Below are 65,994 nucleotides of genomic sequence, written 5' to 3' on the forward strand. Positions count from 1 at the left end.
GGACAACCTTGGGTGGCCAACGTCCGTTCCGTTTGGCTGGTCCGTGGAGTGGGACCCGTCCCCGGCCGGCACTGACCCTCCGGAGTGACACCAAGCCCTGGGCTAAGCTTGGCGTTCGCCTTCGCGACGTGTGTAGTCGCGTAAAACTTTTTCTTCCGATGTGAGTTTAGACAAGCTGTTACGCTTGTCAGTTTGAACATGATTGTATAAATTTACTTCTCTTGAACTCGTTTTGTAATAATATATATATGGCTGTAAATTAAAGTTGATGAGCTATTCTGTGATGTGAACTCGCCATCGTGCGAGGTAAACCTGCTTCGATCCTGCTGAACCGTGGTTGAATCGGGCGGAGACCCGACAGACCAAAGGATTGTTCCGTTTGAAGTGCGTTAAGCTGATTGCAGTTGTACGGCGATCAATAGCGCACTTGAGCCGGAATAATTCGAGCGGTTCTGCCACAGCTGGTATCAGAGCTGTAGGTTTATCTTTACATCTAGAATAGCTCTTAAAAAGTGTTTCTGGATAAAAGTTTGCCAACAAATGAATTTATAAAGTACGTTGGATCCGTTAAGGTTGGTGATTAGAACGTAAAGCCCTAAGGGTTTATATGGGAAAGTATCAGGTGGCTAATAGTATCTATATATGTATAGATAGTTCTGACTTGCAGCACTACTTTCTGTCAAAACTTAAATTCCTGCACAACCCAACTTTACTTCCTGTAACGACATCTACGTACGGAGGTAAGAAGGTAAGGATCCTCAGCCAACTGAGGGAGCTTGGCCTTCCCGTCGGTGATGCGAACCGAACGCTGTTTCTCAAGCAGTGGCCTACTTGAGATGCTGCCAATATACCAACTTAGGTTGATTATATTGGGAGTATATGGTTCGGCGCAGGGTATGGCGATCGCTGTTCATACCCCCGCATTTTGCGGTACCCCCCCGTGAATACGTTGTTTCGATAACGTATGCTAACGTTGTCTGTACGGCGGTAATTGTACAGATGCTGTTTCTATAGTGAACAGTAATGTTTGGGGACGCTTTCATGTTGTGCTGCCATGAAAGGTTCATGAGATATATATCTGTGTGTTCTTTTGCAGGTACACTAACCACGTTCACGCTATTAGGACGCGTAGGGTTTACCGACTAGTTATATATAGTGAGAGACGTATGGTTATGCCACCGAAATTAACTACGTAAGTCCGAAAATATTCGGCAGTTGTTGTGGTTGTGAGGGCGAGTAGCGCGTGCATGCATCTTTTGCCAATAAAAGAATTTTATACATCATGGATATGTTGTTTGTTTTTGGAATGGGGTAATGAAGAGTTAAGGACAGCTTTAAGTTGGGTATCTTATATGGGATCTTAGTTTCCCATCTGATTTCCAGCCTTTGCTGTTAACAGAATTGGTTATCTTGATCTGTTTATCTTGTATTCTCCTAACAAGATAACAAGTTTTACCATTTGCATCCTGGTCGCAGATGGCAGCACCTTCCAATGTTTTCTGGGATCCGGAAGGGCATCTCCACACCAATGCCCTTCACTGGGAGGGTTTTCCCCGCTTGCTATGGGAATCTTTGCAGGCTTTCCATTATACAGAACCCCCTCAGTATGATGCTGTTGAACATGTGGAAGACGGAATCCATAGGGCCCATGTCAGGATGATTATACCTCAGCATCCTTTTCGTTCACAATGGCAACCTATTGAGATCAGCGCGATGGGCTACAGAATTATGGACACTATCGAAGCAGCGGCCCTAGAAGCCATTTATGCTTTTTGCAGTCAACACCCCGAGGAAGTTGTAGGACAACCTATTGGTTTGTTTGCTACAACAGATCCTGGTGAAGCAGAGCGGGACCTTGGAACAATTCCTGAAAGTCATAGACTGGAAGGTCCACCAGAAGAAGTAGTGCAAGGAATGAGGCGTTATACGGGCGTGCAATACCACTATCACATGCTGCTACGCCGTGAGATAGGCCATCTGATTACTGCCGCACGATGTTTCCACGGGGACGCTGCCAGATACTTTACCCAGGCAGATCAACTTCAAGCAGTGGTAATTGAGAAGAATGGAATAATCGCTACTCAAAATGAGACCATCCATCATCGTGAAGATCAGATCAACGAGAGTGATCACATAATCACTCAGCGGGATACTGTTATTGAATTTCTACAGGCACAAGTTCAAGATCTGATCCTTGCAGTGGATGATGCTCAAGCTCAGATTGAAGAATTGCAGCAGCCCCCGATTCCTCCCGTTGCACCTACAGCACCTGAAGCTGAAGAAGAAGATCCAGAGGAGATTGAAGGAGTCTCCGAACTTGATTCTGAGCATGGGGATCCTGTCGTCAATCCCCACCATTCCTCCTCTGGAAGCCAGTCATCAGTGGGCAATTTTGATGACTTTTAGTCATAGTTGACAGCGTGGTGGTTTAGATGTAATAAATGTATAAGATGTAACATAAGTAGTGTGTAGAACATCTAGTTATAAAGCCACTTGTTGTATATGTGGCATGTACTTTTAGGTAAAAGTTTGTAACCTTTTGAGTGTGCTGATGTAAGATAGTAGTAATCTAAATCCTGAGTTTGGGTTATCTTGTTCAACATCTGTGTACCTGTTATGAGTAGATTGAATGGAGCCTGTGCATTACATTTCAGCTGGATAAATTGTATCTTATCTGAAATTGGAGCAAGATTATGGTTGATAATGGATATCTTCTTTATTTCAGATGGTTGGAGCTACCCGAGGAACCCCGGAAGGATTCCGGGCAGGACAACCTGGTAGTTCTCAGCAACCACCACCGCCACCTCAAAATTTGGCCGAGGTTATGGCCCGGCAAACCGAGCTTCTAAATCAGCTTGTGCAAGCTCAGATGGGACATTTCCAGCAGCAACCTCGAGGCCGAGGAGAACCTCTATCGGCCACTTATCAGGACTTTCTCAGCACCCAGCCTCCTTTATTCCATAAGGCCGATGAGCCTCTGGACGCAGATGCCTGGTTGCGGACTATCGAGTCTAAGTTCGCTTTATTATCAGCACCATGTTCAGAGGAGAACAAAGTGCTCTTCGCCGCCCAGCAACTTCGAGGCCATGCACGTCTTTGGTGGGACCAGTTTCATGCAATGCAACCCGCCGAACACGTGGTCATTTGGGATGAATTTCGGACTGCTTTTCGGGCCCATCACATACCGGCTGGACTCATTGAGCGAAAGCTCAATGAATTTTTAAATCTGACCCAAGGTACCCGTACGGTTACACAGTATGCACAGGTTTTCAATCACCTGTGCCAGTATGCGGGATCACATGCGGACACTGATGCCCGCAAATGTGATCGCTTCCGTCGAGGCCTAAACACCAAGCTCAAAGAATGGCTGAATTTAGTGAAGGCCAATGATTTCAATGAGTTGGTCAATATGGCCATAACTCAAGAAGACTGCCTTGCCGCTCATAGAGCTGAAAAGAAACGGAAGGTACCTACAGGGCCTGCAACTTCACAGCCACCACGGTATCGGTTGATTCCGAGCAACGCCCCTCGAGCTCCGTCTCGAGGCAATATATCTGGCAGATGGATAGCCCGACCTCCCCAGCAAGCACAATTCAATCGACCACCCCTGCCCCAAACTCGACAACAACCCCAACAAGGTCTGCGGCCGAGCTTTCCGCCAGCTACTCCAGGAAACAACAATAATCGTTGTTTCAATTGCGGAAGCCCGTCTCACTTCATTAAGGATTGCCCTCAACCTAGGAAATCATTCCAAGGGCAAACATCTGGTCCAAATTACAAGGGCAAGGGTAAGAGACAAGTAGTGCAGGTCCGACAAGGGAGGGTGAATCTCACTACACTCTCCGAACTCCCTGAAGGGGCACCAATAATGACGGGTACATTTTCTATCAACTATCATCCCGTTATTGTTCTTTTTGATACTGGTGCCACCCATAGTTTTATCAGCATGAATTGTGGAACTAAATTAGGCTTGGATATCTATCCTGTTAATGGAGTATATATGATAACAACTCCGGGTGGTAATATCTCCTCAAATCAGGTTTGTAGAAGCGTACCAATTCAAATGGGTAACAATTTGATGAAGGCAGATTTACTCTTACTAGACCTAAAAGAAGTAGATGTTCTTTTAGGAGTAAATTGGATGACCCAACATCATGTGTCTCTAGATATTCCTTCAAGAACCGTGGAGATAGGTTCCCCGGAAAATGAGCCTACCATTCTTTATCTTCCACAACCAAAATCCTTTAACTCTTGCACCTATACCATATCTAAGGTCAAACTTGAGGGTATTCCAGTCGTCTGTGAATATCCAGATGTTTTTCCGGATGACTTATCTGGAATGCCACCAGACAGAGATATTGAGTTCATTATAGAACTCCAACCTGGTACAGCCCCTATTTCTAAGAGACCTTACCGTATGCCTCCTAATGAGTTGGCTGAATTAAAAGCCCAACTCCAAGATCTCCTAGACAAAGGCTTCATTCGTCCAAGTGCATCACCATGGGGTTGTCCGGCCTTGTTTGTAAAAAAGAAAGACAATAGCTTGAGGCTATGTGTGGATTATCGTCCTCTCAATGCGGTGACTATCAAAAATAAGTACCCTCTACCCCGCATTGATATCCTCTTTGATCAATTAGCCGGAGCCAAGGTGTTTTCTAAAATAGATCTTCGTTCCGGCTACCACCAAATTAAAATTCGGCCCAGTGATGTTCCAAAAACAGCTTTCTCCACTCGGTATGGTCTATACAAGTATCTTGTCATGTCGTTTGGTCTCACAAATGCCCCAGCCTATTTCATGTACCTCATGAATTCTGTTTTCATGCAAGAGCTCGACAAATTTGTCGTGGTCTTCATTGATGACATCTTGATCTACTCAAAAACTCCAAAAGATCATGCTAAGCATCTCCATGTCATTCTTCAGCGATTAAGAGACCACCACCTATATGCCAAATTTTCTAAATGTGAATTTTGGCTAGATACCGTCAAATTCCTAGGCCATACCATTTCTGGGGACGGAATATCTGTCGATCCCAGTAAAGTACAAGAAGTGATGGATTGGAAACCCCCAACCTCCGTCCATCAAATTCGTAGTTTTCTCGGTCTAGCTGGCTATTATCGCCGTTTCATTCCTGACTTTTCCAGAATAGCCAAACCTATGACCGAACTACTAAAGAAAGGTGCGAAATTCTAATGGGATCAAAAATGCGAAGATGCATTTCATCTTCTTAGAAATCATCTTACGACGGCTCCAGTCTTAGCTCAACCAGATGTCTCAAAACCTTTTGACATCTACTGTGATGCATCAGGAACTGGACTTGGTTGTGTACTTATGCAAGACAACCGAGTAATTGCATATGCATCGCGAGCACTTAGGGTTCATGAACAAAATTACCCCACCCATGATCTCGAACTCGCAGCTGTTATTCATGCCCTAAAGATCTGGAGACACCATCTGATGGGTACGAAATGTCATATCTACACTGATCATAAAAGCCTCAAGTATATCTTCACCCAGGCAGACCTAAATATGAGGCAAAGACGTTGGCTAGAACTAATCAAGGATTATGATTTAGAAGTACACTATCATCCCGGCAAAGCTAATGTTGTTGCCGATGCTCTCAGTCGCAAGGCGCATTGTTCTTGCCTATCCATTGAAGCATTCGACGAAACTCTCTGTTGGGAAATGAGTAAACTCAACCTAGAGATCATTTCCCAAGGTAACTTAAACCATATCTCGGTTGAAGCCACACTCAGAGATAGTATTATTCTAGCACAACAGCGTAATAAGGGAATTAGAACCATTAAACAGAAACTGATGCAAGGAGAAGGGAAGTATAAATGCTTCCGAGTAGATCCTGAAGGAGTTTTATGGTTCAATGAGCGTATTGTTGTACCAAAGGACCATAAACTCCGAAAGCAAATAATGGATGAGGCCCATCTATCCAAATTTTCTATACACCCCGGCAGTACAAAGATGTATCAGGATCTGAAACATAACTTTTGGTGGACTCGTATGAGACGAGAAATCACCAAATATGTGTCGGAATGTGATATCTGTCAAAGAGTCAAAGCCAGTCATTTGAGGACTGCTGGTATCCTTCGACCTCTACCCATTCCCTCGTGGAAGTGGGAGGATTTCAGTATGGACTTTATTGTTGGCCTACCCAACACTTCTCGGAGGCATGACTCCATTTGGGTAATCGTTGATCGATTAACCAAAACGGCACATTTTCTTCCCGTGCATACCTCATACAATGCCAAAAGGTATGCTGAGATCTATCTAGATCAAATTGTTCGACTTCATGGAGTATCTAAAATGATCATTTCTGATCGTGGGGCACAATTTGTTGCTAGGTTCTGGGAGCAACTTCATGAGGCTCTTGGAACTAAATTAATTCGAAGCTCTGCCTACCATCCTCAGACAGATGGGCAAACTGAGCGAATAAACCAAATTCTGGAAGATATGCTCAGAGCTTGTGTACTCCAATTCGACAAAAATTGGGATAAGTACTTGTCACTAGCAGAATTTTCTTATAACAATAGCTATCAGACAAGTATTAAAATGGCTCCCTTTGAAGCATTATACGGTCGCCGATGCCGAACTCCTTTGAGTTGGTCACAAACCGGCGAGCGTAAGATTTTTGGACCCGATCTAGTTGTAGAAGCAGAGGATAAAGTCAAGCTTATCCAGGACAATCTAAAGGCCGCCCAATCTCGACAAAAAAGCTACGCGGATATACGAAGAAGACCATTACAGTTTCACGTCGGAGACTTCGTATATCTTCGAGTATCTCCTATCCGAGGTGTTCAAAGATTCGGTGTAAAAGGGAAACTTGCTCCTCGATACATCGGACCCTTTGAAATCCTTGAAATTTGTGGACTTGTAGCTTATCGTCTCCAACTTCCACCTCAATTAGCGGCCATCCATAACATCTTTCATGTATCCCAACTCAGAAAGTGTGTTAAGATTCCCACCGAAATCATCGATTCCCAAGTTATCGAAATCGAACCAGATCTGACCTATACAGAACAACCCATCAGAATTCTCGACACGAAAGAAAGAAGTACCAGAAGAGAGACCACCAAAATGTACAAGATTCAGTGGAACCATCATACAGAAGAAGAGGCCACATGGGAAACCGAATCTTATCTCCAGCACAATTTTCCCGATTTCTTCCAAACCAATCTTCGAACTTGATCTTCCTGCCCTAACCTGCTTCGGAATCTCGGGACGAGATTCTTTTTAGGGGGGAAGGCTGTGACACTCAGGTAATTAGCTGGGTTATACCTTAGATTTTAAGCATGTTTGTATGTTTATGTAATTAATATTAACTAAAGGTCCTTTTATGCAAAATGGATGGAGATGAGGGAAAAGTTTAAAAGTATAAGGGTTATTTTGCAAAAAGTAGTATCTGTGGTTAAATTGCAAAGATATATGTGAAATTACCACAGGGTGTATGTGTAAAAGTAATTTTACTTAGGGATTTACATAAAATATGAAATTATTACTAAGTCTAGTTTATTTCCAAAACTATTGCTCAAATGTAGATGAACCTTAAAGAGAAGTTGTAGAGTTTGAAAAACCATGCACTTTTGATTTTTGGACCATCTCCATTTGAGCATTGGTTTAAAAGTTGCAAGCCCTTTACAGTAAGGCCCCTGCCTTTCTCTGAAATTACAGATCAGTCCACAAATCAGTTCATCCCCTTCTTCCTCAGGCGCCTCGGTTCCCCCTGCTCTGCCTTCTCTGTTTCCTCTGTCGCCGGAGTTATGAGCCGCCCTGGCTCACCGCCGGCCATCTCCCCTGCCCTCTCCCATCCACGCGTTGCCTGCTGCTTGGCCACCGCTCTACCCCCCCCCTTGCTGGCGCCCCGTCCGTGCGCCACGGGCCTGCGCCCTGTCAACATTGCTCGCCGGCGCCGCTTCTGCCGCCGCCGCAAATCCCGCGGGCGAGCCTTATCCCCTCCCCTCTCTTCTGCCCTACGGCACCAGTGGGCCGCCATCACCCCGTTTGACTATAAAAGAACCGCCCGGGGCACCTCGCGCGCGTACAGAACCGCCGCTCCTCCATTGCCGCCGCCGGAACCTCGGGCCGCCGTGGAACTCCCTCCTCCGCCCTTTCCCTCCCCAAATTGACCACACCAGCAGCTCCCTCGTGCCTCACTGCACCTCCCCAGCCCGTTCCTCCCCTTCCCCGCACGCCGGAACCACCCCGCCGCCGTGCGCCTCCGGCCGCCGGCCCGGCCCACCGCGGGTAGCCCGATTCCGGCCGTCCCGAGCCCCCCCCCCCCCCCCCCGAGACCATCCACAGGTAGCCCAAGGCCCCCTCGTGCTCCCCCTCCTCTTCCCCCTCACCGCCGGCGACATCCCCGGCCGGAATTTGGCCGGACATGTGCTCCCCGCCGCCGGCCATGGCTTGGACTCAATTGCTCTCTGTGTTTTTCTTCCAGGGGGCTTTCTGCAAAATGTTAAGGGCTGATGTGTAAAGAGAATCTGTTATTTTATGTGGGAGCTTTACCTGTCTTGTTAAATTTGTAACAAATCACAGAAAAATCCTAAAATGACAAAACTAGTTTTGTTGGAAACTAGATTTCAAATTCTATAACTTTGGTTAATAAAGTTTAGTGTGAAACAATTTACTTTTATCCTCATTATTAAACCTAAGATTAGGGAATGACTTATGCGTAACCTTGATATTCAATACTTGATTACTTATAAAGTTTGACCTAAATATTTCATGAGCTCTAGGTAACTTTGTGCAAGATTGCAAACTTAACTTTAATTTAAACTTAACCCCTTTTATTATGAAACTTTCCAATTTAAAATAAACCTAATGTATAACCTTCTCTAGTTGGAATCTTTTAGTATTCACTAATGTAATGTTTTATAATGCTAATATATAATCAAATTTCTATGATCTTTTGTTTAAAGTTTTGAAATCAAATTTTAGTTTATTTCAAATTTGATCCAAATATTTAATTTATATTACAATAAAATTCTACCATATCTTATAAATAGTGTTTCAAAACTAAACCCTCTTTATTCTATGCATGTTTGTGTGCTATTTGGATGAGTTATAATATTTGAAATGTGGATTTCTAAATTTAAATTTCACCTTATTAACTTTGTTGCATCTCATATAGAATCTACGACACTCGACGACGGAGATTACGAACTGGTCTTAGGGCAAGACCAAGGCTTTCCAGAAGATCCAGCACAAGTCGTCGAAGGGCTAACTGAAGCTCCGAACCCGAGTTCGGAAACCTCTGACACTCCTACCCTCACCCCCATTCCCGAAGGCAAGCCCCGGACATATACCACTACTTTATTTACACTGTAATCTATGTCTATCTATGTTATATCTTGCATTAGGTCTAGGAATTGAGATGAAACCCTAGATGCATGAATCCTAGGAATCCAATGTAATGCTCCCGAGTCCTTATCGGATAGATGCTCCGCTAATAGAACCGGTAGAAGTCGGGTGATTTCCTGTCACTCGCGCGATATAGGAGTTGCATGTTTACATTTCTGCAACCACTATAAGGATGACGGACAGGGTCATGTGTTGTATCATGACCTGAAGTTTTACCCTGTCTGTTTCGATAAAAGTTTTAAGGCCGAAATGTTTGGTAGTGGTGGCTAAGTTTTTGAAAGTACTAGCCACATGCCGCGAAATATGGTAAGCGGTAAGCCTAGTACCCGATTGGCCCGGCAAATGGACTTGTCTCCACCACTCGACTTTTATTTTATGTTTACATGCACCGACGTGTGGGAGTACGTTCTGCAAGGCAGACAGGAATACGGGTTTTGTAGTCGCGCTACAGACGTATGTCCTGCACACATTGGGTGTGCGTACGGTCCTGCAGTCGCTTGTGGTGGCCCTGATCCATAACCCGGAATATGAGGGAAACGGTTGCTTCGGAATGCCCTATTGGTGTTCCAAGCGTGTGTGTTAGGTTTACCTTGCAAGGTTAAATTCGATTCGAATCGTCCGCCTCTCACGAAGCTTGAGATTGCTTATCACTTCTGCCACATTGAGTAAGAAGTGGAACTAATGATGGATAATCTTGATGGATGATAATCACTACCTTGCTTGCTTAATGTAGGTGCTAATCTAGAATAAATACTCAACTAGAAAATGAAAGGTAAAACTTGAAAATAGTTCATACTCTTTGTTACTTTTCAGCTGAAAATAAACCCAAAGCCTTTGCAATGCCTTCAGGAGTCTAGTTATGGGCTAAGTATACCCAACCCCGGGTAAGCCTTGCTGAGTATTAGAATACTCAGCCTTGCCAATGTTTGTTTCAGGTATAACCTACGAGAACCCCACGGACAACCTTGGGTGGCCAACGTCCGTTCCGTTTGGCTGGTCCGTGGAGTGGGACCCGTCCCCGGCCGGCACTGACCCTCCGGAGTGACACCAAGCCCTGGGCTAAGCTTGGCGTTCGCCTTCGCGACGTGTGTAGTCGCGTAAAACTTTTTCTTCCGCTGTGAGTTTAGACAAGCTGTTACGCTTGTCAGTTTGAACATGATTGTATAAATTTACTTCTCTTGAACTCGTTTTGTAATAATATATATATGGCTGTAAATTAAAGTTGATGAGCTATTCTGTGATGTGAACTCGCCATCGTGCGAGGTAAACCTGCTTCGATCCTGCTGAACCGTGGTTGAATCGGGCGGAGACCCGACAGACCAAAGGATTGTTCCGTTTGAAGTGCGTTAAGCTGATTGCAGTTGTACGGCGATCAATAGCGCACTTGAGCCGGAATAATTCGAGCGGTTCTGCCACACTACCTCGACTACATCCTGAGTGGCGGCACTCAGAACAGTCATGTTTTTGCCAAAAGAATGGCCAAAATGCGGCAACGACCGCACCTGCTCCTAACAAGCCCGATCCGTCCGCCCGGGTCTTACACAGCTTACGGAGCACGCTCATAAGCAGGAGCGATTTTCGACTACACTCAGAGTCGCCGCACTCGAGCTAGTCCTAATTTTTTGCCCTACGCACGGCAATCCCGCGATGATGCTCGCGTTCCTTCCTAACGAGTTTAGGCCTACAATTTCGGGTTGTGGGCCACTTGTTAGACGAGTTCCTACACGGAGCTACGGCTACCTTCAGGGTCGTTGCACCCCGGGGTAGTGTCTACTACTTGCGCCTTGTAAGCCTGGACATTCGCTCAGCATAGGCACACACACACACAAGTAGAGACATCGACATAAACATATATACAAGAGAACGAGTACTTGTTCCTCATACCCTAATCCTGCAGTACACTGTGTACAATTTGTTCTGCTACAGGTTGGGCTTCACGCAGGTACTCTTCAAAACGCTCGTCCGAGCAGTCTGCCGCCATCCCCTGCGCAAAAATGCCTAACTGCGCATTGGGCACGAAGGACTTTACATATGCAAGGGCGTTGCTTACGCAAGCGACTGGAGCTTCGGATAAGAACTTGAGCATTTTCTTCGGGGCTTCACGGAGCCGTCCCAGCAGGGGCCGCGGGCCTGCCTCGCCTTCTTCTGGCGGGTCCACCATGTCCACCAGTTCCTGGGCGGCTCCCTGGAGGTCCTCCAGCTCCTTGCGCCGCTGCTCGTCCCTCTCGCCCAGCGCTTTGACTTGCTGAAGGCAGTCGACGAACTGACGTTCAGTGTCGTCGATCACCTTCTGCAGCCTTTCGACTTAATCTGTACGACGATACAGCATATTCTTCACGTCAGTAAGCAGCTCCTCTTTGTGTTTTATTACTTTCCTAAGCTCTGTGGTGAAGATGTTTCAGCAAGCAAGTGAAATCACTAAGGAAAAGTACTCGAGGGAAGCGGGGGCCTACCTTGGTGCGCCTTCTTTTCTGCCTTGAGCTGCTCCTGGTACTCTGCTTGTTGCTCCTTGACCCGTTGTTGGAGCTCGGAGTTGGCCTCTTCAAGGTTCTTCAGGTCATTCTTGAGCAGCCAGGTCTCTCGAGTCCTTTCCTGCTTCAGCATATCAAGCTCGCGCTGCAGATAGCAGTTCTTCGTCTTCTCCTCGGAGATGCGCTTGTGCAGGGCACCTAACTCCCGTGCGTCACTCACAACCGTGCGGAGTTTCTCCGACTTCTTCTGGGATTTGGTAATCACATGCTGCGCCAAAGGAGGAGAATGAGTACTAAACAACTCACCAATGCACACACCTGGAACTTTACGCGAGTACTACCATGGAGAAGTCGTATAACTCCTTGAAGGTGCTCTTGAAGGTCTTCAGGTTCTCGGCCGTTAGCAGAAGATCATCCACCAGGTCGGTGGTGATGATGTTCTGGTACCCTGGCCCGGTCCTCAGCACCTCACGGGGACTCTCCGAGGGCCCGGCGGCATCCCCGACGGCGGCGGCTGGACACCTGCAAGCATACGAAGTAGTCACCACATTGTCCCCGGACCCTGGCATCAAGCCGCGGGCGGGTAAGCGCGTACCTGTACCACTGGTAGGAGCGGCACCAGGGGCCACGACTTGTTCCTCGCCACTGGGCCCGGCTCCCTCTTGCCAGGACCCGGGAGGCGGCAAGTTGGGGAGCTCCGCATCCGCTTCCGGGGCCACGACTTGTTCATCGCCACCGGGTCCGGCTCCTTCTTGTCGGGACTCGGGAGGCGGCAAGTCGGGGAGCCCCGCATCTGCTTCAGGGGCCACCTCTGCGGGTACAGGCCCCCCAGGCGCCGAGGGCTCGGGGGCTGCTGCAGTTGAGGCAGGCGCCGCAGCCCTGCCCGGTTCCAGCTGGAGTTGCACCGCACTTGCAGCCCTGGCGACATCGACAACATGGTTATCCACGCAGGCGCGGTCAAGCTTTTCAAGCGATTGAAGCAAAACTTACAGTGTCGACTTCTTCTTGGCAGCCTTCTTCACCCGCCAGGCCCGCCGAGGAACGCTCGTCGCTGATGGCGAGGCTTGGCCGGCCGATGGAGGGGTTTCCGCCACGGCAATTGTCACCGCCGCGATGTCGGAGGGGCCTGTCCCCACCCTTTCGGGTTCAGATCCGGGTGGTGGAGCAGGAAGACTGCAAGGGGGTGCTGTTAGTGTTCGGCATCATTGGAACTTGGTAACTGGCCAAAACAGCAACTCCGTACCTGGAGGACTCGACTTCTTCGGCCTTGCGTTTGCGCATCTGCCGCTGGCCCTTCAGCACCGGTGGCAAAGCGCCGGCCAACTCCAAGCTCTGGTCGGAGGAGCTCTCCCGGCGCGCTCCCCCCTCGGTTCCTTCACTCGCCGGCGAGTCCACGCACTCGGAGGACTCGCCGCTGCCTCGAACCGTAGCAGGGCGAGTTGTCTTGGTGGCAACGGCGGCGGCCGGGCGCGTCCTTCTCCGGCTTCTTCCCCCGCCCGCGGGCTCGCGCATTCGGCGGACTCGTTGCGGCTTTGAGCTGCAGCAAGGCGAGCCTTCTTGGCGGCTGCGGCCGCAGAGGGGAGGAGGTGATACGCTCGGGGGAGGTCCGGCTGCGGCGGGTAGCTGCAGTACAACTCCGAGTGCCCCTGCAGAAAAGTTTTTCAGTACACCATCGGCGCAGTAACAGATTTCTTCAGTAAAAGAAGTCGAACACTCACCGGCGGGGGTGGATTTTGCGTGGAGAACAGAGTGGGCACGTATGGCACGGCGTTCACGTCCAGCAGCACCCGCTGAACTCGCTGGAGCGCGACTTCGTCGGGTACCTCTTCTGTGCACATACGAGAAGGGTCAGCGGGGCCGGTGTACTCGAAGCCCAGATTACAGCGCTGCTGGATGGGTTGGACGCGGCGCCGGTCACCCCCTCCTTCTTCAGTGCATCGATGGCCTCCAGCAGCTCCTTGACTTGAATCATTTCCGTGCCGGAGGGTTCAAGGTTCCACTCCCCCCTCACCACGGGCGGTTTGCTCGACTGAGGAAGCGGAATAGATCCCAGTGGGGTTCAATTCCGAGAAATGCTTCACAAAAGTGGATGAAAATGGAGATGTGGCAGATGGAATTCGGGTTGAGGTGATGGAGCTCAAGCCCGTAGTAGTAAAGAAGGCCGCGGAAGAAAGAACAAGTGGGGAGGGCCAATCCCCGTTCGGCAAAATGGAAGAATGTGACGATTTCGTCGACATTCTCCATGGGGAAAGGTTCACGGAAAGAGGGGCGCCAGTTAACAAGGTTTTTCTCTTGGAGCAACCCCTCGGAAACCAGTTTGTTCAGATTGTTAAGGGAGCACTTACTGTGTGACCATTCCTCGGTTGATGGTTCTGCCGCTTTCTTCTTCCCCTCGATCTCCGACTTCTTAGGCGCCATCTCCAATGCGCTACGCCACGAGATGCTCGGGGGCTGCAGGGAGAGGGGCGGGGAAGTTGGAGTAGGAGGATCTCCTTGGGCAGTGGCGGCGGCGTTCGGCTCAGATTGGGGTTTTGGTGGTTTTTGGCGGAATGCGGACTGAAAGCACAATTTTCCCTCCTATGGCCGCGGGGTTAAGTAACCTGCGGGATGGGGAAAAGTTACTGTTCAGAAGACCAAGAGTCGTTTTGTTGAATATTCCGAAGGTGAGGGGTCACTTGGTGGTCTGATTAGATTGAATATTTGATTAATCATTTTTTCAGGGCCAATTAGCCCGAAAGAAGGGGTTTTTTGAATCTTTGGTCTAATTGCATCATTTGTACCATCACTTTGGTCTCCCCTTACAGTATCATTGTTTAGCCTGTATGCCACGATTTTTTGGACCCTTATCTCCAATTTCCTGGGATTTGGATTCAAGGCTCGGGGGCTGCGGGGTACGTGGCATCGACTACTTATTTTTCAAGTTTCTTTGAAGGATAAGGAGGATTACAAATTAATGGGACCCTCAGCCTGATTCTCCGATTCAACCTGAGGCTCGGGGGCTACTCCATATGGAGTGCAATTTTTTAATCGCACACCATAACAGAACTAAAATTCGGGGCATGAGCACCTCATAGCTTCGATGCGGCCAAGGAAGTACTCGAAGCAGGGTTTCAAGACGAAGCTTCAGAAGAAGTCGAAGACTGCTTTGAAAGTACTCGATAAGCCTGCAGTACTCAGCTACGAAGAGCTCGGGGGCTTGTCAGACCCGGGGCTACCGGGCTGGGCATGTAGCGTAGTCTATGGAGGTTTAAGAGATTAAGTTCGTCTTATCTCTTATTCATTTTGTTTATCTTTTATTTATCCCGTTTAAATAGGAGATAGAGCTAACCAACGCGGAGAGGATCTATCCGAGACATGTTCTGGTAGGATCCCTCGGCAAAGGTTGGTTAGCATCTTTGTAACCCTGGCCTCTCGGATATATAAGGGAGGTCAGGGACCCCCTCAAAACAGAAGATCATTAGGTCATTCTATACAGAAGGCAATACAAGCCATACAGGACGTAGGGTGTTACGCTCCGTGTGGCCCGAACCTGTCTAAGTCTTGTGTTCCTTGCACCTTCGAGTTCCTGATCTCGGCGTCCCCTCACCCAAAACTTGCCACCTTGGGTATATCCCACGGTGGGCAGCCGGTTAAACACCGACAGCTAGAGATGGTAGGAAGCATACAGCTTTTGTAACAGTGGATGGTCTTTATTGTTATATAGTAATGCCTTATGGATTGCTTAATGCTCTACCCACCTTTGCTCATGCAATGAACATCACTTTAGGTGATTTGGTTAGAGATATAGTTGAGGTGTATGTTGATGACATCGTTGTCAAGACTAGAGAATTAAATTCCCTCCTAGAAAATTTAGCTCAAGTCTTTGACAAGCTAAGCGCGACCTCTACAAAGCTTAACCCCAAGAAATGCGTCTTCGGTGTTTCAGCGGGAAAGCTCCTTGTTTTCCTGGTCTCCCACCGAGGGATCGAGGCCAACCCAGACAAGATCCGGGCAATCAAGGCAATGAGACCCCCTGCGTGCCTCAAGGATGTGCAGAGGTTGACGGGGTCCCTTGCAGCTCTCAGTCGCTTCATCTCGAGGCTGGCAGAGAGGGCACTTCCCTTCTTCAAGCTGATGAGGGGGTCCGGTCCATTTACATGGACTGAAGAGGCAGAGCAAGCCTTCCAAGAGATGAAGTAGTACCTCACCTCCTTGCCGGTCCTGGTTGCCCCGAACCCAGGTGAGACGCTATTTCTTTATCTTGCAGCAACGACTGAGGTGATCAGCATGGTGCTGGTTGCTGAGAGGTCCGAGCAGCTCCAGCAGGGGGCCCCTGCGGCTTCCACTGTTGGAGAGGGAGGTTCGGCCTCCACCAGCGAAACAACCGGCCCTATTCGGAGGGTCCGGCCGGGTCTCCACCCGGGGAAATGTCAAGTGACTAGGGGTCCGGCGAGTCCCCAGCTCAAGAAGAAGGATCCTGTCCGACAGGCAAAGTCAAGACCGTCCAGAAGCCGGTCTACTACGTTAGTGAGGTCCTTCATGAGGCAAAGGCCAGGTACCCTGAGACGCATAAGCTCCTTTATGCTATCCTTGTTGCGTCCAGGAAACTCCGTCATTATTTCCAGGCCCATAAGGTTGTGGTGGTGACCTCATACCCGTTGAGGGCTATCCTCCACAACTCCAACACTACGGGCAATATCGCCAATTGGGCAGCAGAGCTTGCTGGTTTCCAACTCGACTTCCAGCCGTGTCATGCCATCAAGAGCCAAGTCCTTGCGGACTTTGTTGCGGAATGGACTCCAACTCCAAGTGCGTCAGGGGGTCCGGACCATGTATCGAACCCCTCTCCTCAAGTCAGGGCTCCGGTGTTCACCGGACCCTATTGGATGCTCTACTTCGACAGGTCCACACGGAATAAAAAGGCTGGTGCAAGTGTGGTCCTCATCGACCCACATGGCGAGCAGGTGAAGTACATGGTGCAGCTCGACTTTGAAGCCACCAACAACATGGCGGAGTATGAGGCCTTAATTTTTGGGCTCACGGCGGCTCTGTCCCTGGGGGTCCGAGAGCTCCTGGTGAAAGGAGACTCCCAACTCGTCATCTGGTAGGTCCGGGGGGAGTGTTGTTGCAATAACCCTCAGCTCGCAGCCTACCTCATCCACGTGAGGAGGCTGGAGAAGGACTTCGATGTGCTAGAACTGCAACATGTTCCATGCGAAGGCAACTCAGTGGCTGATGCACTCTCCACGAGGGCATCGACTCAGGCACCCGTGCTAGAGGGCGTCTTCCAAAGGCGTCTACTGAAGCCTTCCGCCCAGCCTGCCGAACTGGGCGAAGGGGGCCGGACTAGCACCTCGAAGCTAGCGGTCCCGGCGATGCTCCATCCGTGGAGCCCTCCAAGGGTTGTGTGCTCCCTCGAGGATCCCGAAGACCTCAGGGAGCCATGCCCAGTTTCTCAGGAAAGTCCTGATGCATGGATCTCTAAGATCCGGGACTACCTGAAAGATAATTTCCTTCCTGAAGACCAAGCATCTGTTGAGCGCATAGTCCGGATGGCTAAATGGTACACGGTGGTAGAAGGGGATCTCTACCGCCATGACACCAACGGCATCCTCATGCGGTGCATCACCCAGGAAGAGGGCCGCGACTTGCTCGCGGAGATCCATGGAGGCGAGTGCGGAAGTCATTCTTCATCCCGCACGCTGGTTGGTAAGGCCTTTCAACATGTCTTTTACTGGCCGACAGCGCTCCAGGATGCAGCTGAGTTGGTAAGGTCCTGCAAGGCATGCCAGTTCCATGTAAAGCAGATACACACTCCGACTCAGGCACTGTAGTTGATTCCTCCCTCTTGGCCCTTTGCTGTATGGGGGTTGGATATCTTGGGACCTTTCCCTAGGGCCGTTGGCGGGTACCGGTACCTCTACGTCGCCATTGACAAATTCACCAAATGGCCGGAGGCAACCCCAGTGGTCAACATCACCAAGGCGTCAGCAACAGCCTTCCTCAAGTCGATCGTGTGTCGGTTCAGGACCGGTCATCACTGACAATGGGACTCAGTTCACCAGCCAATACTTTCAAGAGTACTGTGAAGACATTGGCATCCAGCTCTGTTTCGCCTCAGTGGCGCATCCCAGGAGCAATGGCCAAGTCGAGCGGGCTAATGCTGAGATCCTCAGAGGGCTCAAGATCCGGACCTACTACGATCTTGAGAAACATGGCTCAAAATGGGTTGACCAGCTTCCGAGTGTGCTATGGGGGAACCGGACCACACTCAGCCGGGCGACTGGGGAAACCCCTTTCTTCCTGGTCTACGGGGCCGAAGCATGCCTTCCCCCGGAGATCACCATGGGCTTTCTACGAGTCCAAGCTTTTGATGAGGACTTGCAGGAACAACAGTGTCGCCAAGACGTGGACCTCGTCGACGAGCGAAGATGGCGAGCAGCAGTCTGAAACGCACGGTACAACCAAGCGCTCCGGCGCTATCATCAATGGTTCGTGCATAGTAGGAAGCTCCGGGTCGGGGACCTGGTCCTAAGGCGAATCCTGAATCGTGAGGGGCTGCACAAACTCTCCCCCAGCTGGGAAGGGCCCTTCAAGGTGACAAAGGTGTGCCGACCCAGATCTGTTCGTTTGGCTACGGAGGAAGGCATGCAGCTACCCAATCCATGGAACATTGAGCACCTCCATAAGTTCTATCCCTAGGGCCTAGTTGAGGGGAAATTTTTCCTTTGTAATTGGTAGCATCACTGTGCGGACCAGGGCGGTGGAGGTCCGCCCTCGTAAACCCGGCCCCTGGCGTACATCGCACAATTCTTCTGTACCAATTCATTAAGGAAATATTTGTTCTCAGTGTGTCCTTGAGGTTTATGCGATTCTATTTTTTCTTTGCTTTTCGCTACACTAACCCCCCATGTGGTCATTCACGTCTGTGACCTGCCTGAGGCCTTTCTTGAGTTGCTACGCTGCGTCTCTACCCCAGGACCTCTGTTTCGTAGGAGAAAAGGAACCAGACATATGGGAACTGGCTTCAGGGAGACGTGCTCGTTCTTTGTTGGGGTCCAGGGTTGTGTAGCCTCTTAGCCTGGTTCTGTATCCTAAGCCTACACACCCTGCCCACCTAGGGCGAGTACCGTTGTACCTCGAACCATGGACCCAGGGGCCGGGACCCCTTTAATCCCCGAACCTAGGCCCTGATGCTCTGACTCGCTACGCAACTCAGAAGATCCTCGCTGGTAAGTCCGGGACCTCGTGGGTACGTCTACTAAGCGTCGATCCTAAGTCATATGCAGGACCTCGGTTCTATGGCAGCTAGTCCCGACCCATTGCGACTACCTCCCAAGGGGCCAAGGGGACCTCGGTATGTTCGAGAACACATCACAGGATCGATAATCAGAAAAACAGCTAAGTTTTTTCACAATAAGTAGACGCATGAAATACTTAAATGCATTACTGATAATGTACACAACATCACAAAGTTATATTACAAAAAAATAACAAAGATACTAGTCCTATTGTTCTGGTGGTCCGGAAGCGTCCCCACTCCTTGCAGGTCCGGGGCGGCGTCAGATGCGAGACACCACCATGTCTGCCGCCTCCTGTACTCCTTCTTGCGCGGCGGCCGCCATCGCCTGGATGGGACCAACCAGGACGGGAGTCAGTTGGAAGGTGGGGTCGTGGCTCCGGAAGTAGGTAAGGATATACTCTGCCATCCCCCGGGCAACTGCTCGCCCTTCTGTCTCCAGGAGGTCGTGCATGCCGGACTCCAGGTCTCGCAGTCGCTCGGCGGTGGAATCCAGCACCTGGAGGGCGGCGCCAAGTGAAGATGGGGCCTCCGCCACCCAGATGGGGCTTGCTCCGAGTGCATTCAGGGAGGGGTTCACCTCACCGGCCCACCTTACGATCTGGCTGATGCTGGCGCTCCGCTCCGCCAGGAACTCCTCCACCTTGGCCTCCTTCTCCTGGAGGGTCACCTCACGCTCCTGGAGCCTCCGGGTCCCGGCCGCCAGTTCCTCCTCCACGGCCACCTCCCGCTCCTGGAGCTCCTGGATCCGGGTCGCCTCCTCTTCTTCGTGGGCGGCAAGCTTGGCCTCTCTCTCCGCCACGGCTGCCTCCCGTTCCGCAAGGGCAGCTTCCTGCTCCTTGGTTAGCTCCACCACCACCTTGGCCTGGTTGGTCAGCTCCAGGGCGGTCTTCTCCCTGTCCGCCGCCACGTTCACCCTCATCTCCGCCACGAGCTCCCGCTCGATAGACATGCTTCTCCCGCCGTGCGGCCGCTCTCTCCCGTTGGGCAGCTGCCGCCTCTCGGTCGAGAGCCTTCTATAACTGCTCCTGCAGGAGTTCGGGCTCCAGCGCGAGCTCGGCGCGCTCCCCGGCGTAGCGGGCGGAGATGGTCTTGATGCGGTCCCCCAGGTGGCGCTCCCAGTCGGAGAGCCGAAGGTGCTCCGCCTCCAGCCTCTCCCACTCCTGGCGGATGCCTGCCAGCTCCTCCTGTACCTGTTGGCTCTTAGCAAAAAGGCGGGGGAGGGGGATCTCCGCTGGGCTCGGGAGAAGGCGCCTCCCCAGCACCACCTCCGGTTCCTCTTCCTGCGCGGGTGGAGTGGTGGTGCTGGCGACCTCTGCGACCTCCGGCGCCACTGCCTCCGGCACCTCCGCAGCCTCCGGCGCTGCTGCCTCTGCCGCTGCTGCAGCCTTCTCTGCTGCTGATTCAGCTGGAGGGGGCTCCGCCATGGCGTCCGGCGCTGCTGCTGCTACTGGTGCCTCGGTCGTCGCAGCAGGTCCGGTGGCCTCCTCCTGGGGGGCGGCTTTGGACCTTGGGGGTGTGGTGGCCTCCGGCTCCGGACCTCTGGGTCCGGTAGCTACTGGTGCTGGTGTGGGCGGAGTCCCAGCAGGGGAAGATGAAGGTACTGGCTGGGGGCCGGACCCCCCAGCTGGAGCGGCTCCAGCGGACGTGCTCGATGTGTCCGGAGGAAGGGGCCTTTCATATCACCGACATGGTTAGGGCCCCAGAAGACAAATGGAGAAATGAAAAGCTCTGAGAAGACTACTTACACGAAGTCATACCACTCCCAACTGACCTGGGCAATTGGGGAACCCCTTTTCCTACCGAGGACCCCCCGAACCTTTGGTGGAGGTCCCCGGCCGCTGGCGCTTCTAGCGGCGGGGGCGGGGTTTGTGGCCTTGGCTCTGTCGGTGGTGGTGGCGTCGCTGGGCGTCGCATCGTCGGTGGCGTCGGTGGAATCTGCTGCTCCGGAGAATGCTGCCACGCCTCCTCCGGTCTCTCCTCCAGCTGTTGGCGTTGCGGCGGAGGTGGTGGAGGTCTGCTCTGTCTCTCCACCTCCGCCATCTTCTGACGCTTGGGGGCCGGCTCCCCCATGAAGGAGCCGTCACCACGCTGGAGCCTCCGGGACTTGGACCCCTCTGCTTGGCTGCTCTGCGCGGGGGCCGCCCCCTACGCCCTGTTGTCCCTCCAGGTCGGGGCGGCACCCGCATCGTCCTTGTGACGGTGCTCCGGTACCGGCACCTTGTCCTTTCCCTTCCCGGCGGGGCCCGGACCTCCAGGACTTGGCCCCCCGGGACCTTGGCTGGCGCGCTGCTGGCGGTCGGGAGCAGCACCGGGGATGTGGATCCCGCGATTGGGGTCGCCTCCCAGCTGCCGGACCGCCAGGCCACCCTCGTCTAGGGTTGGCATCGACGCTAGGACCGTCGACCGCAACGCCTGGTCCTCGCACAGGGCTTTGATCCCGCTCGGGAGGACCAGGGACTCCAGGCTGAACGCCTCGCCGATCAGCGTCCGGAACGCCGCCTCCAGCTCTGCCCTGGAGAAATCGGAGCCGGGCCCCCGCGCGATCCTACAGCAGTCGTTCAGCCCCGTGTACATGCAGGCCATCCTGGTCCGCTGCAGTAGGGGAGCGATCCGCCGCTTCAGGAAATCACCCAGCACCATCAGGGATGTCAGGCCGCCCCTTGAGAGATTCTTGACCCGATCAAGGACCGGGCGGAGCTCCTCCGGCAGCGACGTCTTGGCCTTCCAGGTGCTCCGGTCGCTCTGGGGCCTCTCTGTTGGCAGCTCCAGGCGGTCGTTGGGGTCGGCCTTGGCGATGACCCAGCCTTCACACCAATCCTCCCACTTGGAGTTGGAGAAGGCACTGATGTAGGAGTTCGCTATCCCGTGCCGAAGTTGGAAGTAGTAGGCGCCGACCTCGCGCTTGCTCCTCCCTGTCCCGACCAAGGCATAAAAATGCCTGAAGATGGCGGTGCAGGGATGGACCCCTACGAACATCTCCATAAAGTGGGCAAAGACCGCCACGAGGAGGACGGAGTGGGGGGTGAGGTGTTGAAGCTGGAGGCCGAACTCCTCTAGGAGCAGGAGGAAGAAGGAGGAGATCGGAGGCACCAACCCGCACATGGCGTACAAGTTGAAGAGGATGAACTCCCCCGCGGCAAGGTCACGGAGGGGGATTTTGCCGGCCCTAATCTTCCCGGCGTGCTCCGGCGCGGTCCATCCCAGAAGGCGGCGCACCAAGTCCAGCTGGGTCTGGCTCTGGAAGCGGCGCGAAAAAGGGAGCGTAGACATGTTGATGGGCGCTGCGATTGCGGGGGATGGATCGCAAGGGAGCAGGAAGGAGAAGGAATGCCGAGCGCAAGGAAGTTGATTGCAAGGTGTGTGCGGAGATGAAGGGGCGCTGCGGCGTCTATTGAAGGCAAGAGCGAAAAGGTAGCCATTTCCTTCGGCGCCTACCTTTTATGTAAAAGCTGCTCACCCTCTCGAGCTCCACGGCAACCGAGGAGAAACCGAATGGCTGCCTACACCAGGCCCCCTCCTCTCACGCTCAATGACCGGTGGGCCCGAGCCCGCCAGTCAAAGGAGTGGCTGCTGGAGGCAGGGGGAAAGGCGGAATCCGAACCACCCGAGCCGCGGGATGGGCTCGAATAAGACAAGAATCTGAACCGCCTGACACGCACGGCGCGGGCGGAGGATGGGCCCCTCCGGGATCCCGCTAAGGGGGAAAAGACATTCATGCCCTTTCCCGGCGGGAACAAGCTGTCCACCCGGCGCAACGCTGGGATATGGCCCCACCTGCGGGTTCGTTCTCTCACCCGAGGTGGGCCCGGGGGCCTCTGTCGGTACATACGGACAGGGGTACCTCTTGCTAGGGTGTCCAGACCCATAGCGTCTCGCTGTCGCCTCACAGGAGAGTGTGATAACCTGTCAGTGAGTCTCCTGACAGGGCGACCATCCAGACGGGTGTAAGGTTATCCATAACATCCTCCTCGCCCTCTGGGTGATGTGGCATACGGCCTGGGCCTGACAGCTGAGATCATGGTCTCCGGACCTCCCCCGTGCTCTAATAGGTCCGGGGCCTCCACGTGCCCATGAGGGCAGGGGTGCTCCAGGGTGGTCCCCGCGGACCCGGACTCCCCAGGGAGGTCCGGGGCCGCCACGTGTGGGGCCCAGACCTCCACGGGCCTAACCGCTCCGACCGGACTCGGGGGCCCGGACCCCCTCCCCCGGGAACGGGTTCGGTGCCGCCACGTGCCGCCTCTGCGGCAGGAGTGGGGCTAGCCCTGCCACGTGCCCATCGCAGAAGGCCCTTCGCGGGACTCCAGCCTAACTACCACATTAAATGCAGGTAGGTGGGCTGGGTGCACCCAAGTCAAAAGTATGGCCTGCCACTGACACACAGGGCAGGTAGGCTGAACCACGGTAAGCCCGCCTGATCAGAAGGCGGCGCGTCACTGTGCTCCGCGCGCAGGCAGACGGCGTGTAGTCCCATCACAGGGCCGCGCGCGTGGGTGATGATGGCCAGCAACAGGTGAGCCGAGGCGTGCGCTGCAACAGTGCGCGCGAAGGCAACGACGCATCGGGTCAGCGCTGCTTCTTCACCTGACAGAAGGTTCTGACCCAACAGTGGTAGCACGGCTTCACTGTTGGGTAACACTGACAGCAGAGGCTGCACACGGCCATATCCTGGTTGTAGATACGCACATCAACTTCCCGATCAAGAGGACTACAGAGAGGAGCTGGAGATGAAGATCTCCATATCTCATAGAACAAGCTCCTGTTGGCCGGGCCCACCTGTCGGGGCCCCGCTCAGTGTAAGCACCTCCCTTGGACTATAAAAGGAGCATGCGCGCGTTAGAACACAAGGACAATTTTAGGCTTACACAGTCAATACAACTCCCAAGTGGACGTAGGGTGTTACGCTCCGGCGGCCCGAACCACTCTAAAATCCTTGTGTCTTTCCTGTGTTCATCCGCCCATCGATCAAGTGCTCCTAGGTCTCCTCCAAACCCATCCTTAACTAGGATTAGGCGGGTGCATTCCGCCACCCGGCAGGAGATTTCCTCCGACAAAAGGATCTCCCCCTATATCATTGCATTCGTGGGGTGCAAAGTGTGATAAATATCAACGTGATGCATATGACAAGATATATCACAAGAATAAAGTAAAAATAAACAAGCACCAAGTCATGAGCATCACAAAAGCGATAAAATTCTACGATCACAATAGCATAGAGAATCACAAATAAGTCTTACAAATTTAAAAGTTCTCACTTGGCACATCACACATAATACATACTAGTTTCATCATTTGTCCACAAGCACTTAGAGTTCAAGGTTCAAGCTACTAGATGCTAAAAAGATAGACAAAGCCCAACATCCACCACCATGGTGAGCTCACTCCCCCTTTGGCGTCAAGCACCAAAAAGGAAAGGCCCTTCCACAGCCACTACTCGTGTCGTCGTCACCTTCTTCTTCTTCATCATCATCCATGGGTGTGTCAGTAGCAGGGACATCATCATCTTCTTCGTCATCTGACTCCTCACGCCCACCCAAATCTTCTTCAATTTCATCATCATCAACTTGAGGAGCCCCAAACATCATGGAAGGTCCACCCATCTCCTCTCAAGGGTTGTAAAAAGTCGGTGGAGGAGGAAAGTCCATAGGAGCACAAAGGGGTGAGTGAGGCATGTCATACTTGGCCATATTTTCTTTTTGTCTCACCTCAATCTTAAGGAGCTGCTCATCCACATGCTTCTTGTGGTCATGGATCTCTTGCGCATTGTGAATCCTACGTTGAAGCACGCAAATAAACCTTGAGAGATAAAGCTAAGAATTCCCTTTTTCTTTGGAGCACGAGGAGAAGGGCCACAGAGCTCGAAGGACCTTGAGAGCTAGATGGACCATGAGAACTTGAAGGACCATGAGAGCTAGGAGCATGAGACAGTGGCGGCGGCAGGAACTCGGCCAGGCCTCGGTCAGGGTGCCGCACCGGGTCGCGGACCCCGAACCTCCGCATGCCGTGCATGGTCTCGGTGAAGTTGAAGAGGACGCGACTGTCCTAGCAGTCCTAGACCCTTGACGAGAACTCCGAGAAGGTGTCGAACCCTGAGCTACTGCTGGCATGACGGATGAGGCACTGAGCTCGCGGTTCGGGGTCCGCGGCGTCGGCATCGGAACAAACTCCGGGCGTGGGACGCAGTCGCCGATGACATAAAAACCAAGCAAGCGGGGCGGTTGGAGCACGCGGAAGCAGCGGAGGAAGTCCCAGATTGAAGTCTCCTTCAACTTCGAATTGCGATTATCATACCTTCAACTCCGAATTGTGATTATCATACCTTCAACTTTGGTCCACTAAATTTCTCATCAGATCAGGATTGAAGTCTCCTTCAACTCCGAATTGCGATTATCATACCTTCTTTCTATTATCCTATAAATAGTAGAAGGAGGTGGGCAAGTGTGGATTACTCTAGGGCTGTTTGGATACAGGGACCAATTTTTAGTTCAAGTCACATCGAATGTTTGGATGCCAATTAGGGGAACTAAATATGAACTAACTGTAAAACTAATTGCATAAATGAAGACTAATTCACGAGACAAATCTATTAAGCCTAATTAATCCACTATTAATATATGTTTATTATAGCACAATACTATCAAATTATGGACTAATTAGATTTAATGGATTCATCTTGTGAATTAGCCTCCATTTATATAATTAGTTTTGTAATTAATCTATATTTAATACTTCTAATTGATGTCCAAACAGCCGATATTTATCCGATGTAATGGGGGAGTAAAGTTTAGTCCACGAATTCAAACGGCCCCTTTAAAAAGAAAGTAAAGAAAGGAGAGCGCGCTAGTGATACGAAAGCAGTAAGAAGCCGACGGCGACACCAACGAGCTGACAGTCCATGACTACGCTTATCGAGTCATAGTGTCGGGATAAAGGCGCACACTAACATGATGGCCGTTGTTATTATCGTTCGGATCAAAGATTGTGGCAGCCAGGGCTGTGAAAGATGGGAAGAAGAGATGGGAAGAAGATTTAGGGCGGGGTGTTAGTGATACGTATGAAAAGTTTCAAGAAGCATCAGAAGTCAAAATTTTATTTAAAAAATTTCGAACGACATGCTATCACATTTCAACAATATCATAATGCTAATAATTAATAATTATTTTATTTTTTTAGTGGTTGGTGAAGCAGACAACCAAAACATAATCATCAAAAGCTAGGGTAGATAGATGAGTCCCCTTCATTTAGCTGAGAGAGGTGTGTTTTGTATTGGTAATACGCTGAAACACCTCCAATAATTAGAAGAGCAGTTTTCTACAGTGGAAAAGGGATGAGTAATCTGCTAGACATACTCTTAGCTACCCAATCAATAACAAAGAATAGAAAGTCAAATGGTCAACTATCAGGTCCGGAGCCACGGAACTACATACATAGCATAAAATATTCTGGAATAAATGATGAGGCATGATATTATAAAGTATTCGCAGACGAGTAGGAATGGTTAATACATAAAAAAACTAAAAAAACTACCTATGTAGTATTCGGGTAAGACTCCTAAGCTAGTATCGGGCTAGAATTCCATGTAACCCTATCTCTCCAGAGTATATAAGAGCGGGTAGGGACCCCCTCCAAAGTATAATCAATCTAAGACAATACAATTCACCACACATGACGTAGAGTATTAAGCACATTGAGGCCTCAACCTGCCAAAAATTTCATGTTCCTCGCACCTTCGAGTTTCTAATCTCAGCGACAGTTTATCTGCAACCTACCACCTCGGGGGTATTCTTCGGTGGGCTTGACGGTAAAGCACCGACATAAACTTTTATCTATATTCAATATTATTTTTAATAATATATTATGTAGACAAATTTCAGTTGTGATTGAAAAGTTTGCTAAATATTAGCACTATTTTATATAAATTTGGTTAAATTTGAAATCGGAAGTTGTATTTTTGAGGATGGGGGAGTACCTCATACCAGGCCCGCAGCACAGCAGCAGAAGCCCAGCCGCACGAGGGAAAAGCTAGTTGGGCCTGGCCCGGTCACGGCCTGGAATATTCCACGCATCGGCCATTAGCCCCCACCTGTCCACGGAACGGAACGGAAACCATAGCCAAGCCGCCCCGCTCAACTCCACAAGCCCCCAGACGACCACACGCCGACGCCACCGCCCCCCGAAGCCCGGCCACGGCGCGCATGGCGGCGGCAGCGGCGCTCCGCTGCTGCTTCCCCGGCTCCGCTATCGGTGGAGGCTTCATCAGGCCCTCCTCCTCCAGGCGGGGCCGACACGCAGCGGCCGTGGTGGCGCCGTCGCGGGAGGCGGAGCCGGCCGCTTCGCTGGGGCACCGTACCCGCGTTGACTTCCCTATCCTCCACCAGGTCACTCCTCCCTCCTAACTCCCCGTTTGTTTTCTCGGGAAACTGTTCAATCAATCATAAACCGGAGGTTTTACAACTTAGCTACGAATTTAACAGTTTGCATTTCTGGCTACTACTATTACATGATAAGTTTTGGTTTCCTTTAGGTGAATTGTTATCATAGGAGGTTTTGGTATCCATTCACCTTAGCTAAGAAATTGCTCATGGAGTCCCACTAGTTATTAAGGGTCCATTTCTGAGTAGGATCCAGGTTCTGATTGGATGAATTCTCATCAAAACCTGTTGTAGTTGCTGTGCCTGCTTAGAATGGTGAAACCAAATTTCTCATGTTTGTTGAAGATTTGACATCGAATGGTGCATTGGCATTGCTTGGTCTGGGTAAAGGTTATGGCATGCAAACTTTTCTTATTTAGTAGTCAAGATGAACTGATCTTTATTTATGCCTTGCAATTCGCAGCCTTCCCACTATTCCGTATTTGTTTTCATTGCTGCTTGTCTGATCAATGATGTCCCATGGACAACTGAATTAGCTCAATCGTTATGGTTTATTTGGGTGCTAATATCTCAACTGCATTAAGCTATCTTGATTGTGATATTGTCGATTTGCTACCGCCTAAGCGATTCCATTTTCTTATGAAGATGTGGGTTTCTGTACCACATTGTTTGCCTGCTGCATGTATCAATGTAATGCTGGTGTGTTATTATTTGAATCACAAGTGAGGACCATTTTTAATGTCTTCGTCTCTTTGACAGTTACTACTGTCAATGCGGCCGAGAAATTGTGCCAATGATTTTCTGTTGCACTGTTCAATCCTGTTTAGTACTAGCTTCTGTTAGTTAGTAGATTGTGATTGAAACTTACAGGAATTTGATTGTGCCAAATTAGTTTCGTTTTTCTGAATTATCAGTATCATAGCAGGTTTTCAAAGCAAATGTGTTTCAACAGTGCTTCCCCCTGCATCCAGGAAGTCCAGTAGGATTTTAAAGAGGAGGCTCATCTCTGGTGTCTTGCTGATGCTAGAGGGATAATGAGTCTGGTCTTGGATAATTGGATGGACTAGGTTGTTCTGTTCAAGTTTTCCCTTTTCTGATTTGTTATCTGGTGATCATGTTCTGGGTTTCTTGCAACTTGCTCAGACCTCATTTGTTGAGGCGTGGCTGTTGCTTTCGTAAGGGTTTCTCTCTCTTTAATATAAAGATACACAGATCTCCTGCATGTTCGAGAAAAGGAAAAAATATGATAGCAAGTTTTGGTATTCAGTATTCATTCATCCCAGCTAAGAAATTACTCATGGAGTGCCACTAGTTATTGAGGGCTGTTTCTCAGTTAGATTCAGGTCCTATTTGTAGAGATGAAATATCATTAAAAATCTTGTTGGTTGTTGTCTCTGCTTAGAAAATTAATTTCTCATGTATGTTGAGGTTTGACAATAATGAGTCTTTGGCACAATTTGGTTTGGATTAAGGTTAGGGCATGCAAATTTTTACTCATTTAGTAGTCAATATGAACTGATGTTTGTTTATGCCTTACAATTTGTGGACTTTCACTAGTCTGTGTTTGTTTATGCCTTACAATTTGTGGACTTTCACTAGTCTGTATTTGGTTTTGCTGCTGCTTCTCTGATCATCGATGCCCCATAGACAGGCAGATACTACTGTGTTTGTTGTTATTTAGCTAATCAATGAATGCACTTGGCTGTCTGGATTTTATTTTTTTCGATTTGCTACAGCCTAAAACCATTTCCATTTTCTTATAAAAAAGATGTGGGTTTCTGTAGCACATTGCTTGTCTGGTGCGCGTATCAATGTTGGTGTGTGGATTTTGATCTGATTGATCCCATTTCTAAGCCTGCTTACATTTCTCTAAACTTGATTACATTTTGTTCTGCGAAGCACAAGTAAGGTCTATTTTTAATTGCTTCTTGGATCCTGTCATTTTATATTGCAAATCATAGCCTTATGATCTGTTTAATACTAGCTTCTGTTAGTTAGTAGACCGTGGTCTCACTTATTACCATTGAAACTTGCAGGAGTTTGATGGTGCCAAATTAGTTTACTTTGACAATGGTGCAACCTCACAGAAACCTTATAGTGTAATGAAAACATTAGATGAGTACTACAGATCGTACAACTCGAATGTTCATCGTGGTATTCATGCACTCAGGTAATAAATACATCTTTATGTTATTTCTTGATGCTATGTATCAAAACTATGAAGTCCATGTTAATGCTGCCTTAGAATGAGCGTTCACTATTACCAAGTGTATCTAAGCCAGGCTATATGCTGTGCATGTGCAGGACTTGTTCTGTTGCTTTTATTTCACTCTGTTAACTTCTTCTATGTTTGTTCTTCCTATACCAAATGTTGCTTCTATTGATATAGAATCATGTGATATTTGATGATATTGGCTTTTCAGTAATATGTGAAAAATAATCCAACTTGTGCACTTACATTAGGAAGATATATTAAATATATCGATTCATAGTATCATTTGGTTATTGTTCTTGCATTCATCTTGTGTTTTGAGTTGTTTGTGTTTTTCCTTACCCATGCATGTGTACATAAATTGTACCTTATCTGACATGCTTGCTTCAATGGCAACAGCGCGAAAGCTACTGATGCATATGAGGGTGCAAGAAGAAAAGTTGCAAATTTTGTCAATGCAGCCGATAGCAGAGAGATTGTTTTCACACGTAATGCTACAGAAGCTATCAATTTGGTAGCCTATTCATGGGGTCTATCTAACGTAAAACAAGGAGATGAGGTGAGTCCTCTATTTCCTATTGCCTTCATTATGTTTTGCAGTTTATCATACCTGCTTCTTATGTTCTTAACTTTCTATATGATTCGTGGAACTGTGAAAATACTTTTATCGCAGTTTTGGCTTTTCACGAGCATCTGTGTTAAAAAAAAAGCCTTGTCCTCATTTCTTTGTTGTCTTTTTATAGTGAAGTGCCCATCTAATGATTGCCAGAGGATAAAGTCCTCAATATCTGATTTATTTTTTGGAAACTATGAAGTCTTTTGTACTTCTTGAAAAAAATCTTTTCTCCTATTTTGTTTGTCAGATTCTTCTTACTGTTGCGGAGCATCATAGTGCTATTGTTCCATGGCAATTTGTTTCCCAGAAGACTGGTGCCACTTTAAAGTATGTTGGGCTGACTAAAGAAGAGGCTCCGGACATTGAGCAGTTAAAAGGGCTTCTGTCAAACAAAACAAAGATAGTTGTTGTCCATCATGTCTCGAATGTACTTGGTAAGTTGATATTTTATTTGGAAGGGACATAAAGGCCATGTCGATTATACTGGCAGTTATAGTCTTTGAAAAAGCTATCAATATATTGTAGACTGTAGGAATGACAAAATTGTGATTTGGATTGCTGCATTAGACCTTTATATGATAATTTATACTTTTTAATACCCAATCAAGCTGAAATTAAGCATATTATGATGATGATTATGTTGCAAGCTAAGTTTCTTGCAAATGTTTCATGATTGTATCATACTATTTAAGATTAGTTTCATTCTATTCCTATCAATTTATCTTGATGGCACAATTACTGAGGTATTCTCCCACTTTTGTTCATGACTTAAAGGTTCAATGCTTCCTATGGAGGAGATTGTAACATGGTCAAAAGGAGTTGGAGCTAAGGTTCTTGTAGATGCTTGTCAAAGTGTTCCTCATATGCCAGTTGATGTTCAGAAACTTGGTGCCGACTTTCTTGTAGCATCCTCACATAAGGTTTTTATTATTAACTATCTGAAAGTAATTATATTTCTAGTCATGTTGGAATAGCGGAATAATTGACCTTCACAAATTATGGGCTAAACTTCTCAGATGTGTGGCCCTACAGGCGTTGGATTTATGCATGGCACATTTGAGATGTTGTCATCTATGGAGCCTTTCTTAGGTAAAGATACTGTAAGGTGTAGGGAGTTTGTTCAGTCTGTGTGAGAGGATAAATTCAGTACTAATCATTTACTGCAGCGAGACAGCTGTGCTAAGACTCGGTTTTCTATGATATCACTGCAGGTGGTGGTGAAATGATTGCAGATGTGTTTAATGAGAAATCCACATATGCTGAGCCTCCCTCTAGGTGAGGAACTGCTTTCATCTTTGTAGATCTTCCATTGTCTACTATCATGGTTCTCTAGATAGTCAGTACAGGCTATAGAGTATCTGATACAGTGATAAGAAGTTACTATACAACAGGGCATAATTATATTGTCATGTACAATGATGGCCATGGCATAATCTCCTTGAATGACCTTCAAACAGACAGTCACAAACACTAAACATCAAATTTCTTAGAAACATTTATTCTGCTTTATTCTGCATTTAATGTTCTTCTGGTATTGAACTTGAATATTTTCATTTGGCACACCTTGAATATTACAGGATAGTAACCTTTAATTATTTATCAATTGGCACGTCATTATTGTAATGTTCTTGTTGTATATCTTCCCTTATTTACTTACATTTATTGCATCATCTCTTACTTTATGATCTGGTCCTAAAAGATTTGAGGCTGGAACTCCTGCAATTGGAGAAGCTATAGGATTGGGGGCAGCAATTGACTATCTATCATGCATTGGCATGGATCAGATCCATGAATATGAGGTCAATATGAGATCTGTATCTTGGTGTCATATCCTTTTCTGAAACATTTGTTTTATAGAGGCTTATTGCACTGTAGAAAGAATAAGGGAGCCATTCTTGTGATAGCACGCTCACTTCTGCTATTTTTTGGCTATTCAGAAAGAGTTGGCAACATACCTCTATGAAAGCCTTATTTCAGTTCCAAATATCCGGATATATGGTCCAGCACCTTCCCAAACAGATCACCGTGCTCCTTTATGCTCTTTCAATGTTGAGAATGTTCATCCGACTGATATTGCAGAAATTCTTGATCTCCAGGTATGCTGAAGTATCAACCATTTGGTTTATACTAAACATTGATTCTGTTTTTTGAGTCAACAGTTTCAGATTGCATAAATAGAACTTTTATGGCAACTGGATAACTCTGTGTTTCTATTTTGTAATGCTGATCTCTCAGCTTTCTAAAGTCTGTTCTTGCTCTGCTGCATTGCCTAGGTTTTAACTGTATTTAAGGAATAGCTTTTTGACATTATAATTGTATCACAAGGAGAAACTATAGCTTGCAGCGTCCAGCAGTAGCTTTAATCTGATGCCAAAAAAAAATTCCTGTTTGTTGTCTCTCTGTCTCTCTCTGACTGTATTATCAAGTTGGCTTGCACAGGAATAACTACTACCAGTACCAGATGTTTGGGTTAACATTATTTTTATATGCTTCTTTTGTTTACTTACAGTGAATGAATTTTCATCAGTACTGGTAATCTAGTATATTGTTTGGTGACCCTTTGTTTCAGCATGGCGTAGCAATTCGATCAGGGCATCATTGTGCACAGATTTTGCATAGGACCCTTGGTATCAATGCAAGTGCTCGTGCAAGTCTTCACTTTTACAATACAAAAGAGGAGGTGGATGTTTTCATCAATGCACTTAAAGATACTATTCACTTCCTTACATCTCAACACTAGTGCAGTTGAATTTGTAAGTCCTCCCTTTTTGCCAGTTTCCTCATTTTCTTGTTTGAGCCGTTGTATGATATGGTTGGAACTTGGAACAAGGAAAACATCCAAAGGCTATGCCTACATATACTGTCAACTCCCTTTTTGACCGTTCTTGTAAAATGAAGTACAGAGTGCAGAATACCTTTCTAACCTCCATCCATATGAGAAATGAAGTCCCTGGTCAGCATTATGCAGTAAAATATGTCATATTTGCTTGTTGGACATGAATCCGTCTCAACTATTTCTAGCTAATGAACAGTCTTTTAATGATGGCTTTGATATGCGGTTAATTACTGATGCAGTAGTGTTTTTATGTGTATCATTACCTACAACTGGGACCGGAATAGAATGACCTGAGGGCCAAGAAAGGACAGGTGGATGTGCATAATTTGAGGTACGGAGTCCCAATTCAAAGAAGCTGCAGCTGGCTCATTGTGTCCTTTTGGAACCTCTGGGTTGACATACTTTACTGAGACAATGACTGGTAAAAGATAAAATGGGCAAGAACAATAGTTTCTTTTGCTTGGATCCTTTGAAGTTGTGCTGTGGATACCCAAATTATCAACTAGATTGGTTCCATGTCATTGCTGAGCAAAGCATGGCAGATTCTTTTGGTTCTACATGGTCAATACTGGATCTGAACGCATGATCACAATTTTTTTGTACACTGCCTTTGCCGGTCCTAAGCCCGCGATGAGAAAATGTGGAGGGTTGTGTTAGGTGTGGCGAACCAGCGTGAGGGTTGTGTTAGGTCTGGCGAACCAGCGTAAAAAATCAGCCACTCAAATGGAAATAAAACCCATAAGAAATTTGTTGGGGCGTAACTCTCTTAGCGATGCGCTACATCGGAACCCGGGTGTCGTGTTAAATGGGCAAGGGCCACGTCGTCATCCCCTCAGGGGCGCGTCGTATCGTGATCCGGGTACGATGATAAGTGAGCAAGGGTCGGATCGTCGCAGCCTCTGTGTCGCGCTACATCTGCGCCCGGGTGTAGTGAAAAATGAGTAAGGGTCTTCGCATTTCTCTCGACGGGTGTGAAGGGTAAGGAAGCTAGCCGAGCCAACTAGGATTCATCTAGGTAGTTGGAACGTAGGGTCTCTAACAGGTAAGTTAAGAGAACTAGTCGATGTAGCAATTAGGAGGCGTGTAAATATTCTATGCGTGCAGGAGACTAAATGGAAGGGCCAGAAGGCGAAGGAGGTGGAGGGTTCTGGCTTCAAGCTCTGGTACACGGGGACAACTTCGGGTAGGAATGGTGCAGGCATCTTGATCGATAAGAGCCTTAAGGATGGAGTTGTAGATGTTAGGAGGCAAGGCGACCGGATTATCCTAGTGCGGTTGGTCATTGGAGATTTGGTTCTGAATGTGATCAGTGCCTATGCCCCTCAGGTAGGTCTTAGTGAGAGCTCCATGAGTCAATTTTGGGAAGACCTTGATAGCATGGTTAGTACCGTGTCTATCAGTGAGAAGCTCTTCATAGGAGGAGACCTCAATGGCTATGTGGGAGCGACTAATGTAGGATATGAGTGAGTACACGGAGGTTTCGGGTATGGTAGTAGCAACGAGGGGGGGGGGAGGATGTTTTGAATTCTGCGGTGGCCTACGACCTGCTGTTAGCGAATACCCTCTTTAGAAAGAGGGAGTCCCATCTAGTGACTTTCCATAGTGGACAATACTCGAGCCAAATCGACTTTATCCTTGCTAGGAGAGAGGATAGACGTGCATGCTTAGATTGTAAGGTGATACCTAGGGAGTGTGTTGTCCCCCAACACAAGCTTGTGGTGGCGGATTTTCGTTTTCGGGTACGTGCCCACGGGACAAACGTGCCAAGATTGCGAGAACGAAGTGGTGGAAGCTTAGAGGGGAATCGGCACAAACGTTTAAGGAGAGGATGCTAGGCGAGGGGCCTTGGGAAGAAGAAACAGGTGTAGATGATATGTGGCTAAAGATGGCGATATGTGTTCGGAAGGTGGCCTCAGAAGTGTTTGGTGTGAGTAGGGGAGGCAAGCAGGAAGTGAAAGAGACTTGGTGGTGGAATGACGAGGTGCAAAGGGCTATTAAGGAGAAGAAGGAGTGTTTCAAACGCCTTCACCTCGACAAGAGCGCAACCAACATCGAGGGCTATAGATTAGCGAAGAGGTCTGCAAAGCGAGCTGTAAGTGTAGCGAAAGGTCAGGCTTTTGATGACCTTTATCAACGGCTAGGTACGGAGGAAGGAGAGAAGGACATTTATAGGATCGCTAGGACCCGTGAGAGGAAGACAAGGCACATAAACCAAATCAAATGCATCAAGGATGGGACAGATCGACTTCTGGTGAAGGATGAGGAGATCAAGGACAGATGGCGAGAATACTTCGACAAGTTGTTTAATGGGGAAAATGAGGGTCTTACCTTCGAGTTGGACGACTCATCAGATGATACCAACAGACACTTTGTGAGGAGGATTCAGGAGGCAGAGATCGGGGAGGCTTTGAAGAGAATGAAGGGAGGTAAAGCGATGGGTCCTGATGGCATCCCCATTGAGGTGTGGAGATGCCTGGGCGAGAGGGCGGTAGTATGGTTAGCTAAGCTTTTTAACCTAATTTTCCGGTCAAACAAGATGCCGGAGGAATGGAGGAGAAGTATATTAGTACCGATCTTCAAGAACAAGGGAGATGTTCAAAGTTGTACTAACTACCGGGGGATTAAGCTGATGAGCCATACGATGAAGCTTTGGGAGAGGGTTATCGAGCATCGCCTAAGAAGATTGACAAGGGTGATCCAAAACCAGTTTGGGTTCATGCCTGGGAGGTCGACCATGGAGGCGATTTTTTTAGTACGACAGTTGATGGGGAGATATAGAGAGGAGAAGAAGGACTTACACATGGTCTTTATTGACCTAGAGAAGGCGTATGATAAAGTACCGAGAGACGTCATGTGGTGGGCCTTGGAAAAACACAAAGTCCCAACTAAGTATATTACCCTCATCAAGGATATGTACAAGGATGCAATGACTTGTATTCGAACATGTGATGGCGATACCAGTGACTTTCCAATTAAAATAGGACTACATCAGGGGTCAGCATTGAGCCCTTATCTATTTGCTTTGGTGATGGATGAGGTCACAAGGGACATACAAGGTGATATCCCTTGGTGCATGCTCTTTGCTGATGATGTGGTGCTAGTTGACGAGAGTAGGGCAGGAGTTAATATGAAGTTGGAGCTGTGGAGACACATGTTAGAGTCGAGGGGGTTCAGACTGAGTAGGACCAAGACCGAGTATATGATGTGCGACTTTAGCCCGACTAGGCATGAGGATGGGGACGTTAGCCTCGAAGGTCAAGTGGTGGCCAAGAAGGATAATGTTCGGTATCTAGGATCAATGTTTCAGAAAGATGGAGACATTGATAAAGATGTTAGGTATAGAATTTCAGCCGGTTGGTTGAAGTGGCGGCAGGCTTCTGGCGTCCTCTGTGACAAGAAGGTGCCACAGAGGCTAAAAGGTAAATTCTATAGGACGGCGATTCGCCCGGCAATGCTATACCGTGCTGAATGTTGGCCTACAAAAAGGCGACATGTCCAGCAACTGAGTGTAGCAGAGATGCGTATGCTGCGTTGGTTCTGCGGGCATACAAGAAGGGATAGAGTCCGGAACGAAGAGATTCGAGATAGGGTCGGGGTGCCACCTATCGAGGAGAAGTTGATTCAACATCGGTTGAGATGGTTTGGACATGTACAACGGAGGCCCCCCGAGGCGCCGGTGCGTAGTGGAGTTTTAAAGCGGGGCGATAATGTAAGGAGAGGTAGAGGTAGACCTAGACTAACTTGGGACGAGACGGTCAAGAGAGACCTTAAGGAGTAGAATATTGCTAAGGAATTAGCTATGGATAGGAGAGCTTGGAGATTAGCAATTAACGTACCTGAACCGCGACCTTTGTTACTGTTTGTTTAACCCCTAACTCTTCCTTTGGCTTGTTACCGTTTTGTGTTTCTTATTCTTGTTTTCCGTGGGTTTCATCTCTAGCCTACCCCAACTTGCTTGGGACAAAAGGCTAAGTTGTTGTTGTTGTATACTAAGCGTTGTTGAATCGCCAAATTGGAGGCCACAGATAGATTGTTTCGAGTTAGTTGCTGTCATGCTTCATAAATTGAGGCTTTCTTTGCTTAAATTTGCATCAGGAGTAAACTATGCCTTTTGGTGTAACTCAAAACTCCATAGAGCAGGCATCGAATCGGGGTTTTTATTTCTTTTGGTTGAGTCCGTTGTTTGTTGGACATAGATAGAGCATAGCGCACTGCAGCAGCATGTTCCAATTTTTCCGTTTATGTTATAAATTAGTTTCTTCTACTCGCAAAAAGTAGTTTCTTTTGAAGTTGAATTAAAATTTTCCCTTTCAGGTGCCAAAAGCAGAAGGTTATGTGCAGTATGCAGTAACCTTTTCTGGTCGAGTTGAAGCTCTTTCGAAAAATGTTTAACAAAACTGCTTCTGATTGACAAACGTGAGTAATTTTTAGGATATCAAATGCTTTTTTAGAGTAATAGGGCAGACATGCCCGAGTCTTGACTATCAGAAAAGACCGTTAACCAGTCTACAGCATCAGAATCCTCAGGCACATGGGCGCAGCTAAAAGGGAAACAAGGCTAGCATCCATTACAAACCGAACCAGTTCAGAGAAAGAAACATGACGGAAACACTATAAGCTACTCTCTGTCCCGGTTATCGTCAGAACCCCACTCAGCATCGGAGAGCCGTGGAGCTTTCTGCATCTCCAATCTTCAGTTTTTGGATGATCCCCATGTTGTCCGACACCTCTTCAGGCTCCAGGAGGTCGAACAGCGCACCCGGCGTCGAACGCCAGTCGCCAGGCTGTAGCGGATAGGCGAAGAGACCAGGCTGTAGCTCAGCAGCTACCCGGTCAGTCTTGCAGGCTGATCTGCCAAACTTTCAACCTTTCTATCTTCAGATCTAGCTCGTCTCATTTCCAGGGGCACAATAACCTCCAGTTGTGTGCAATCCCCAGAATCTTGTGCAGAAGGTTTGCCATATCCCTCAAGGCACCATTCTGAAAACAGAGAAAGTTCCTTACTTTCCAAAGCCCCCACAGGGCAACAGAAGTAATAATGTAACAACAACAAAATTCTTCCTACTAAGCCACATTTTAGCAATGGATTCATAGTCATCACCACAATGGATGTCTCAGATGGAGATCCACATCTGCTTGGCTACCACACAGTCAAAAAATAAGTGTGGAACTGATTCCTCTTCCTCATAGAATAAGCACTTGGTGTCATCTATGTTCTTTCGTTTACTAAGGTTATCCCTTGTCAGGAGTTTATTCTGTAAGAAAAGCCAAAGGAAGAAGTGAATTCTAGGTGGCACATAGAGAGACTAAACCGAAGGGATATACACTAGGGTAACCCCTCTAAAATTAATTATCCTATACAAGGTTTGAGAGGACTAGATCCCATTAGAAGTATAAGACCAGATCATCTCATCCTCAGTGGCCAAGGTTAATAGTGGAAGCTAGTTGGAACACTTCATCCCACTGGTTTTGGATTTCTAGAGAAGCGGTTCTTCTAAAGGAACACTTGAGATTAGTCCCATCCCACAAATCAGCTACGATTTTGTTTTTTTCATTAATGAGAACATATAGCTTCAAAAATTGGATAGCTAGGCATGAAGTTCCTAGCCAGTTATCCTCCCAGAAGAGGACTTTTTCACCATTGTCTATTTTCCATCTATAACCCAATCTAGCAGCTTTTGCTGCTCACATTACACCTTTAAAAAACTGTGAGGCACCTATATCTCTACAATGCAAAATGTTGGGTTTGTTGGTATTGTATTTATGGTCTATGATCTGTCTCCAAAGCTTGCCTTCATCAAATTTGTATTTTTTCAACCATGAGCCTAGCAAGCAGATATTAAGATCTCTCAGATTAGGAATACCTACACCCAGCTTGCTTAGTCGTACTAATGCTTTCTCAGTTGGCTAAGTGATACCTATGGTGATCATCTTCATCATTCCACAAACATTTGGCCATATGGCTAGAAATCATTTTGAGGGCCCATTTTGAGAATTTGATGAAGGATAACAGGTAGACTGGAATAGAAGCTAGACAAGATTTGATGAGAACTATCCTAGCTGCATAGGACAAAAGTTTCCCTTTCCAACCAGCTATTTTTTTCAGAATCTTGTCAACAAGGGGTTGGACATCCTCTCTTCTAAGTTTTTCATGGTGGAGAGATATTCCTAAATATTTGATTGGGAAGCCCCCTACTGGGCATCCAAACAAATGAGCTACCCTATGGACATCTTTCCTCTTCTAGGTTCATAGGGATAATTTCACTTTTGTGAAAATTGATCCTCATACCCAAGATTTGTTCACACCAAGCCAGGGAGCATTTCAAGTTCCTCAAATGTTCTTCCTCCATATCAGAGAAAAGGATTGTATCATCTGCATATTGCAGGGAAATGATACCTTCCTCTCTAAAACCAGGCAAAAGGCCCTTGATTAGACCATTATCAGCTGCTTTTAATTAACATCCTTGTTAAAACATCTCCCACTAAGTTGAAAAGCATAGGAGAAACAGGATCTCCTTGTCTGAGCCCTTTACCAGTTTTAAAGAAGCTGCTATCTACATTGTTTAGGGTTACTCCCACAGAGCCCCCTCGAACAATTTATTTAATTCAGTTTACCCAAACATGGCTAAAACCTCTAGTTTCAAGGATTTCAAAAATAAGTCTAGGTTAACCCTATCATAAGCTTTTTCATAATCTAATTTCAAAGCTATACCAGGGACTTGATTTCTAATAATGCTGTGAACTATTTCATGAGCTATCACCACGCTTTCCAAAATGTACCTACCCTTAATGAAGGCACTTTGGTGTGGGGAAACAAGTCCATTTGCAATGTTCCCTAACCTTAGAGTAATGACTTTGGAAAAAATTTAAAGCTGCAATTACAGAGACTAATGGGTCTGAACTTCTTCATGTTCCTAGCATCAGGTTCCTTTGGGATGAGGGTGAGAAGAGCAAAATTAAGTCTAGATAGGTCTAGGGAGCCATCAAAGAAGTCATTGAACATATCTACTATGTCTGCCTTCACCACTTCCCAAAATTTCTGGTAGAAAAGAAAAGGAAGCCCATCAGGCCCAGGAGCCCCTTCAGGATAGCACATGAAGATAGCTTCTTTTATTTCTTCTTCAGTAAAAGAAGCAGTCAGCATCTCATTTTCCTCATTTGTTACCTTATCACTCTCACTCCATAAATTCTCTCCCAGAGAGACTCCCCCTCTCTCTTCTGCAGCAAAGAGCTCCTTATAGAAGGAAATTGCAATGTCTAACATGTCTTTCTCATCTTCTACTAGACCATTAGGTCCTTCTAACACATCCACTCTTTTTTTCCTATTTCTCTAGTTGGCAATAGCTTGAAAATAGGTTGTGTTCCTATCTCCCTCCAGAATGTTTCTATCTCTAGATCTCTACCTGGATTTAATTTCCTCCAACGCCAAATGTTATTCAGGCTCACTGCAATCTCCTTCATCCTACTGTACTATATATCAGAGAGGCAGTTGTTCTCGGCTTTTAGATCTAGACTATTGTATTCTTCGGCTAAAGCAGTTTTTATTTTGTTCATCAAGGCCACCTCATTGGAGGCCCAGCCTCTAGTTAACCTTCTAAAGATTCTTATTCTAAACTGCCACATATCAATACTTCTAGTTGCTATGCAGGGGCAGGCCCAAGCCTTGTGGACAATATCTTTGAAACTATCTTTTTCTAACCACCATTTCTCAAATCTAAACCTCTTTTTCCCCATAGAGAAATTTTCTCCAGTGTCCATGAGGAGAGGGTTGTGGTCATTGGGTAACTTATCTAGAGTTTTGATCCTAGTGAGGGGAAAAGAGCATCAAATTCTGTAGTAACAAAAACTCTATCTATTCTAGCTAAGATGAGGTTCTCTTGGTTGTTTGTCCAAGTGAATCTCCTATTTTCAGGGTTGATCTCCAGTAAACCCCACTTATCTACCCAATCATTAAAGTCTTAAATGATTAATATTGTTATTATTCTTATCAGCTATATGTTTAATGAGGTTAAAGTCTCCTATTACAGCAGGACCATGCCAGCTCTGCATAATTTTGTGAAGCTCATCAATAAAACTTTATTTTCCTTCTTCATAAGGGCTACCATAGATGGCTGTCAACCTCCAGTTGAGGCCAGATTTGATATAACCAAGATAGAAATAGAGAACTCTAGAGAATCACCCATTGTGGTCGAATGCATATCTAAATTCATCGCTATAAGGATTCCTCCAGTTGACCCTGTAGATGGTAGGAAGTTCCAGGTAAAAGGAGAGTTACCGGTAAGAGATCTCAAGAGCCCTGGGGCAAAGGACTCTTTCTTGGTCTCAGTAACCACTACAAAATCTACATGATTGCTTCTGATTTTGCCAACTAAAGTAGGATGCTTCCAGGCCTTCCAAGGCCTCTTATATTCCAAAATAAACCTATCATTTAAATCTTACTTTGTTTTTCTTTCTAGGTCCTACAGGGGTCCACTCCCCTTTTTTGCTACTGTCAGAAAACTCTATTTCTAAGCTATTTTTTTCTACTTGAATTGGTGTTACAGGGTCAACTTCCTAAACATCACAATTCTCTACAGAGGTACTTTTCTATTCTTCAAGGTTAGACTCAGGGTCTCTACAACTATGACTATTGTAGCTAATAGAAAAATTGGTAACTCTTTCAACATCTAAAGTATGCACTTTTTCTACCACCTCTGCCTCAAGACGATTGGATCCTATATTAAGACCAGTAGTAGAAGCAACTTTAATAGTTTCTGGTTTAGAGAGGACAGCTAAAGCATAGGATTTTTTACCTGCAGGTTCCTCCAGGTTGACTTTCCTCTTCAGGTTTTGAGCTTTTTCTAGCATGGGTCTCCCATCATCCTTGTTTCTATTGCTTCTTCGTTCAGCTTGAACTGGGCCCCATTTGTTGCTTTTTCCTTTATTTTTCTGATCATCTTTCTTCAGCTTAGTGTTCACCTTTGGTTCTGATATAGTAATCTCACTCCTCTCCTCCTCTGTTTCTGCCACATTGTCAAATCCATGACTTGCTTTTTCAGATTGCTCACCTGGTATTGCCACATTGTCATCTCCCATGCCGAGAGAGAAGATCCACTCTTCAGGTAGTGTACACATCTCAGAATTTTCTCCAGTCATCTCTTGGTTCAGTATCTCTTCTTCTTCTATTTCACCCTTTAATTCCATTGCTTGCAACAGATTCAGGCCTTTTCCTGATCCCAAGGACAAGGCATCTTCAATGGCTTGTACCCATTGTTTGCTTTCAATAGATTTCCTCACTGAGTTTATCACCTCAACTCTCTGTTGTTTCCCTTTGGTTTGTTTAGAGCTGGACTGACCATCCTTCTATGAGGTGGGAGTATTCTTTTCTTTGTTAGTCTTATCATTTTCTTCATTACCATCTAGATCGTCACCTAGTAGATCATCATCATCTAGGTTATGTTCTTCATCTTCCAGTTTTGGGTCATCCCCATCTTCACCTCCATCATCATCATCATCTTTCTTTTCTTTTTTCTGAATCTGCTCAAAACCTTCCGTGAAATAGTAAAACATGTATAACTGGTCATTCATTTCCAGGACCCTCTGGGTAGGGATTTTTGTTGGTTCTTTGCACTTGATCTTCAGTCTCACCATTTCAAACTGACTAGAGAACATAGAATGCCAATCAACATCAACTAGCTTGCCCAAACTGGAGCCTATCTGCTGGAACACTGACCAATCACACCATTTGGGGGGATCCCCCTGACTTGAACCCACACATCTTTAAGTTTCCCTATGGGTTCAATCTCCCCATCTCAAACTTTGAGTGAGACCATTACTCCATCATTGTTAATTGGGAAGTATATCATCTTGCCCATTGTGATGCTTTCCACTTTGTTACCGGGGGGGAATTTGATCATGTATTTGTATTCATCAAGTAACTTCAAGTTCCAGGGCCAATCCTTGTCAAAGGTTGTCCTCAGATACTGCAGAATTCCTTCCTTGTCAATATCACCTTCCTTAATGACAAAAATTGCACAATTTTCAAAGCCAGACCAGTGCATAAACTTGTTTTCTTTGGGTGACACATCTACATGTAGGAAACCAAGGCTGTGGTTAGCACTACCATAGTATTGTGCCATCAGCCGGGGTTTCTTCCACTCAGAACAGGATTCTCCAATATGGTCTCTCTTGTGACAGATAAAGCATAGCTTGGGTTTTGTACATGTTGAGCAGAAGTGACCTTGTTCCCCGCAGTTGTAGCAAACTACTGTCTCATGACCTTCACCCTCTGAGTTAACTGTTTTCTCCACAGGTTTAGATTGATCCTCCTTGTCAAACCCTTTATCTGCAGACTGAGATGGCTGGCCCTTCCCTGGTTGCTGCTGCCTGGGCTTCCCTCCTTGACTGAAGTTGTGCGACCTCAGCCCCTGACCACCCGGATTCCTCTGGAAGTGGTTGTTGGGGTACTATTGGGGGGGGGGGGGAGGATGTTGGGGGAAACGGGGTTGCGGATAGAAGCCGTACTGTGGTGGCGGCGGCTGTGGGAATTGTGGGGAAAATGCTGCCATCCTTGGTTCCAACCCCATTCTTCATCTGGGTTAGGTCGAGGACCTCTGCCCCTTCGGCGTCCTCTACCAGCCATATTCTGGAGCGCTTGAAGGAAGATTTGCTTCTGATCTTTGCCCCAAATTTCCTCCGTGAACTTGAGCTTCTTCGGTTCCTCCGACCAGCAATCACCCTCTCCAACCAGTAAGCAGTCGTCCGAGGTGAACGACTTCGTCTCCCGCAGCTTCTTCTCGATCCACACCAACGAGCTCAGGTCAACCTCAGGAGCTCGAACCCTAGCGCCATGGCAGCGGTTGAAGCGGATGGGGGGCTGGGGTCGGGGATTGGAATCAGGGATCAGCCACAGCTGGCCAAAAACTTCCACAAATGCTTGGAAATGGAGAAGCCGTAGAAGCCATTTTTTCTGTTCTTCTAGTCTGGTTACAAAACAGTTTTGCTTTGCAAGTGCTCGCGATTCAAAAACGGAAATTTGGCTTCAGTATAAACCACTGAGAAGCTACTGAAAAAAGCCCCTACGCTAGAGCTTCCATCTGAGGAAGGAAATTGTTCCTCGGATTCCCATATTTAAAACGTACACCAAATTTGTTCCTCCATCGTCCTAGAGGTAGTAGGCTACAGCCAGCTAACCACTTTAATTTGAACAGACCAGGCTACAGAAGTCATAGCTTCAAGCGTGCATTATATTCCGTGGAACATAATTAATTAATGCATTATGTTCGCTGAAAATAGTCGAGCTCCATAATTTAACATAGATATTCGAGCTACGCTCTGGCAAAGTTATGCTGAGAGACCCTTTTTCTTCCTATACAAACACTAGAACATTTTCACACAAGAAAAAAGCTTCTCCAGCAGGACTATCTTCAAGATTGGTTGCCTTCAACGGCTTGGCAACGATGCAGACGACGGGCAATCAACCACATGCTACTTTTATGTGGTCTCTTGAGTCTCTCAATCATCTTGTTCTAGACGAGTCTATCTCACCTGTAACTTCCCCGTCTCAAAAAAACAAGTTATTCTAATTTTATCATAAGTCAAACTTTCATAAGTTTAATCAAATTTATACCAATGGCACCAAGTAGGTATATTGTAAAGATCAAAACCGAACAAACCAAAATGAGGGTACTTGCCAACTTCTTATCCATCAAGGTTACAGAAGTTATAAGTTCCACTAAAAGCATTCTTTGGATGCAACTGCATGCACTAAAACTACATATATGTACAGTACAAGTAATTAAAGTTTTTGCTGAAGAGAAAGAAACCAAAAAAAAAACACATCCAAAGTGACTTTTACTCTGCATTAGTTTCTGTACATCCCTGACGTATTGAACAGTTACAAGCAATATGAATTCCAACTTGGTTTAATGGAAGGAATGAATACGCTGTCCTTTGTCATCTCCCTCTTGATAGGCTAGTGTCAAAGCTCCTCACCGACACTGACGACGACGAGGAGGAGTTGGCCATGACAAACGAGTCGAACCCTTGGTTCTGCAGCAACGCCAGCATGCTCATGCCCATCTGATGCGTCGGCGCCAGCTCCGGGAGTGGCGCGTCCCCGGCGAGGTACTGCATGACCTGTCGCATGCCTGGCCTTACGCTGGCCAGCGGATGCGAGCACAGCAACCCCACCCTCAACACCAAGCTCAGCTCGCCCACGTCATAGTCTCCCTGGATCCTGGGGTCCACCACCTCGACGAGCGACTCGTTACGCCAGTGCTCGAACACCCAGTCCACCAGCATGAGCCTGCTGTTGCTGCCGTCCATGGCCTCCTCCACAGGCCTTCTCCCGGTGGTGACCTCGAGGAGGAACGCGCCGAAGGCGAAGACGTCGGTGAGAGGGGACGCCCTGCCGGTCAGGGCCAGCTCCGGCGCGATGTACCCGAAGGTGCCGGCGACGACCGTGGTGTGCAGCTCGGCGTCGCGGTCGTGCAGCCTCGCGAGCCCGAAGTCGCCGAGCCGGGCGTTCATCTCGCCGTCGAGGAGGATGTTGCTCGCCTTCACGTCCCGGTGGACCACGACTTGCTCCCACTCCTCGTGGAGGTAGAGCAAGCCGGACGCGACGCCCTTGATGATCTGAAACCTCTGGGCCCAGTTCAGCGCAGGCTTGCCGCCGCCGCCGTAGAGATGCTGCTCGACGCTGCCGTTGGGCATGTAATCGTAGGCCAGGAGGAGCTCGTCTTTGAGCCGGCAGTAGCCGAGCAGCTGCACGAGGTTCCGGTGCCGGAGGCGGCCGACGGTGGCGACCTCGGCGATGAACTCCTTCATCCCCTGCCGAGACCCGTGGGTCACCCTCTTCACCGCGACCTCCGTGCCGGAGGTGGGGAGCACGCCCTTGTACACCGTTCCGAACCCTCCGGTGCCCAGCAAGTTCTTGTTCTTGAACCCGTCGGTGGCGTGAAACAATTCCTTGTACGAGAGCCGGTGTGCACCGAACTCGATCTCCCAGTCTTCGCGCAATTCGACGTACCTGTACCGTAGCCGGACGAGGAGAAGAACGCAGGCGACCATGGCGAGGGCAACAACGCCGGTGACTACCGGAAGAGCTATCACTAAGACCTTGAACTTGGATTTGGAGCTCGTGTGAGGTAGCTTGGGCAGTCTGGCCATGTCGATGGCCGGAACTGGCTCATCCACCGCGAAGCTGCAGCCGAGGACGTAGTGGCGCGTGCTCAGCCTGCCGGTCGATGCCGAGAAGCCGACGTAAGCCACGTCGGTGATCACCGTCGAGAGGTCGACGCTGGCCGAGACAAGCGGCTTCCTCGGCCTCTCCGTTCCGACCGGAGCCAGCGTGACGTCGATCCGCGTGGCGTTGCCGTCGTAATCCACCCACGCCTGCATGGCCTCGCCGCTGACGAGGATGAGGTTCCTGAGCTCGCCGGTCCGGTCGTCGTAGTAGCCGGCGCTGGCTGCGTTTACGGAGACGAGGCTGTTGACGTCGAGACCGACGTGGTTGTCGTCGATGTCCTTGAACTCGGGGCTCTGGATGGTGTCCAGCTCCACGGCGACGATGCGGTTGCGCGCGCTGCCATTGCTAGTGCTGTTGAGGAAGCCCAAGTAGCTGCTTGCCATCCCGGTGAGGTCCCTCGACGGGGCGACGACGAGCGCGAGGCCGTGGCCGCCCATGCCCGGGGTGACCGGCACGATGCCGAACACGAAAGACACCGAGAATGACCGGACCGCCGCCGCCGCCCCGTCCTCCTTTTCCCCGCCGCGGAGGTGCAGCGGCGCCGGGTGGAACGCGTGGCCTTTGCTCACCGCCGCTCCGTCGGTCAGCTGGAGGAGGCCGCTCGGCGTCACCATGGCGGCGCCGTCGAGGGTGAGGTTCGCGCCTGCGAAGCCGGAGTAGACGAACTCGTCGTCACCGCCGCTGCCGCCGGAGACAGCGACGGCTGCAAGGTGGAGGCCATAGAAGAAGAGGAGACGCAACACGCACTTGGCTTCGAGCATGTCCACGGGTGATCAGAATAGAGATAACTTCTTACTTCGCGGCCTGGAATTCAGAGCGGTTGATGTGTATATCAATCTACCAGCAAGGTTGCAGTCTTGCTCAGCGGTTGCTAGCTAACAATGGATATATATATATATATATGTATATATATATATATACACACCAGCAAGGTTGCAGTCTTGCTCAGCGGTTGCTAGCTAACAATGGATATATATCGATTCTTGAGAAAACAATCTTCCTTGGTGTGAGTTAATGAGTGATGCGAACGTGGAATTGGTCCTGGGCAGAGAGGCTGCGTTCAGAATTCAGATTGTAAGATGAACTAGCCGACTTGATGATGGAGTGTTGATGTAGAAACTTGTGGAGAAAATGGAGCCGATTGAGTCTGATTGATCGAGACCTCACACCGATTCAATTCAATGCGACGAATGAAGGTGATCGTTTTTCAGATGTTCTTGGAGGTTGGTTCAGAAGAAAGTCAAAAAACGAAACTCGCGTGCTACAATTTTCACAAACAGATTAAGGCGAGCATATCTATAATAAGGCAAAATGGCAATTGCAAGAGGCAGTCACCTCCTGAGGTACCAATCAGGTCAACATCAAAAAAAATGAAAAAAAAAGATGCCATAGTCTTTGATGTTGTGACACCCTTTAAAATGTGTGCATGAAACTTAAAATGCTTACAAGAAACTGAAAATATATATTGGCCAGGAATAGTATCATTTGAGTTTTTTATTTGCCTTTATTGAGTTGTTTTTGTTGTTCAACTACATTTGTCCACGTTTTGCGGGTTGAAGCATACTTATATTTGATCTTGCCTTTGATTTGTCATTTAACATATTTGGATTTTTTTTATTTTGACGTAGCGCAGAATTAGGCTTGAAATTTACACGTACAATTTTCTAAATATTTTTGTGGTTTTCATATCACAAAAAGGTAATTGCACATTATACATCCCCAAAAAGATGGCAAATTATTTGTTAAAAAAGCATAACGTGCTGAAAAAAAAGGCCAAGATGAACAAGAATGGCAAGGTCAAGCTATCTCAAATAATTTGGTCAATCGGGACTTCTGAATATCTATATTGACCTAGCTTATGGTACATTATGAGCTTGTTTGGATAAGATAAAGTTGAGTGCTAAACTTTAGCACATATTAGCACTCATATCCTATGATAAAATTTGAGTATGGCTAAAGTTTAGCACACCCATTAACTCCTATTTAAATAAGCTAGTGCTAAAGTTAGCATTTTTGCACATTAGCACTTGGATCCAAATATTCTCTACGTCATACCAATGTACTAGACAGAAATTAGCGGTCAAAGTTTCATCCAATCAGACAATAGAACCTACAGCCTGCGAAACCATCCATGGAAGGCATCATCCAATCAGATAATTAGATAGAGATTAGCATATGGTAAATTTTAAATCTTTCAACAGATCACAGTACCAAATCCAACTCTCCAGCTGGTACACCAAAGAACCATCCCTGGAAGGCGTCATCCTCCACAATCAAAACTTCTTCAAAACCCCGGTCACTGATATTTAAGGCTTGACGAAGAGTCCCTGACAATGTACTTTGCAGCCACCACTTAAATCATCCTCGTTGAAGCTCCGGAAGAATCTTCAATGAACCTGCTTTTATGTTGACTCTGAATTTGACCAGTCGGCTATAATTTAGTCGGATGCCGTGCAGGGCTCACTCTGACTAGCAGTTTCTTGGAAATTTTGCTTTCATTTTCAGTTCATGAAACCTTGAACTGGACTAGCTCCATGTAATATTTGACCTGGTTGCGCACAAGAACTGATCTGAGGAAAATAATTTACATACCAGAACGAGGGAAAGGATTGTCAATATCCATATGGCATCAGGTCATAAATACACAAACGAGTATCGTCACGGTCCCCGCTATATCTCCTACTTACATCGCAGCTAGTCTCACTAACCAAAAAATAACATTAGAACCAAGTGGGACGACACTAAGATTGATCGTGATGATTCGTGGGTGCTCTCATGTACAAATATATGGACGGCCCAGGGCTGCAGCTGCTTCGATGAATACACCAGTATGCAAGGACCAGGTTCCCGCAACAGAAACCTTGGCATGGCATGTAAGGGGCATGTATTCATCTAAACTGCTGTTGAATTCGGGGGTGTGATGCCCCGTTCCAAGTAATATGCCTTCTCCGCATCAGCCAACCTTGTTTGAAATATTCCCCATTCTTTTCTGCAGCGCGCTCTTACCTGTGGTGCACATCCAAGTTAAACAGTAAGAACCAATCCTTATACATACATATTGGATGCTGTGCAGCCCAAAATTCATGGACCAGTAGATGATGTCTTACCCCTTCCCACGGTGCTTTTCCATTATCTGATTTGCCCTGGTTCCCAAGTGAAGGAACTGCTTGATGAACAATCCATTGAGCATCAACAACTCCAATCTTCTCATGAGCTGGCTGTTTAATTAAAAATAAAATAAATGAGTTCCATTTCAATAAAACGTGCATAGCTCAAAATAGTATGTAAAATGGAAGGCACACTAATCAAGTTGGGAATCATGTAATAGATGCTGCTATCCTGAGAAGAAGGGGCATGAACTGTGGCTAATCCTTGGATTAGAAAAGAAATGTCGAGGCGAAGTATTATGCATGATAATGGCAGGGAATACCTCCACACATTTCCTAAGAGCAAAATCAAGACCCCATCCATGGACCAAATCATTCTGCATAAAAGAAGGCATAAGCATACCACTTAAGAGAAACTAGTGACTTAGACTGTAATGTCACTTCACCTGAATCATATGCCATACGCAGCGCCATGCATTTCTGGAGAACACTGTTGCCATAATTTCAACAAATCTGCACATCAAAATTGAACATGATCAAAATTGAACATGATCAATAATACACAACAAATGTTTGGCCTTACGCTGCACATGGTGGGAGATGCGGATCAGTGCACCAGCCTGGTCTCTCCTCAGTTACTCTGTGTAAGGAAAAATATTAGTAAGAAAAATGACCTATCATTAATTATTGAAACAAAATATTGATTCCACAACTTACTTATGGACTTCTCGGTCACCACGGCGCTTAGTCATTTGCCATGTTAGTCCTCTATCAGGTTGCAAACCAGGCTGAGAGATTTCCAACCCATGCTTTCTAACAAGCTCAATGTACCTGGAAAATAGCACCGCCATGATCTTAATCGAAATGAATACCAGCTGAGTCGAAAGAAAAACAAGAATGTAAATATGTACTGCTTACTTCTCTGCATTGAAATGCTCGACACCTAGATCCTCATCCCAGACGAAAATGTAATCATATCTGGCAACAACATCAGGATGCAAAAATCGCTTTGCATACCACCTTAAATTAACAAGACATGCCCATCATCACATATTTGCAGTCAAACATTCCATTGAGAAGGGCCATGAAAAAACACTGGAGTATATTAACAATAACATACCATTTAGTCTGCTTCATGACACTAACATGGATAGCTCTTTTAGACCACTCAAATTCGTCCCATTCAGTAGTCCGGCCATCATAATGGAACAACATAATGGTGAATTTATCTGAAAACTATATGAGAAAATTATATGAGTTCAGAAGAAATGACCACAAGCTCATTTCAAATGAAGTGACTACATGTTCACTCAGATGCATGATCAATACATCAGTTTCAGGGTTGAAAATTTTGATCCACCAAGCTTCGGCAAGTAAGTTGCTAGTCTCTCAGTTACCTTTTTTACGGCTGCATCAATATTTGCCTTTTGCCCGATCCCAACAGTAAAAGTAACAAGGTACCTTGGCTCGCTAGTAAGGTCCTGATGAATAAATATATTTTAGGAATGTAGATCATATGAAAGGGGTCAAGAAAAACCTTCAATTGAAGGCAGAATGAGCAATTACAACAGTAGCAACTACCAACCTCACTAGGATCACCCCATAATCTTCGGGGATAAAGATCTGTTTCAGACACAACAATGCCTGGTGGAAGTCTTTCAGCACCTTTTGGGTTTGTAGGAACATAAATCTGGACACAGAATTGTGCAATCCTTTTAAGAAAAATGGAAATTAAAGAGCAGGAACCATATTACTCTTAAGCTAAATATGTCAGATGTAGGACTGAACGTCAACAATCAATTGCTGGGCCACCAACTTCCATTGAAGGAAGACTGATCAACCTTCATCATATACAAAACACTCTACATTTACAGACTTGACATACTTGCGGAGCTTAAATTTTTACACAATGCATGAGAAACACAGTAGCAATATAAGTATATAACAGAACAAACAGGTGTGGACTACAAAATAACAAAAAATGTGACCTCACTCAAGCATTGCGAATAAAACCTGTACAACATATGACAGTACTGAAAAATATGAAGTACTAGTGAGTCGAAGTACCTTGGGAATTTCATCAGAGTTTGAATCAGAATTGTTCTTTTTATGATTATTTGCAGATGCCCATGCATGGTTCAACAATGTTTGGGTTGTGATGCCAGAGTTCCTATCTTCAATGTAGGAGATGATACTTGAAGGGAAGTGAAGCTGCAAGGCAGTCAATTCAGAATTTTCTTCCCTCTAAACAAGGTAAATGAGAGAAGAAAACAAGAGGCCAATGGGCCACTTTACCTTGGTTATGTTGACTGTAGGGAAGGATATCCCAAACAGGTAGCCCAGCATGACACCGACAACTGCTGAAAATATGAGCCTCATGCCCTCATTTGACCTTGGCATGCTGCTGTTGGCATTAGATATACTCATAGTTAAATCTACAGGTTCAAAAAACAGCTTAAAAGGATTTTGTAGATGCAGTACTGAACATACCTACGGCCAATGCCATTGGGAGGCTTCGCCATAGGAGCTGCGGAAGCTCTCCTTTTGGTGGCAGAACAAATTTATTTGCAGACAAGTACAAGCAGTATTGAGGAAATTTGATGTGCTGCAGCTGTCGACACAAAAGGAGAAAAATAAGAACAAATCAGGGCGTCTTGAGTAGCACAAGGTGATCCGAACATTGCAAGAGAGCGAAGAACAATCAAGCAGGTTATTTTCCCAGACGGAACAATCAAGCAGGCTACGATGCGCAAAAGCAAACATTTTTTTCGGTTGTTGTCAGCAATTCAGCGGGTGATCTCAAAACCTTGACTAACTAAGCGACTCAGTCCAAGAAGAGACCGCGTTAAGACTTGAGACGACCCGGCGGAATCTCGCAGCAAAGATTTGAATTTGAATCCTGTCCCGAGGAAAGATTCGGATTTGCACGCGTCTAGACAGATTACGGAGCAGCGGAATCAACCGAGGCTTACCAATTAGACGAACGAATCAGCCGAGAGGCGGCTGGATCTCCGCTCCTCTCTCCACCGCAGAAAGGCAGCAAAGGCGCGACAACGAGGACTAGGACGGCTGCCCGCGGCGGGGCGTGTGGCAAGGAAGGCGGCGCGACAGCTTAGCTGGGGAGTATGCCCACGGCGCGACGGGGCGGCGGAGGCGGACGGGCGAAGCGGCGGCGGCTGGCGGCGAGCGATGCGACGGGGTGGGGGCGACTAGAGGAGGACTAGTAGTTTGCTACAGCGAGGACGGGGATGGGCAGTAATGGAATTGGGGATTGTTGGGCTAGCGCGAGGATCTGGTTGTCCCACACATGGCAAGCAATCATTCACAAATCACCAGCAAGCCCAGCTGAGCTAATACCGGCTTAGCAATATGCTTTCAGCGGACTATTCTACGCCTTGGGTCACTGGAGACTGGGGCCGGCCCTACCGTCTCTCCTCGCTGTCCTACTGCGTCCCCGTCCTGTGCTGTGGATTTTTCCAAGATGCTTGGCTTCTAGAGTGGCAGTGCATTGACCAAGAATTTATAGGGTCACATGAGGAAAAAAAAGGTTAAATAGATATGTTGCACAGTATTGAATTTTGAAAAAAATAAATCATGACGGCCATATGAACTAGTATGAATAAATCTAACACACTAGAAAGTATCAAAAGTATAAAGTATCAAAAGTATAGCTATGATCTTAAAATACATGTTTAAAGAATGTATCAGATCATAAGATATGCAAAAAGCATTTGCAGATGAGAAAGCCGTAGTTGTAGCGGATGTGTTGTTGGTGACGACCCATTGCAAGCACTGACGACGAAGGTGGCTAGCATGTGTGGGAGGGGGGAGTTCAGTGGAAAGTGTCTCGTGGTGAAGATTTTGAGCAGTCCACGGAGGGTTTCCTAGAATTTTTTTTCATCTTCTTCTAGTGCAGAATCTCAAAGGCGAAGGGATCTGGAGAGTTATTCTCCCGTTTGCATGTACACGTCGTCGTTCGGTATGGAAAAGATTCCGGCAGTGGTGCAGTAGCGAGAGGGGATTCCATACCACTTATAGCCCAAGTTACTAAAAATAAAAACGCAAAAAAATCCGCACCATGCAGAACGAGGTGTGGAATTGTGGCGAGCCATTCGCGTAGGTGTCTTGCCATGCCTGCCCGACAAGACGAGGCATGCCGTGCTTGCGCGTGTAGTGGTTTCCTTCTCTCTCCCAACATATAGCTTGGAGGAGGATAGAAAACCTTCATATTTGTGTTGGTCATCCCATCCCTGCACTAAAAAGGTGGGACTAAAGATTTGCACCATTTTCTTATGCATACACAGATCTTTGAAATTTATTGGAATTTCTAATTTGCTAATGGGCAAAGCCCAAAATTCCAGCAAATATTTTTTATAGAAAAATATATATACATCCAGGATAGTAAATGTTAAGGATAATTTGAATGTGATATTTTTTCAATTATATGATTTTAATATACCATATTTTAATCAATTTGGCCATTATCAAGATAGAGCGACAAGATTACTATATCATCTATCATGCAACACGATTTCATATTGTAGCCGACTAAAGTTAACTTCTTTCATCCCAAATTATTAGTCGTTTTGACATTTCTAAATATATAGTCTTTGTTATACACTTAGATATATGTTATATCTAGTGCATTGCAATATTTATGTACGTAGAAAAGCTAAAACGACTAATAATTTGGAATGGACGGAGTAAGTAGTCTTTTGTGTACATTTCTATTCTTTTGTTAATATATAAAAAAACAGATAGGGTATTCCTTCGCCGATTCCTAAAAAGAAGTCTATAAAGTAGTATGGACTAATGTTAAGCAATATAGCTCCAATATAAAATAAGCCATAACACACTAGTGATATTGTGATTACTTGACTTTCACTGGTAAGTTATAACCTTAGCAAAGTTCAACCAAAGATGCAATCAATATAGACACTAGTAAGACCTAGAGATTTACCAAGTCAATACATACATCTTGTTGTCCATATGCACGTTTCCTATCATAAAAAATAGCGGAGGATAAATACAAGAATAAAATTAGGAAAATGCAAACATCAATTGAGTAAAGAACTCAAACTCGAGCAAAGGGGTTCCATCATAAGAAATTATTATTTTGTTGGAATAAAATTTTGACTGACAATTACTCCTTACAAATATATCCTTTTATGATACAAACCCTTTAATCATTTTGAATTGAATCTACAAACACCAATTTTGTATCACAAAAGTTATATTATGTGCGATAACTATGCCCTACATTTAGGGTGTATGCAATATGATTTTCAATCTTTTTTCCATGTTTTCAATCAATTATATCATTTCCACTCAGCCATAAAATCGACTAGAGCTTGAGACTTGATTGCAGTGCATGGCTTGAAGTCGATAGACAAAGCCTCCAGTTCCACTGCCCACTTTGATATACGCCCCGTGGCATCTTGATTATGGAGAATATCCGCTAACGAAAAATCCGTAATCACAGTGGTCTTGTATTCGTCGAAGTAATGGCACAATTTTGTTGATGTAATCGGAGTTGCATATAAAAGTTTCTGAACTGCCGGGTATCGTACCTTGGATTCGGAGAGTATCTCGCTGACGAAGTACACATGCCTCTGCACCCCAAATGCATGGCCTTCCTCGTTGCGCTCGACTACGATAGCACTGCTGACAACATGAGTTATTGCCGCAATATAGAGTAGTAGATCTTCTCTCGGCAATGGTGCTGTAAGGACTGGAGGAGACTGAAGGTGATGCTTCAGGTCTTGCAAGGCTCGCTCGGCCTCCTCCGTCCACTGGAACTTATCTTGGTGCTTCAGGAGCTTAAAGAAGGGTAGTCTTCTCTCCCCGAGCCGGGAGATGAACCTAGGCTGCCATACAGCCTGTTAGCTTCTGCACATCTTTGATTGTGGCCGGAGCCCCCATATCAGTGATGGCCGAAATCTTCACAGGGTTGGCTTCAATTCCCCGGTTGCTCACATTGAACCCGAGCAATTTTCCTGATGGTACTCCGGAAACGCATTTAGTTGGGTTGAGCTTCCACCGAAACCTGCGTAGGCTGCTGAACGTCTCTTCCAAGTCTGCAATTAGGCCATCGGGATTCCTGGTCTTGATGACCACGTCATCCACGTAGGCTTCAACGTTCCGATGCAGCTGATCGGCGAAGCACATCTGAATAGCGCGCTGATAGGTTGCTCCTGCATTTTTCAAACCGAAAGACATAGTTTTGTAGGCGTAAGTCCCGAACAGGGTGATGAACGCGGTCTTGATTTGATCCTCCTCCTTGAGCGCAATCTGGTGATATCCTGAATAACAATCAAGAAAGCAAAAGAGTACACAAACCGCCATCGAGTCGATGACTTGATCAATGCGCAGTAGCCCGAAGTGATCCTTTGGGCAATGCTTGTTGAGATCGGTGTAGTCAACACATATTCTCCATTCATTATTCTTTTTCCTTATAAGGACGGGATTAGCTACCCACTCTGGATGAATCACTTCTTTAATGAAGCCAGCCGCGAGGAGTTTAGCTATTTCCCATTTAATTGCCTCATGCTTGTTGTGAGTAAATCTTCGAAGGCGTTGCTTTTTGGGCATAGCCTGTGGGTGTACATTCAGACTATGCTCGATCAGTTCCCTAGGCACCCCTGGCATATCCGCTGATTTCCACGTGAATATGTCTCGCTTAGCCCGAAGGAAACTGACGAGCGTGAGTTCCTATTTCTCATCTAAGCCCGCGCCGATGATGGCGGTCATAGATGAGTCACCCTCCTAGAGCTGGATCGACTTGAGGGCCACGTCACCAATCGACTGGATGCTCGACTTGCTGGTCTTTCTTGAAGGAATCTCTAGCCTGGCTTGGGAGAGCTGTTGCGCGACCGCGAGTACTTCCCCCGAAGCATTTGGCACACGCGTAGTCGAAGAATACTGGATCGCCTCCTGGTTGCAATCATATGACTTCTTCAAGTCGCCTCGGAGAGTGAGTACTCCACTTTATCCTGGCATCTTAAGAAACAGATAAACATAATGCGGTACTGCCATGAATTTGGCGAGTGCCGGACGGCCTAGTATGGCATGATAAGAAGATTCGAAGTTAGCAACGTCGAATTTAATGAACTCGGTGCGGTAGTTCTCCCTCGTGCCGAAGGTGACTGGAAGAACCACCGTGCCAAGTGGGTGCGCTGCATTACCTGGGACAATGCCGTAGAAAGGAGATTTGCTTGGAACCAGCATGTACGTGAAGTCCAGACCCATCTTTCTCAAAGTGCTAGCGAAGATGAGGTTGAGACCACTCCCACCGTCGATGAGCACCTTGATGAGCCTAACTTCTGCCACCACCGGATCCAGGATCAGGGGGAACTTACCGGGCTCTGAAAAGCTTGTCCACTGATCGTCGCGGGAGAATGAGATGGACACCTCTGACCAGCGGAGTGGTCGTGGTGCCGCCGGCTCGACGGACATGATATCCCGGAGAAGCAGTTTTTGTTCCCACCTAGAACCGAAGTCTCCATCTCCCCCGAAGATGACGTTGACGGTCTTTGAAGCATCCTGGAACTTCGCATTGCGCCCTTGGTACCCTTGATCGTCATCTTCGGGTTCTTTGTCAACTGGGTTCTTGTTCTTCTTGCCACCACCGGAATTGCTGAATATCCTCCGGAGATGATAGCAATCGATTGCCGCGTGGTTGGCACCTGGATGCCATGGGCATTTCTTCTGCAGGAGCTTCTCAAACTCCTCCTACGTCGTCGACTTCTTGCCTCGCGAGGGACGATCCACAACCGCGATGAGATCATCTGGCTTGCGCTTTGGACCCAAATAGTCCCGCTGGCTCTTGTCGTTGCGGTTGTCATGAGGACGCCTCAGATTGCTATCATTGCGCCTCGGGAACCACTCCTGCATCTTCTCTTCCTGCTCGGACCAGTCGTGCATCATGTCACGAAGCCCCTCAATAGTTTTCGGTATGTTCCGCCCGAAGTCTCTGTAGATGCCTGGGTCAGTGATGCCGTTGTAGAAGCAGTCGATGATGTCCTCCTCCGAGATATTCGCAATGGTGGCGCTGACATCGAAGAAACGGCGTGTATAGGACCGTAGGAGCTCGTTACGTTCCTGTTTACATTCGGCAAGATCATGACGAGTACCTGCACGAGCGATCGCCCCCTGGAAGTTGTCGATGAAGACCTTCTTGAGCCGCTCTGTGGCAGAACCAACCTGAATTACACCGGCTCACGTACGCAAGTCCTCTCTCAAGGGCTCCAACGTACTTCAAACAGTGTAATCCCTTGGCCTGTCGGGTAACGTCCCGATAAACCACCGAATGCAGGATCAAACAAGGTACCTTGCACGAAGGGGAGTCCAAAGATACAAATGCCGACCATTTTTACATCACAGATATAATATCACATGGCATACAACCATAGTATAAAAACCTAACTAGTTCGAATTTATACAAGACTTTTCCAAAGCTATAGTATCTGCAGCGGAAAATACACGCGATTCTACAGACGTCGCACAACGGATGTTTGAGCTAAGCCCATGCCCAACATCACTCGGAGAGACCTGTGTTGGCCGGGGACAGATCCCACTCCACAGACCAACCATCGGGGAGAGCATAGGGCCATAGCAAGCAGAGTAGAGTCCTCAAGGGAAATACCTGAAAACAAGTTACAAGGCAACGCTGAGTATACTAATACTCAGCATGGCTTACAAGATTCCTGGTATACTTAGCTATGTAACTAGACTTATAAAGGCTTATAATGGTTCTGGGTTTAATTTCAGCTGAAAAGCAATAAAGATTAGATCCTTAATTTCAAATTTTAGCTTTCAGGTTCTAGTTGATTATTCATTCTAAGTAAGCAACTATAGCTACTCAAACATGGTAGAACTTTCTCAACAAACATCATCTTTCATCATCATCAAGTTGCTCTTATTACTCTATGTGGCAAAGGGATGAAGCAGTCTCAATCTCCGCGAGAAACGGACGATTCCTGAATCGAATTTTAGCCTTGCAAGGGTAAACCTAACTCACACGCTTGGAACATCCAGAGATTGTTCCGAAGCAACCGTTTGCGTTTCATTCCGACTCATGGATCAGATCCACCACTAGCGACTGCAGGACCATACGCACATCCAATATGCAGGACGTACGTCTGTAGAGTGACTACACGACTATACTCCTGGTTGCCCTGCAACACGTATTCCCACACGTCGAAGCGAGTAACAGGAAAAACCAAATACGAGTGGTGGGAGGTATGTCCACTCCTCGGGCCGATTGGTTACTAGGCTTACCGCTTACCATATTTCGCGGCATGTGGCTAGTACTTTCAAACGCTTAACCACCGCTACCACACACTGCGATCTTAACCAAATTCACCAACACAGACGGGGTATCATCTCAACCATGATACTTCACATAAATCCCGTCCGTCATCCTTATAGTGATTACAGGAATGTAAACATTGCAACTCCTACATGGCGCGAGTGACAGGAAATCACCCGACTTCTACCGGTCCTATTAGCAGAGCATCTATTCGATATGGACTCAGGTGCAATACATAGGTTCCTAGGATTCATGCATCTAGGGTTCCATTTCATCTCCTAGACTTAATGCAAGATATAATATATAAGTATAGGATTGCATAAATGTAGTAATTTGAAATACTGGGTTATGCACCGGCGCTTGCCTTTGCTGGTGGGGCTGGAGTCAGGGATGTTAGTATTATTATCTTTCGAACTTTGGTTCGGGGCTTCAGATAATCTCTTGGTGACGTTCACTTGGTCTTCAGAAACACCTTCTTCGGGTTCCGGAATCAATTCATAAGTACCGTCGACGAGAGTAGTCGTATCTACATGCAATGCAATATCACATTCAAAGTGTGCACACAAAACTAATTTCCTTTATGATAAAGTTGCAATCTAACATACATTTAGTATACTACTCATATAAACAACTATAAAGGTTTGAAAATAAATTTTGGTAGAGCCTTGGGGGGTAAATTGATCAAAATCGGCTATTTTACTGAAGGTTACAAAAGAGCTGATTGGAAACAACAGGGTTCAGCCAATGGAATCGGCAAAGGAGGGAGCTGTCTACTTTGCCTTAGGAAATCGACTGATTTCTGTTTGAAAGAGAAATTGGCAGGAGCGGTCTCCGTGTATGATCAGAGGGGATTAGCCGATTTGGGTTCACCTGAGATCAAATCGGCTGATATGGAGAGGAACGTTGAAGGTACAGTGCTTCAAGGATAGAACAAGGAAAGATCTTGCTGATTGGATCTAGTTATCAGCATGTTTTTGTTTAGCTGATTGGTTAGTGCATTGGCTTGCCTTAGTCGATGAGGGTGCATCAGGTTTAGCCGATTGATGTGCCTTGGTTGTGCCTAATAGAGGCGTGTCGACTGTGCTATCTTACTGATTTAGGGTTGTGTACTTTGGCCTGTGTAGCCGATTGATAGGTGCATCGACTTTCTAATTGATCGATGAAGGTATCGATTATTTAAGCAGAGGGGTGTTTCCTAAAGCAGCTGTGTCTTAACTGATCTGTGTAAGTATCGGCGTATCTAGCCGATCGCGTGCGTATCGGCATAGCCGATCCATGCTTTAGTAAAACTAGTTGATTAGTGAACATCGGCTAAGCTGATTTGTGTACGTGTACTAGTCGATCGGTGAATCGGCATATTAGCCGATTTAGTGCATCGGCACATTAGCCGATTTACACATCGGGTAGAACTAGTCGAGTGATGTATCGACATAGCTAGTTGACTAGTGCGAGTAACTAGCCGATGATGTATTGGTAGACTAGTCGAACTATGTATCCGTACGGTCTGTGTCTCAGCGTATTCAGCCGATTGGTGGGTCAGCTGTGTAGCCGGTTTTCATCCTTAATGTTCTCCTATATCTACTGGGGCATATTAGTCGTGTAGCTGATTGTCCTACTTTGCACTGACTGTGCCTAACTGAGATGTGCTTAAGTGTTATCCTAGGTAACTAGGTGTGGTTGCATCGGCTTGATTACGTCAGTACAACAATCGATTGACGTACAGCCGATGGGGTCATCTAAACCGAACTCGCTACAAGAACCAAGTGGAATGGAACACTAATATCAGACTAGGCTGATGAGACCACAAGCGCAGAACTAGACTAAAAAGGATGTGGCTGATGGGTTTGTCCCGATAGATGTGTAGCTAAAAAGGGCATGTGGTGGGTAGGCATATAGCCGATGGGTGTTCTATACACGCGCAGCCAAAAGGCATGTGGCCGATAGGTGTGTGTTCTATGGGTGTATAGCTAAAGGGGTGTGTGGCCAATATCTCAGTCGATAAATTGGCTGGTATAAGTGTGCTGACAGAGAAGGGTAACTAAAATGGATTGGTTATATCTGGCCGTTATAAAAAACGACCAGAATTGGCTTGGATCAGCTGATAGCAAGAATCCTAAGATCGTGTGTGCATCTCCGATACATCAACTATGTGCAGCCGATGTAGGACAGAATAAAAGAATTGTACCGGCAGTAGCCGATATTAGAAAGATAACAACCGTATCGGCTAACCAGCCGATGGTAGAACCATATCAAATGAATTGCATCGGCTGACAGCCGTTACAATGAAACATCATAAATTCAATTAAAACGGATGCTTAGCGGCTGAGCTAATAGCCGATGCTGAAGCATAGCTACAGAGATGTATTAGCTAAGCAGCAGATCACACGAACTAACAAGGATCCTTATAGGAAAAGGACCTTAAGGAGACTGCAATCAAGACAAGGACAATGTCTTGATGGCACGGACATGAGCATTCGTGTGAAAAGATTAACTAAACATCACACATCTCTATCACAAAAATATGAGCTAACACTACCAAACTTATCAACAATGCAACACGAAAGACATTCTATTTATCAAACATGTTATTCACTCTTTTACTGGGCATTCATTTATCGGATATTATCTAAATTGTTTAGTTACATTATGTAACAGGGTTGATTACCCTAAACATCTAAACTAAATACATTAGGTAGTATACTTGGTTATCTTAAGCAAACAAACTAATTACACTTAACATCTTTATGCAACAGATTAATCAAAATAAATAATTTAAATAAACAACATGTAAAACTTAAATGAATTTTATAGAGCAATGCACTTTAAAACTAAGTCTATAAAAAATTACTAAACATTGCTTTAGTCTAATTACATTTACTGTAAATTTATCAGGATTTTATTTAAACAGGAACTATGCCACAAAATTAAACAAGAACACACATTAAATGATTAAGATACATTTATAACTATAGTTCTATACTAGATCTGGGGTTCAAAATTTATGGACATGTTCTACTGTACAAGAGTAACATTCCAGCATATTATCATAATTATTCATGAACCAGAACTATTGTTCATGAATTTCTTTTAAATCTAAGCCTATATTCATAACTTCAGTTACACTAGGTTTCTGACTCTCAAAATTTTATCATGAACTAAACATGTTGAAAGAATGCTAAGATTAAGTTTTAAGCTACAAAAATGAACAGATGCATCTGGAATTAATTTATGAGGTTTTCATCAACATACATCAAAAATACTCAAACATCATAGCTAAACAATAGATCTGGCCTTGCAAATTTTACACAGAGCTATTCAAGACATGCACAACTTATGTTCCAAAGTTCAGCTATAGCATAGCTGTGAATCAAAAGATCTAATTAAAGCATCCATTTTCTACTAATTAAATCACAACACAAAATACACAGATTCATCTCATGATCATAACACAAAAGTTGCAGTATTTAACCCAAGGATTCAAACCCAATTGGTTTGAAATTTTTCTGATTTTTCTATGATTTACTACGATTTTTCAAAGTTTCAGCTAGAAATTTCAAGAAGGTCCAGCGCGACACTATTCATCTGAGTCATGGGTTGTGCAGATAGGCCCCTGGAATTCTTCCTATTGTTGTGTGGAGTCCCTGGTCACGATTTTTGGAACAGAGAAAACTCAGAGAGCTCCATTCCGGCGATGGGGTGCTTCCCGGCGGCGAGGGAGAGGTGGGGGAGCATGAGGGACACGAGAGCTACCTTTGGATTGGCTCGGTTGAAGCCAGGGTGGCCGGAGGAAGACCGGCGGCGGTGGCAGTACCCGTGCGGCCATAGCAGCGACGCTCCGGCGAGCGGGGTTGATGGGGGACGGGTTGAGGAGCTTCAAGGGGCTGGGGGCAAGCGATTTTGGGGGTCAGCTTGGGAGGAGGATGGCCGGAGGGGAAGTCCTCGCGGGCGGCCATGGCGGCGGGTGGTTCTGTTCGAAGAAGCAGAAGAAGGAAGGAAGGGAAGAGGAGGGCGAGAGCAAGAGAGCAAAGGAGGGTATGCTGGCACTTGTTTGCGGGCTTAAGTAGGAGGAGGAGGAGGAGGGCAAGGGCACGGCACAGGCGACAGCGGCGGCGAGCGGCTACTGATGCGGCTCGGCAACAGCGGTGGCGGCGCGTGGCAGCAAGGGGAGGAGTCATAGGGGAGAGCTAGGGCGGTGGGGATGCCTCAAGGCGACGCGTGGATGACGCCCGAGCAAGAGGTGGCGCAGGCGAGCTGCTGTATCTGCGGCGACAGAGCAGAGAGAAAATAGAGAGGAAGAAGAAAGGGAATTTTCCCAAGGACCTGTGCACAAATTCAGAAAATACAGGGACCTAGGTGTAAAGAAGAATTTAACCACTGTTCTAGAGTTCAAATGAAAAAGTGTTTAAAATAAAAGTTGTGCAACTTTTCAAATCCTACAACTTTGTTTTAGAGTTTAAATTCAAAAACTCAAAGAATGAAGTGTTAATTTAAAACCTTGGACTAAAATAAAAATTATAATGTTTTTGTCCTAAAGGGTGTAAATTTCATAACATTTAGGACCTAAATGCAAGCATTTATGACATGTCATGATGACTTGACCTAATTGCAAGCATTTAAGATATGTCATGATGACTTGATCTAATTGCAAGCATTTATGACATGTCATGATGACTTGCACCTTTTTACACTTTAGCCCTTAGTAACTTTGAAAGTTACTTTTATAATTCAACTACTTGCGTAAAAGGACTTGTACTTTTGTAAAATTACATAAATACCCTTATTTTCATAACTTTACTCAAATTTTTACACAATTCAACACATACATTTCAAATGAAACTTTTGGATAAATACATTTTTTTTACAGGGGATAAAGTAAGAAAAACGTGTTTGCAAAACCACCCTTCACTTATTTTGAAGTTACCTCCTATCCAATTATATTTTGCAAAAACAACCCTAGTTTTTCTGTAGTTATAAAAATACCCCTTTTACTTGTATTTAAGTTTTTAAAAGCTTCACATAAACACACACAAGCTTTACACTAACAAGCACATACTTCACACTAAATAATGTGCCTAGCTTACCAGTACATGAACTGTCACACGCTCTCAGGAGTCGATCGAGTTGTTGTTGAGGCTCTCCAACCACGTGAGCGGCGCAGGGTCCAAAGCCATCGGGAAGTAGACGACCTTGGTGATGTTGGAGCCCCCCGCGACTTCAATGGCGGTGGAGTAGCAACGTAGCCATTGCTGAGGAGCTTGCTTGCCATCGTACTTGGTGATGCCGATCGGCTTGAAGCCCTCAGGGTACTTGTAACTGCTGAACCATGCGGAGAAAGCTGGGAAACGGTCGCTGCAGTCTATACCTTCTGTCTCGACTTCTTCGCGCACTTTGCGCCTGGAATCGATCACGGACCGCGCATCGCGGCCTTCATTGATGCGCTGGCGCAGGTCTTCTGGAGGAGGCCGGTGATTGGCCTATCGCGGGTTACCCCCTGGAGGTGGCTGCTGCCTCCCTCCAGAGGCCTGACTCCCGTGAGCGTTGTCGTTGTTGCTGCGCTGAGGTCGGGGACGGCCACCAGCCGTTCGACTATGAGCCTAGCTTCGGCTTTCGCCCACGTGCTCCTCCTTGAGGGTAGACGCCGGGTTTTGTTGATCAAGCTGAATCCAAGCCCTCTGCGTGTAATGAAGTGCTTGACGCACGTTCGGATCGTTACTGCGCTCGAGTATGGCTGTAACCCTGGCGATGTTGGCCACCGGAGTCCTGAAGCCCCGCTCACTTACGGCAGCAAATTCGGCGTCAAGCTCGCGATGCATGGATTGCATGCACTCATTGACCCTCCTTCGGCGAGCTGCGCGAGCTGTGTTCTGGGTCCTCCATGCCTCACGATCGGCGTCGTTCTCATCGCCGGTGTTGGCTGTGGCCTCATCTTTAGATACCGCATCAAATTCGACGATGGGCAAGTCGCCATCGTCCTTGCCTTCTTCCGCCATCAACACCTGGCGTGAGATGAGCTCGTCAGAGCTCGCGTCGACTAGCTCGGTCGACTCCTCCACCACGGCGGCTAACGGCCTGCCCTCCTGAAAAGGCAAAAGCTCCAGGTGTGCCACAAGTCGATCTTCAGCTTCGAGTAGATTAGAAAGTTTTATACCCTTCCAATGCACGAAACGCCCCTCCGAAGTGGAGGTTATCATCAGACTGTTGGCACCAAAACAACCCGAAGCCCCCCGATGTGCGGTGGGTTTGGGCTTTCCGAGTTGGAGTAGAGTGTCCAAGTCTTCCTCCAATGTGGAGAGGGACTCGGAGATGTTGGCCTCCTGGAGGTCAGTGGCCAAGTTGCGTAGACCGAGTCGCGATCGGCTACACGAGTCTTTAGATTGGAACGAGTCCAACCCAAGGAAGGTTGTTGCAGCGCCGGATGAAGTCGCGCTGGAAGCAGACTCCTCCTCGGTCCTCGTAGCAGATCCAAGGATTGACAAATCATCGAGATCATCAACGAACTTGTCGAGGTTGCTATGAGAACCTGCCGCAGGAGTTTTCGGCTTCATGTCAATGAGGAATCAACGAAAACTGCCTGCACCATCTGCGACGCAGACCCACGAGCCAAAAACAAACGTCGTACCCTGAGAAGGTACTGACCTGGTGAACTGAAAAGATGCCATCGAGTTCGCCGGTGGATCTTCGATGCGCTCCCCTACCTAGTGCGCCAGCTGTCGGTGTTTTACCGGCTGCCCACCGAAGGATATACCCAAGGTGGTAAGTTTAGGTGAGGAGACGCCGAGATCAGGAACTTGAAGGTGCAAGGAACACAAGATTTAGATAGGTTCGGGCCGTTAGGTGCGTAATACCCTACGTCCTGTATGGTGGTTTGTATTCTCTTGGGTGTAGAATGATCTGTTTTGAATGGGTCCCTTCCCTCCTTATATATCCAGAAGGTCAGGGTTACATGAATCTAGTCAATACTAGCCAAGGAATCGTATCCGGGTATAACTCGAATAGTTTCCTTCTAAACCGACTAGCTTTATCTCTTACTCAAACGAGTAGAAAATAACACAAATAAGAGATAAGACAGGCTTTATCTCTTAACCCCTTTTAAACTACGTTATGTACACAGCCCGTAGCCCCGGGTCTGACACTTATTAATTTCAATTATTTTCTTGTTGTCTCATTTGTAATGCAAAATTTGACTCAAA

At 46.9% G+C, this 65,994-nt stretch overlaps 3 protein-coding genes across 6 annotated transcripts; 1 reads left to right on the forward strand and 2 right to left on the reverse strand.

Moving 5' to 3' along the window:
• Positions 1–27,209: 27,209 nt before the first annotated feature.
• Positions 27,210–33,296, forward strand: LOC112873867 (cysteine desulfurase 1, chloroplastic). Of its 3 annotated transcripts, none has more exons than XM_025936953.1 (10): positions 27,210–27,501; positions 29,532–29,665; positions 30,107–30,266; positions 30,571–30,757; positions 31,098–31,243; positions 31,340–31,412; positions 31,535–31,598; positions 32,023–32,122; positions 32,261–32,419; positions 32,893–33,296. In XM_025936953.1, the coding sequence occupies exons 1-10, from the start codon at positions 27,319–27,321 to the stop codon at positions 33,061–33,063; spliced, it is 1,377 nt and encodes a 458-aa protein (XP_025792738.1). In that variant the 5' UTR covers positions 27,210–27,318; the 3' UTR covers positions 33,064–33,296. The 3 variants fall into 3 exon arrangements, with proteins under 3 accessions (XP_025792738.1, XP_025792746.1, XP_025792756.1); XM_025936961.1 differs by having other exon boundaries at positions 30,631–30,757; XM_025936971.1 differs by lacking the exon at positions 32,023–32,122.
• An 11,513-nt stretch (positions 33,297–44,809) lies between these two features.
• On the reverse strand, positions 44,810–47,314 carry LOC112887654 (L-type lectin-domain containing receptor kinase IV.1-like). Its single transcript, XM_025953894.1, has one exon. It carries the CDS (start codon positions 47,146–47,148, stop codon positions 45,094–45,096), a length of 2,055 nt encoding a protein of 684 aa, XP_025809679.1. The 5' UTR covers positions 47,149–47,314; the 3' UTR covers positions 44,810–45,093.
• Positions 47,315–48,953: 1,639 nt separating this feature from the next.
• On the reverse strand, positions 48,954–52,760 carry LOC112887663. Of its 2 annotated transcripts, none has more exons than XM_025953914.1 (14): positions 52,467–52,760; positions 51,985–52,105; positions 51,790–51,895; positions 51,562–51,705; positions 51,080–51,184; positions 50,892–50,975; positions 50,615–50,730; positions 50,413–50,514; positions 50,212–50,325; positions 50,078–50,134; positions 49,941–50,007; positions 49,818–49,871; positions 49,495–49,605; positions 48,954–49,393 (listed from the first exon to the last, which is right to left on the reverse strand). In XM_025953914.1, exons 2-14 carry the CDS (start codon positions 52,014–52,016, stop codon positions 49,280–49,282), a joined length of 1,206 nt encoding a protein of 401 aa, XP_025809699.1. In that variant the 5' UTR covers positions 52,017–52,105; positions 52,467–52,760; the 3' UTR covers positions 48,954–49,279. The 2 variants fall into 2 exon arrangements, with proteins under 2 accessions (XP_025809699.1, XP_025809691.1); XM_025953906.1 differs by having other exon boundaries at positions 51,790–51,898.
• Positions 52,761–65,994: the final 13,234 nt, after the last annotated feature.

The sequence above is a fragment of the Panicum hallii genome, chromosome 1 (genome assembly GCF_002211085.1).
Source record: "Panicum hallii strain FIL2 chromosome 1, PHallii_v3.1, whole genome shotgun sequence".
In the NCBI taxonomy this organism is placed as follows: domain Eukaryota; kingdom Viridiplantae; phylum Streptophyta; class Magnoliopsida; order Poales; family Poaceae; genus Panicum; species Panicum hallii.

Excerpts from the sequence above, each read along its gene's own strand:
- LOC112873867 (XM_025936953.1), top strand. The coding sequence starts at position 27,319 with ATGGCGGCGGCAGCGGCGCTCCGCTGCTGCTTCCCCGGCTCCGCTATC. Across the intron at positions 29,666-30,106 it reads CGTGGTATTCATGCACTCAG|CGCGAAAGCTACTGATGCAT; the intron begins GTAATAAATACA and ends CAATGGCAACAG. Across the intron at positions 30,758-31,097 it reads TCATGTCTCGAATGTACTTG|GTTCAATGCTTCCTATGGAG; the intron begins GTAAGTTGATAT and ends CATGACTTAAAG.
- LOC112887654 (XM_025953894.1), bottom strand. The coding sequence starts at position 47,148 with ATGCTCGAAGCCAAGTGCGTGTTGCGTCTCCTCTTCTTCTATGGCCTC.
- LOC112887663 (XM_025953906.1), bottom strand. The coding sequence starts at position 52,016 with ATGGCGAAGCCTCCCAATGGCATTGGCCGTAG. Across the intron at positions 51,706-51,789 it reads CTACAGTCAACATAACCAAG|CTTCACTTCCCTTCAAGTAT; the intron begins GTAAAGTGGCCC and ends ACTGCCTTGCAG. Across the intron at positions 50,326-50,412 it reads GAGCATTTCAATGCAGAGAA|GTACATTGAGCTTGTTAGAA; the intron begins GTAAGCAGTACA and ends GCTATTTTCCAG.